The 72,089-nt window shown below is 37.0% G+C and overlaps 1 protein-coding gene and 1 long non-coding RNA gene across 3 annotated transcripts; both read right to left on the bottom strand.

Moving 5' to 3' along the window:
* Positions 1-14,975: 14,975 nt before the first annotated feature.
* Positions 14,976-16,363, bottom strand: LOC309869620. Its single transcript, XR_014314293.1, has 2 exons — positions 16,293-16,363; positions 14,976-15,439 (listed from the first exon to the last, which is right to left on the bottom strand). It is a non-coding gene; the product is annotated as an uncharacterized lncRNA (long non-coding RNA).
* A 3,154-nt stretch (positions 16,364-19,517) lies between these two features.
* DCN (decorin) lies at positions 19,518-61,554 on the bottom strand. Of its 2 annotated transcripts, none has more exons than XM_082741014.1 (8): positions 61,083-61,554; positions 56,828-57,074; positions 42,428-42,540; positions 34,907-35,120; positions 33,961-34,074; positions 28,619-28,712; positions 24,735-24,873; positions 19,518-19,906 (listed from the first exon to the last, which is right to left on the bottom strand). In XM_082741014.1, exons 2-8 carry the CDS (start codon positions 57,039-57,041, stop codon positions 19,712-19,714), a joined length of 1,083 nt encoding a protein of 360 aa, XP_082597140.1. In that variant the 5' UTR covers positions 57,042-57,074; positions 61,083-61,554; the 3' UTR covers positions 19,518-19,711. The 2 variants fall into 2 exon arrangements, with proteins under 2 accessions (XP_082597140.1, XP_082597141.1); XM_082741015.1 differs by lacking the exon at positions 61,083-61,554 and adding an exon at positions 57,901-58,167.
* Positions 61,555-72,089: the final 10,535 nt, after the last annotated feature.

Here is a 72,089-nt window from a genome sequence, read left to right as displayed (position 1 = left end):
TAAAAAAAATCGGGCCCCTCGGGAGCAAGATGCCTGCCTCCAAATTTCATGACTTCTCCCCTCTACCATCCCTAAAATAGGTAATATTGACTCTCATGTTTTCCTTATTCCTTTGGGTACAGTTCTCTCACAAACCCTCTCCACCACACCCAACTCAACTCAGTCTTTCCCACACCTGGTACCCAAGAGCCCTTGGGCCTTGCTCCCAGAAAGCCGTCTGCCAGGCCCCGGTTATTTTTTCATTCCTTTAGAGCACTTACCACAAGCTGCCTTTTGTTTATTTTTCTAATTACTGTGTGTGTATGTGTGTGTGTGTGTATACGTGCACGTCACTCCACAGAATGAGATCATACTTGCTTTTTATGTTGTTATTTTTACTACAGTGTCTCCAGCCTCTATGGCAATATTCTGCTCAGTCGGCTTTCAAATAATTGTTGAGTGAATGGATACATACATGAAGATCATGGGTAATCTATGTGTAGTAAAAATATTATAATATATATCAAAGGATTCTGAATTCTATTAGGAGTCTGTTGAATATCTTTTAAGAGTTAAACCATAATGTAGCTAGTCCTAGGATTATGTGAGGTTTACCAGATGGCTGGAAGTGAGCAGGATTTGCCTGTACTTCCAGGTGATAGAGTGAAACTGGTTGTGCATGGTTCTTCTGCACTGCAGAAGTCCCTTAAAATTTCTATTTCTCTGGGGCACCTGGGTAGGTCAGTTGGTTAAACAGCTGTCTTCCACTCAGGTCATGGTCCCAAGGTCCTGGGATTGAGCCCCTCCCACTCCCCCCCATCATCGGACTCCTTGTTCAGTGGAGAGCCTGCTTCTCCCTTTCCTTTTGCTGCTCCCCCTGTTTGTGCTCTTTCTCTGTCGAATAAATACATGAAGTACTAAAAACAAACAAACTTGTGCTTCAACAATTTGTGTTTTAAAAATATTAATACTCTGAACCTCGCAAATTAAAGAGTCTCTCATTGTCAATTTAACATGTACTGCATGTAAATTGTAGAAAGAATAATAGGACTTGAGAACAGGGGATGTGTTAGTTCTTCCACTATTTGCCTGGGCTTTTGGGTGTGTGTGTGTGTGTGTGTGTGTGTGTATTGCCCCTAGGAGTCATTTAACTTCTTTGAGCTTTATAGTCTTTATAATCCTAACAAAGTTAGTAAAGAGTAACTAGTTAAATAACAACAATAGAGAAAGAGAAAATTAGTTATCACTTTGAACCTATGAAATGATACTAATTTTAAAAACTAATTTGTTAATTGGCAAAATGTACTGAAATGTTTATAGCTATTGATCTAGTAATCCCTATATCTAGATATCAAGACATGAAGTGATTTATGATCAAGACAATGTTTTTCAACACTATATAACAATAGAAAGTTGGAAGAAATTCGAGGTTAGAGAAGTAAAAGCATGCATAAGTGACCATCTGGTAAAATCACATAATGAAATATTATGAAACATTATTGAAATATACCCAAACTATGTAAAGAAGTGAAAATATTTCTTTTTTTTTTTTTAAAGATTTTTATTTATTTATTTGACAGAGAGAGAGATATCACAAGCAGGCAGGGAGGCAGGCAGAGAAAGAGGGGGAAGCAAGCTCCCTGCTGAGCAGAGAGCCCGATGCAGGGCTCCATCCCAGGACCCTGAGATCATGACCTGAGCCAAAGGCAGAGGCTTTAACCCGCTGAGCCACCCAGGCACCCCAAGAAGTGGAAATATTTCTATTTAAATAAATCAGCAAAAGTGCCCTACAGAAGTTTATCATTTCTATTTGTAATGATGGAACTGTATGCACTTGCTTCAGCATACTAACAATAAAGCAAATGAAACTGAAATCATCAAAACAATGATCTCCTTGACCTAAGATTCCTTTTAGCTTTAGTACCACAATTTTGTACAACTTAGCATTAAGATAATTGTTTCACTAATGGCAATTTCTAATTCCTAAGGATGAGTAATTCCTAAATGTAGACACAGGATTCATTGTTTTATAGACTCTTTTTATAACTGTAAATTTAATTCTCCATTTTATTTTTGTATTCTTTTCCCAGCAAGAAATAAAGTGGAGGATTGCCTGTTAAATTTTTGTGTACACTTTAGATAAAACATTGAAAACTTTCAATTTAATTTTTACATACTGACCATTATGGTAATTTTATAGAATGATCTTAAACTTTCTGATTTAAACTTGAGAAAAGGTAAAATAAAAAAATAAAAAAATTCAAATGACATATGCTAGAATTTCATCATGTTTTCAAACAATGTGATAAATATTATGATATATTTCATCAAGCACATCTCTCCTTATTTTTATGCTTATATTTATTTTGAAAAAAAAATACTCTGGATACTCAGAAATCATAACATCACCTCAAAAATAAAAATGTTGATTTTTGGGGTGCCTGGGTGGCTCAATGGGTTAAGCCTCTGCCTTCTGTTCAGGTCATGATCTCAGGGTCCTGGGATTGAACCCCACATCGGGCTCTCCGCTCGGTGGGGAGCCTGCTTCCTCCTCTCTATCTGCCTGCCTCTCTGCCTACTTGTGATCTCTGTCTGTCAAATAAATAAACAAAACCTTTTAAAAAATGTTGATTTTAAATATATATACATTCAAAAAATAAATAAATAGATAGGTAGATAGATATACATTCTGATGACCAGAGAACGCTTTTCAGACATTTTGCCCAATGTAAACAGGGGCAAACCTCAAATAAATTCTGATTCAGTTTGCAGAAAGGTGCATTTTAGGTGGTTGTTTTAAACTTCACTAACTCTATTTTCCATTTCACCAGTAAAAATATTTTATAGGTCCTGAGGACTGTCCCCAAAGCTATTTATCACATCAACATTGAAAGAATGGCAAACGTAGTACTGGTACTACAGATGTGATTTTCTTACATTTTGCTTGCTGAAAATAATGTGGTGTTTTACCACAACTGCGTTTTTCTGGGTTCAGAACCCAACCCAAAGTATTTCATTTGGTTTTCTTAATTTGATCCAGCTGTTGAAATAAAACTGGTTTGCCTGCCTTCCTTCCTTCCTTCCGCTCTTCCTCCTTCTTCTCTTCCTTCTTTCTCTCCTTCTGTCTCTCCAAACATTCTCTGGACACTTAGACAACATAGAAGTAAACTTATTGAAAAGAGTGGACTTTCAGGATCAGAAATGCCTCTAGCACACACCTATTTCATAACGCATATATCTGCGGGTATTTACAGAGTGTGCTATTGTGTCATCTTGAACTTATTTTTTTCTCTTCTAGTATCCAGGTTACTCCCTCAGATCCTTCTGGCAGAACCCCTCTTCCAAAACATCTCTATTAAATGGACTTTCCTCCAAACACTCTAAATGAAGGAAAAGGAGATAAATAAAAACAGCTAGTTTGTTCAGTTTTAAATGGTAATTAATTTCAAAACTTCCAAGTAGTTAGTTGTGAGGTTGAGTGTAGCGACTAATTAAATAGTCTCCTTTGCTCAGGCATTCATTCATTCATTTAATCATTAATTCACTCACTCTAGAAATATGGAATGCCCAGCTACATATATGGAATTATTCTGTGTTCTTGGCATATAGAAACAAACAAGACAGACAAGGTCTTTGCTCTCAAGGAACTCATCTGTTGGGGAAAAAAAGTAGGTAAACAAGATAATCTCAGAAAATAGTTTAAGTACTATGAAAAATAAAATAAGATAAAAGGATAAAAATGTTTTATGACAAACAAACAATTTTTATTTTATAAAACAAAAACATTGTTTTATAAAGGCATTTTATAAATGGCATTTTAGTACAGATTAAAGTGTCTCAGACCAAGGTATGAGCAAGTATCAGTGTCTTGGGGTAAGACAAGTTTGGCGTGATAGTGGTGAGAGTTCAGTAGAGGGCTGAACAGGGACTATTCATACACAGCCCTGTAGATTGAGTTGTTGCAGAACTGGAGTTACAGAGTGGTAGAGTAGAGAAGGTGGAGAGTGGAAGCAAGAAAATCACAATATGTCACATCCCTTGTGAGACTTGATGGTGTTGAATTGGCTGGTGGCAATGGAGTTGATAAAAACAGGAAAGACTGAGGATATGCTTTTGATATAATCCTCATAGTACTTACTGATAGATTAGGAAAAAAAGCTTCCTAGATTTTGGGTGAACAAGTCAATGAAGCTATAGTATATTTACATGAAACCATCTTTGTTCATTGCAATAACATGAAGGCATTGAAAACCATATTATGTTTCCTTGGATTACAAAAGGCTAAGAATAGTAATAAGGATGAACAGTGGAGTTGATGAACAGGTACACTAATTATCTTTAATGAGTTGAACTCATACTCTTTGATTAAAATTCATTGGGTTTATTACCAGTACATTATTTGGTTCTCCAAAATAGTGATTAATTAATTAATTAAAAAATAGAGCAAAAATGCTCTACTTGCATTTGCATCTATTGCTTCTTAATTCAGTTAACAAATATTTACTGATTGCTCACTGTAACTCAGGTCTTATGGAGATATGTAAAAGAGGACATATATTCAGTCACAAAACTTTCTGTCAAAATTCTGACAATTTTCTTCTGAAGTTTAGTGCTATAGAGAAATCCAAGATAGATAGTCTTTCTGTAGGTAGACTCTTATTTGTTATGACTTGTCCTACCTTATGTTTATGTGACCAATTGATTGATTGATTGATTTTATGGCTGGTATTGTGCTCATCTCTGAAATCCAATACTTTGCCAAGTTTCATTATGATCGGTTTCTTTTCTTTAATTTTTTTTTTTATTTTTCATGGGCTCCCTTTTAAGCTACGGATTCAAATCTTCACCTCAGAATGTTTCTCCTAGTCTGCCTTTGGTTTTTCCTTCTGTGTTTTTGGAATTAGTTTCTTTTTAAAGAAAACAGTGACCCATGGGATAATTATTTCTATCTGCTTTTATTTGCCATCATATTAGATCATTCATCTTTTTTTTTTTTTTTGCCTTCTTCCTGTTATGCTGACTTCCTTCTTCAATGTTTCTGCAACTGTTATTTTTCTCATAATTTATTTTCATTTCTTCTAACTCAGCATACCACTCAGCTCTCTATTTCCCTCTGTCTTGGTATCTCTTGTTGCAAGCCTGCTACTTTTTCAGTATTTATTTAGACTAGAAGGCAGAGATTTTTAAAAATGTCAGCTTTCTATATAAATGGTTTTCAAAGCAGTGTTTTGCTCCCCATCCTCCAACTTTCATTCTCCTTTTCTTTCTTTTCTTTTCTTTTTTTTTTTAAATATGACAGGATCTTTTCATAAGGCTCTAACTACTTTTACAATATTTTCTTGTCCTTGAATGATTTCTATCCAGGCTGGCATTTTGCCAATCAACAAACTTTTCAGATTCTTCTTGGTTTTTTTTTGTTGTTGGTGGTGGTGGTTTCTTTTTACCATTTTCTTTTGGCTTTTAAAGAATAATCCTTTCATATATTAAGCAGGAAAAGTAAGTGGTGTGTAGCATTCTGATCTTTTGAATCTTTTCTTGAACATGAATTTACTGGCCTAAGGAGGAAATTCCTGGTTCCCTCACTTGGTCATCTTCCTTTTTAGAAACAATGAAAAGAAGAAATTTTTAAAAAATAACTTAGAAGTTAGGAGTGCACAATTTCTGTAGCTCTACCAGGAAGCATAAAAACAAAATGCCTGTAGAAGATAATACAAAAGAGAATTGCCTCTCCATTTGTAAATTTACAGTGTTGGGCACCACATATTATTTTCTACCCAATTTCTACATGTAACTTCTTTGAACTTCAATCTGAAAGTAGTGCAAAAAAAAAAATGTAGTAATTAAGGCACAAGTTTAGAAATTTAAAATCTTTTGCTCTCCCAGAAATTGACTCTAGATAAATAGTGCTGGTTTCCTCACTCTGGCCAACAAAGAACCTGTATTTTTGTGGTAAAATAATGACAACTTGTCACCAACAATATATAATATTTATAGTTGTTCCATATCATTGTTATGGGATGATATTAGAAGTCTTTTTAATTTTAGTCATTGCTATAGTTACATAGTATCTTGAGTTTTACTTGCTTAGTTTTCTGTTTTTAAAATAAAATTATATATATTAAAAGTGTACATGATGATTTAAAATACACATAAATAGTGTAATGATTACTATACTCAAGCGAGTTAACATATCATGTCACGAAGGTACCATTTCTTTCCTTTGTGATAAGGACACCTGAAATCTACTCTCTTCAAAAGTTTCCAGGATTCAGTACAATATTATTAACTATCATCATCAGGTGGTTTCCATTAGTATCTTCTTGATGACTATAGGTATTGAGCTTATTATGCATTTTTTGTTGTTATTTGTATATTTTCTCTTGTGAAGTATCTCTTTTTTTTTTTCAGTTCTTTAAGGTTGTTTGCTCTTAACTGCATTTCTAAAGTTTATCTCTAGCTAGCTAGCTATTATGCAAAAGCACTTTGTTAAATATATATATTGCAAACATTTTCTCTCAATCTGTAGCTTCTTTTTTCCTTAAAATGTCTTCTGAAGAGTAAATATTTTAATTTTGATGAAGCCCAATCTATCCACTTTCTCTATTACGGTTTACATATTTTGTGTTTAAGAAATCTTTGCTTACCTCAAGTTCATAAAAAATTTCTTCTATGTTTTTTTCTAGAAACTTTATAGTGTTAGTTTTCATATACAACATATATGTATATGTTTCTTCCTTTCCCACTTGAATTGCCTTTTTACCATTGCTGAAAATCATTTGACTCTATGTGTGGGGGCTCATTTCTCAACTCTGTCTTCTGTTCAGTTGATCTTTACATCTGTCTTTTTGTCTTTTAATATCACTGTACCTTCATGGAAAATTTCAAAAACTGGAGTCCTCAACTTTTTTTCTTTGAGAAAAAAGCTTTGTATCTATTAGGTTGTTTGCATTTCCATGTAAGCTTTAGAATCGGCTTATTGATATCTAGATAAAACCTTTTTAAAATCACAATTGAGACTGTGATGAATATATACATCAATTATTTTAATAATACTGAATCTTCCAGTGATGAGCTTGTCTGTATATCCATTGTATGTATGTATATTCATTGTCAAGGTCTTCAATTTCTATTAGACGTACTTTATGTTTTTTTTATGAATATGTCCTACATGTCTCATGTTAAATGTATTCAGAAGTTTTCATAAAATATTGTCTGATTCTAAAGTAAACAGAATTTTAAAAATTTTATTACAGTTTTTGTTTTTTGGGTTGATTTTTAGTAAAAAGAAACAAACCTAATTCTTGTGCATTAGCCCTCCATCCTGTGATCTTGCTAAATTCACTTATTAATGCTAGTAGGTAGCTTTTTATTGGTGTCTTAGAATTTTTTATGGGCACGGTCATGTTGTCTTGAAATGAAGATAGTTTTACATCTTTCTAATTGTCATGATTTTCACTTATTTTTTTAATTTACTGCACTAACTAGGATTTTCTGTATAATGTTTCAGAAAAGTGGAAAAATTAGTCATTCTTGCTTTTTCCTGATTTTTTTAAAAAGATTTTATTTATTTGACAGAGACAGAAGGATCACAAGCAGGCAGACAGGCAGACAGAGAGAGGGAAGCAGGCTCTCTGCTGAGCAGAGAGCCCGATGTGGGACTCAATCCCAGGACCCTGAGATCATGAAGTGAGCTCAAGGCAGAGGCTTAACCCACTGAGCCACCCAGGTGCCCAAACTTCTTCCTGATCTTGGGGTGAGAGCATTCTCTTTCATTATTTACATACAGTATCTCAGTTAATTGTCTTAAGTGACTTATGTGGTAGGCACCTTTATTTTCACTCCCCATTTTAAGATTAAAGTGACAAACTGATATGTTTAAGGTCACACTGTTTATCATTACAAAAATAAAGACTATCCCAGGCAATCTGACCACAGGATTTTACTCTTTTCTTTTAAGTTTTTTTTTCTTTTAAGTTTTTATTTAAATTCCAGTTAGTTAACATACCGCGTAGCATTAATTTCAGATGTACAATATAGTGATTCAATACTTCCATTTAACACCAGGTGCTCATCACAAGACATGCACTTCTTAATCCCCATCACGTATTTCACCCATTTCCCCATCCCCTCCCCTTTGGTAACCATGAGTTTGTTCTCCATAGTTAAGAGTCTGGTTCTTGGTTTGCTTCCCTCTCTTTTTTCCCCTTTGTTTGTTTTGTTTCTTAAATTACACATATGAGTGAGATAATATGGTATTTGCCTTTCTCTGACTGACTTATTTTGCTTGGAACAATACTCTCCAGCTCCATCCACCTCGTTGCAAATGGCAAGATGTCGTTCTTTTTCGTGGCTGAGTAATATTTCATCATAGATGCCAACTACCGCTTCTGTATCCATTCATCAGTGGGTGGACACTAGGCTGTTTGAGTCATTTGCTCTTCATTGCCTCAGAGGTGGAATCAGATCCTGAAGCAACAGCTGAGGCTTCTGCATAGGCAGCCACATCCTCCCTCAGCTCTGAGACCTGAGTCTCACCAGCCTCACAGTCCCTTGGGCAACTCCACCTCTGAACGAGAAAGCAGAGCAAAGCAACATCTTCTGAGACTTATCAGGGCACTAATTCCATTCACAAAGGCTCCATTCTCTTGAACTCCTCTCATGCTCATGTAAAGAAGTAGAGGCAAGAATATGGAGCAGGACAAGTGACTTTTCCTTTCTTCCCCAGCTCTGTTAGCAGCTTAACTCCTTGGCCCTTAGCTCATAGATCAGGCCTGTGTTTATCTCATCCATCTATCAAAGTCCTTTTATTTTATTTTTTATTTTTTTAAAGATTTTATTTATTTATCTGAGAGAGTGAGAGAGAACAGGAGAGGGGAGAAAGAAGCAGACTCCCTGCTAAGTAGGGAGCCTGACTTTGGAATCAATACCAGCACCCTGGGGTCATGACCTAAGCAGAATAACGACCAAGCCACCCAGGCACCCTATCAAAGGCCTTTTAAATTACTTATTCCTTGTCTCTTCTTTTTTTCCCCTTGTCTTTTTTTTCTTATCAGAATATAATGCAATTGAGCTGTCCGTTAAGAAACAATGAGATTCTACCAGTGAACACACTTGTCAACTAAATGCTGTCGGATCAATACAAAGTAGCATTGTTATTGTTATTACTATAGCAACAAAGGAAAGGTGATCAGTTTACTACATATACATATTTTGTGAACACCAAATTCTTATATTGCATATAAGGTGTGTATACACCTTAAATGTATGTAAGGTTACATGTCAATTACATCTGATTAGAACTAGGAAAAAAAGCCAAACATTTTCTCCTATGAAAACAAAAGCCAAAAAGAACCCCTCTGAATTAGTGTGTTATTTGTAAGAGTCAGAAAGATCCAAGGTCAAGAATTTCAAGCAAGGGAAAAACCTTTCACATTATCACCTGATTTCCAACTTTGCCACAACTTGAGGCATCCTGTCTCAGACAGTTTAAAAGTAGACACTGGTAGCTGGATAAAATGTAGGCTTTGTAAATGCGATGGCAGCATTCAAACCTGGACTAAACCATACCACATATTCATGAATCATTAGTTTCCTGCCCTGACATTGCCTCTCGGATAATTTCTAGCTCTATTGTCACTCATCTTATGTAAACAGATCACAACTATATCTATCAATGAAAGTTGCCAAAGCTAGGAAGAAATACCCTAGGGGGAAAAAAATCCACCTATCAATCCAGATGGTATGAGAAGGATCTTAATCAAAATACAGCATCTAGAAACATCTGGTTTCATAAGCTTTGTTTATCATTGCCTAGACCTCAGTGACAGCTTTGTGATTTGTAGGTGGCCTGGTATTTCTTACAGTGTTCCAGATGTTTGGTTTTTTTTTTTTTAAACAATGACAGCCACAGGAAGTTTGTTTAACATTATAATTTTTAATCATGAAGGGGTGCACAGTACACTTGGCTTTCGTTTCCTTTCAAATTCTTTCAGATATTATCTTTGTATTCATTTTTAAAGTTTATTGAAAGGACGTCTCATTTTCATATCCCACAGTTTTTTATTACAGGGAAAAAAAATGTGTATTTTTTTTTTGTTTTTATTTTCTCCAGACAGATCATAGCTCCTGTCATATCCCAAGTCCTCAATAAATGTGTGGATTAAAGGAATAAATGAATGAATGATCATTTTAATTAAAATAGTTTTTTTTCTCTTATGAGCACGATACCATTGCAAGAGGATACACCCGTCCACCCCCCACAACACACACACATATAGTAATTGGTTTTGTGAAAAGAGGGAAAAGGTAAATTATTTCAAGAGAAATATTTTATATTTATTATAAATCAACTCCAGATCAAATGGCCATGTGGATTCTTGATAAACTAACCTTCACTATAAATGATTACAAGATTGTCTGTGCGAGTATTCCATAAAATAATCACGTCCACTGTGGCATTTACACGTTTCCATGGTTTGCTAGTTAAATGTGTGGGTACAGTGCCTGAGGCCCGCTGAGACCATCACTAGATTCAGAAATATGCTTGCTTTATGGTATAGCACTGTTTATTCATAACTGTCAAACCACCAGCAAGTTATCAGCCTACATTTAAGACAGACACCAAGCTGCACTTTTGTTAATATGAGCTCTTGAGGGAAACAGAAACGAAACTGTTTTTATACAATTTTAAACTCATAAGAGAAAACACAGGAATCTTTTCAAAAACAATAAAATCCTTTCTCCTCAAGAGGTTTTTCTTTCTTGGTGTTGTTTAAGCAAGGTCTGTTTTGGAAATGCTGACATGGTCCTAGCAAAGGCATCCAGAGGGAAACATATAATATGTTTATTTATCTTAGAAACCACGGGAACATTGCAAAAGGCCAGAATTGGCCCTGTAAAATGTGTTGCTAACATGTACAGTGTGATTGCTTAGTGTGGATCAAGTCAAGTCATTTCTGCACTGATAAAGGACAATCTATGTGCTGGCATCTCCCGAATTTATGTCCACAGCCCAACCCTCTCCCCTGAGCTCCGGCCTCCTAAATCCAACTTCTTAATACCTTCATGTGGGAACAGAAGAGGAATCTCAAAATGAACAGATCCAAAAACAACTTCTGATTTCCTCCCCTCCACCTCAACGTCCTCACAGTCTTCCCCATCTTGGGCAATGGTGACTTCATCGTCTCAGGGGCTCAGGCCAAAATTCTTGGAGTCACTTCTCTCTCTCCCTCTCTCCCCATTTGGTTTCTCAGCCCTCCTTGTCCTCGGTATCTGTAAGACACTTTTGCAGTGGGACCTTTCTCAGGAACTTCTCCGCTACTATCCAGGTCGTATGCTGCTACTAACCAACATCACATCCTGCTTGGTTATTGCAAGAGCACCCTAAATATCCTCCCTGCGTCTCTCCTTGTCCCTCAATGGCTTTTGTCATCGGAGAGAACCCTCAGAGACGCTGAATCAAGTCATCTTTCTCCTGAGAACCCTTCAATAGCTTCCTTCAATAGCTCAGAGGAATGGTAGTCTTTAAAATTGCCTAAAAGCCCTACAGGGTGTGGAATCCTGTTCCCTCTCTGATTTTGTTTCTCCTTTCTCCATTTACTCTGTTCACATTGGACCTCCCTGTTCTTCCTAGAACCTTCCACGCATCCTTCCAACTTAAGGCTTTTTTTTTTTTTTTTTTTTTTTTTTGGCTTGCTTCCTTTTGTCTTTCATATCCCTGCCCACCTATCACTTTCTCTGGATGGTCTTTCTCCACAGTCTTACAGGAATAGTGAGTCTCGCCCCCCCCCCCCATGCCTCATCTCCTGTTTCATTTTTCACACCCCGCCCCACGTGACAGCTACTGCTTGCTGTGGTGAGACAAATGTGCTGGTTCCTGCGCGGCCGCTAGGACAGCGGGGTTTTAAGAAACATGTGTTGAAGAAACAAAGTCATCTATGCCAGAAAACATAGCAGGCCTGGGCAGGATGGTTGGATTATTTTGATATTTTACGGATCCTTTAAAGTTGATTTGTGTTCCTACCCTTGTTCATGGTCACCTGGCAGGTACTTAGCTCTCAGGGTCCGTAGTGAAATAAACCGTCTGGGGCAAAAGTCTCTAGCTCACGGAGGGCTGACACAGTCATTGTTGTGAGTCCTAGAGGCCCGAGTTCTCCAGTTTCTTTGCCTTGAGGTACACATGGGCTTGAGGATACACGGACTGTCCCCTCCTTCAAAATTATTTAAATTCATGTGGGGAGGGGGTTGCACTCCACGGTGTTTATCTGTGTATCTGTTTTTATTGAGTGTAGTGTTATCTCTTTCTCGATTTTTCTCCATTTTCCACTGTTCTGCTCTGTCGTGTGAAATGGCAGTCTGTGGCAGAGCTGTAACCAGAAGGAACGGTGGCAGATGCTGTGCAGGGATAGAGAAGTGGGTCCATGAAAAAATTCTGCAGCAGCAAATGGGGGAATCATAAAATGAGCCGCAGCATGAAGCTGAAATGACTGTAATATGGACTGGGCCACTTAACGATAAATACCACTGCTGCGGGAAAACAGCGTCTGATGGGCGATGGAATCTGGTCAAGAGCTGTGTGTGTTGGGGTCAGTCTTCTGAAGACTTCGCTGGAACTCTGGATGAATGGGACACTGGTGTGTAGAAGATTTCCAGTTTACTTGAGGGATTAGACGTTTCTTTGTTTGCATGGACGATAAAGCAATGGGATCTTGTATCCCTAGCTGAGATAAAACTCCCGACGGAAGGGGTTCCTGGAATAGTATTATGGGTAAGAGGGAGGGAAAAATGAAAAAGGGAGATGATGATGATTCAGTAAAATGAATGAACAAGAAGGAAAGCAGAGACTCCCATGTACGCCTGATTTATGTGATGAGAATGACACGGTAATGCTCATTGCCAGATCAAGGTCATTGAAGAAGAATGCATTAAAAAGAACATAAATACTGTATTCTGGAAAACTGGGTGGTTTGAATATAGTAAGATGACTTAAAACTAGTAAGAATGCACAAAGGGTGCTTACCCAACCACGGAGGATCAGAGGCAAATTTACACTTTCCAACCTCTTATGTAATCTGTACACAATCGAATACAACTGATAACAAAAATAAGATAACAAGTAAATATTTTTATAAAGATAAAAAGAAGGTGAGTGTTAATGGTTGAATTGCATCCCTTCCCCCAACATATGTTCTGTGAATATGAGTGACCTTATTTGGAAATAGAGTCTTTGGAGATCAAGTTAAGATGAGGTCATACTGAACCAGGCTGGGGACTAATCCAATATCATGGGTGTCCTTGCAAGAAGAGAGGAGACACATACACACAGGAAAAGAAGTCTTTGTGGAGATGGTGGCAGAGATTTGCCTGTTACTGCCACAAACCTAGGAACATCTATCTGGACCTACTCTGAAGCTAGGAGAAGCAAGGAAGGGTTTTCCCCTAGAGGCTTCGGAGGGAGCATGGCCCTGCCAACACCTTGAATTTGAACTTCTAGACTCCAGAGTTATGAGAGGATAAATTTATGACATTTCAAGCCACTCCATTTGAGGTCGTGTGTTACAGCAGCCCTAGGAAACTAACACTGTGGGGGTTTCTCACCCGAGCCAGCCAGTGTGGGGAGACAAGAGTCAGCCATGTTCCCACAGGAGATGAGACAACTCTGTTATTTTGTTCCTCAAAGTATGGACCAAGAAGCAGCGTCTTCCTGGGACTTTGTTTGAAATGCATAATTTCAGACCCCATCTTAGACCTGAGAACTAATTGCTCTTGAGATGATGGTAGCCCAAACTATGTGACCTGGCAGCCAATGTCTGTGAACCCTTTTCATGTGCTCTGGTCTAAGAGTTACACACTATAGTAACCCCCTTTGTTCACACACCAACCTGTAAGGTAAGGACTAATATTATTCCCATTTTGCAGGTAAGGAAATAAGCCACTGGAAGATTAAATAACATTGCTCAGTTGTGCAAATAGCAACTTTTGAAGTCAAGGAAATGAACCATATCTATATTTCAAAGGAAACATATGTAAGAAAGAAGTCGCATTGCTACTTGAGAGAGGGATGCTGGAGGGTCAGGCCTCATGCCCCTGTGAGTCCTGACAAAATTAGAAGCAGCTACAGGGCTGACAAAGGTGAGTTGGAAGATCCGTTTTGCAGATCAAAGTCCAAATGGTCTCCTCTGTCCCTTATCCTGACCCCTCCCTCCCCAGGTTGTAAGTTAGGCAGCGGGTTAACTACCAGCTACAGTATGCAGGAGGGAGGACTAGGGAAGAGAGGGTCGCATTCAAGGTCCAGCTCTGAAGAAAATATCTAGTGAAACCGTGTACCTTGAACACCAAGGGAAACTACCTTTTCACTGGAGTCATGAGAGTGGGATCCCTTGGGAAGTGTAAGAGAGAAGAAAAATAAAACCATTTCCTCCCTCCTATTGACCATTCTGGGGGATCGACATTTTGTGGGCCAGCAAGACTATGGACAAAGGGAAAAGAGTGACTTCCTCTGATATCCTCTCTAGTCCTGTGGATATCAAAGGTCACCATAGACTGCTGTGTGTTTCAGAAGAAGCAAAGAAGTTGACAAAGCCCTCCTTTTGTGTCAGCCTATCAGAGAAGATGTGCCTAGACACACTTCTGGGTCTTTGTACTTCCTACTTTCTTGCCTTTAGTTCTTTCTTCCAAATGTTCCTGTTGAACTCTTACACATTCATCCAAACCTGCCTCAAAAATTACTTCCTCAGTGAAGTCTTTCATGATCCTCTGTGCTCATTCTGCTACCCTTGACAGAGCTGCTACCCCTCCTATGAGCCACTCATGTAACTTGTATATAGAAGCATACTTTGAAAATATTGTGGTCTCAGTTCTAGACCACCGCAATCAAGCCAATATCCCAAAAAAGTGAGTTAAATGAATTTTAGTTCCCTACTGCATATGAAAGTTATATGTACAATATACCATAGACTAGTAAGTGTTCAATAACACTGAGTCTGAAAAAATGTATGTTTTTTTTAAAAGATTTTATTTATTTATTTGACAGAGAGAGAGGGATCACAGGTAGGTAGAGAGGTAGGCAGAGAGAAAGAAAGGGAGGAGTAAGCAGTCTCCCTGCTGAGCAGAGAGCCCAATGAGAGGCTCAATTCTAGGACCCTGAAATCATGACCTGAGCCGAAGGCAGAGGCTTAACCCATTGAGCCACCCAGGTGCCCCCAAAATGTATGTATCTTAATTTAAAATGCTTCATTGCTTAAAAATGTTAACCATCATCTGAGCTTCCCATGAGTCATAATCACTGATAACAGATCCCCGTAACAAATACAATAATAATGAAAAAAGCTTGAAATAGTAGAGGAATTACCAAAATGTGACAGAAACACAAAGCGAGCGAAATGTTGCTGGAAAATGGTGGTCGATACACTGGTTCAGTGCAGGGTTGTCTCAAACCTTCCATTTTTAGAAAATACAACATCTGCAAAGTACAAGGAAGTAAAGCACAGTAAAATGAAGCCTGCCTTTAATTCTAATAATAAAATTCATCCCTCTGCATTTCCATTATTTGTAATGATTGTGTCTTTGTTAAAATATGACCACCTTAAGTCATTCTTCTTCTTATTATATATTATTATATATATTATTATTCATTCTTATATCCTTAGTTAGACACGGGCCTAGTAAATAAATTTTGTATAAATAGAAATACACTCCACACCAGGAAAATCATATTTAAACTCATTGGGAGGTGCGCCTGGGTGGCTCCAGCCATGATCTTGAGGTCCTGGGATCAAGTCCCTTGTAGGGCTCCCTGCTCAGTGGGAAGCTTGCTTCTCCCTCTCCATCTGCCCCTCCCCCCTAACTCATGTGCTCACTCTCTCACCCTCTGTCTCTCTCTCTATCAAGTAAATAAAATCTTTTTAAAAAATTAAAACTCATTGGAAATGTTTAGAATGCCACTCTAATACGATGTCATTAGTGACATATGGCTATTAACTTTAAATTCATTAAACTTAACTAAAATTTAGTTCTTCAGTTCCATCACATTTCTAGTACTCCTACCTGGATATATACCATATTAGACAGTGCTGATACAGGACATTTTTAAAAGTTTAACAGTGTTATAGCTTCATTTTTTTTTTTATGGATAAATTTATTCTTTTTGAAGTGTAACAAGTCACAGTGGTAGGATGACTCATTATTTTATGGCCCTACACCATATGGCAAAGATGAGAGATGCTATGGAGGTTCAGTGATTCTTCACTGTTGGACAAAAATGCATTCTTTCTAAAGAGTTGCAGGCAACACACGAAAAAGAATGGAAAGTTCACCTTTCTTATTTACAAGCTGTGTGTCCATGGGAGAGCTACTTGACTTCTCTGAAGCTTCATTTGCTCATCTGTAAAAGATATTAAATAACCATACATAGTCCACAGGGCCATCATAAGTATTAAGTGAGACACTGTATGTATAGTTAAGACATTGTATTGAATAAATGACAGAAATTATGTTTATGTCACCTCCATCTCAGGACAATGACTTATTACCACAATGCAGAGGAACCACTGAGAGCCATGAAGAGACTCCCTTCTCAGTTTTTCAGACTACCACCTTTGGCCTTGACATGCTTTGAGTTGTACAGTTGCATAGTTGTAAACTATGGCGGAAGGAAAGGCTGACCCTAACTCGATCAGCACACATCAAAGTTATAACTCTGACTCTGCATGTACCATGTCTGAATTTCATCACCTGTGAAATAGCAACAGTACATTCTCATGGTATTTTTGTGATCGGCAGATACGTACCAGGAAGAGCCTGGCACAGAAGCTTTGTATTCACTGAATAAGCTCCAGAAATAAATATCTGTTGCTGTTGTTATCTCTCTACCAGGTCTTGAGTCATATTTACAATATATCAAGTGCTAGTTTATTGAATGAATGAATGAATAAGTGAATGAATGAGATGCTGAATCAAGAAATAGCCTCTCCTGTCTATTTATTGTCCAGTGCCAGGCGGTGAATAACTATCACTCATGATAACTTCATGGAAGTCCAACATGTGATTAAATAGTTCATACAAAGCCCTGTATATTTTAGGTTGTAATTGTCATAAAGGAGAATATGACTTTGACTACAAGAGCTCAGAGCTCTATGCTCTGATTCTCATGATTATTCAAATATTATTTTTATTTTCTGCCAAATTTGTGTAAAATACATAGATACCCATTAATATTGACAGTGTAAGTTTTCTGTTTACCATTTGATTTTTAACACTACCCATTTCTTTAAATAAGCAAATTCTGCTACACTCAAAACATTATAAAAATAGCCCCATGTTTCCTAATGGAAAACCAGATTCAGTTAACTCTTTGACCAAGTTTTATCAAATATTGTTTTATTTGTTAATACCTCTGATCAATGCAGAAAAGCCTAAAATAATTGGGTTTCAGAAAAAGTGCCCGGGATGACATAAGATATGGACGTCATGTTTATCTGTGGCTAGTGACATTTGTTTAATAATCCTACAGATATAGTTATGGTGCTGGGTTTATTAGTCATTCTTCAAGTGTCCTGACCAGATCCTTTTTTCTTCCACCTCTGTCCTGCCCCAAGAAGAACCTTCCTTTCTCTAGCTTTTTTGATGGTTGTCTTCTCTATAGGCTTCATCAGTGGGAGGGTCCAATGTAGAAGGAGAGAAGGGGACATACCTTGCTTCAGTACCCAACCTCTGGCAGATGTGGCGTCCTTCTTGAAACATAGTTCTCCGGGCACAGAAATCCTCCAAGGTTGTCCTCTCACGCGGCTCCAGAAACTCAATTCTTTCCCTACCCTCATAGCCATTTGGGTGGCAATGGTGTGACAATGGCTTTCTGCCATTGCTGTCTCTTGGCGCCTCGTCATCCCTTGTTTGGTGCAGTAGACTCTGCACATGCTCTAGAATAGTCCCTTCATTAACTATCTCCATTTGACCTTTCAGAGGTAAATTCTGTTTTCTGCCAGATCCTGACTTTCACAAAGATTAAAAGAGAAAGTTTGGTTGCCATGTATTTACCAGGTATTTGACTATGGGAAAGTTACTTAATTTCTCCTAACCTCAGTCTACTTTTCTACAAAATGGGAATAATAATAGCCTTTACTCATTTACTCTATAGGGCTATGAAGTAGCTATGTAATAATTAGAGAGAATCTCATGACTTCTCCTGGAAATTTTGTGTTGATATACTTTTGTGTTCTGAGAGAGAAATAACGAGGGAGAGTCATAGTTCAACCTCAAGGAAGGGCCGCTTGAAAATGTAATGAAGGAAGGCAAAGAACTGCAGAGAAACTTGGCTGGAATTCTGATCAAACTGTACCTAAAGGCTCTTCTAATAGTAAGATTCTTTGGGTTTTCCTTTTTGGTTTAAACCAGTTTGGATTTGGGGCTGCCTGGGTGGCTCAGTCGGTTGAGAGTCTGACTCTTGATTTTCAGCTCAGATCATGATCTCAGCTCATGGGATGGAGTCCCACATCAGGCTCCATGCTCAGTGAGAAGTCTGCTTGTCCCTCTCCCTCCCTGTCTAAACCTCACCCTCCACGTGTGCATTTGTGTGTGCATGTCCTTTCTCTCAAGTAAATAAATACAATCTTCTTTAAAAAACCATCTTGGATTTGGTCATCATATTTGCAACCATAAAACAACCAACGTTGTAGACAGAACAAACTATCCTCACATGTTTGTTGATTAGACGTTGGTAGCATCAATGTAGTTTTTGGTAAATCTCTATTTTTTGTAAATCAGCCTATTCCCCAGGCCTACTTAATGGTCTGCTTTGATAAGTCTTTATAAATCCTGAAGAAAAAAGTTCTAAATTTGAAGGTTTAACTAAGTGCAGTAAATAATTCTAATACATCTAGTAATTATAGAAATATTCAGGTGAGCAGCCTGATTATACACAAGATATTTTAAGACTGATTTAAGTATTTTAATACCTGAAAATACCAGCTTTCCTTTCTAGACCAATCGAGAAAAAAATCAGCTTTGGGCTTTATCAGCTTGGCACTGATCATAGATAATGTAAGTTATAATACATGAATGTCAAAAAACAGGAGTAAAAGAAATATCTGAGAACTTGAAGAGATGTGCTATATTTGTCTAGAACACAATGTCTGCTCTCTTCAGAAAATGGGGTTTAGGGAAGATTTACAATTACACTTTTATACAATGGTAATTTTGAATGTATTTGTAAATTTATTTTTTTCAAAATGATGACATAAGCAAAAATTTTACATAGCCTTATTGAATTTACATATTCAAATGAGGCTTTACCAATGATAACGGGGATTAACACAGAGCTAGACAGAACTTGAAGTTTGACTATATGTCAAAGGGTCTAACACCCTATGAGCTACCGAAGATGGACACTTTTTTATTTGAATCCTTCTAAGAATTAAATACGAAAAGCTTTACTAAATTATCGACATATATATATTTACTCCAAATTTTATGTTTAAGGGAATAAGAGTATCTGCAATAGCTCAGTTAACATCAACAGAAAGCTTCAAAAAGAATTCTGAAAATGGCAGGCAAAATATTTTTTATTGTAGGCAATTATTTCAACTGCATATTCAGCTTTATGTATTATAAATCATGTGGGAAAAAGATCCACATTGCAGTTAAGTTTCCAGTATCTAGCTTTCTTTTTTTTTCTTTTTTGAGCAATGATATTAATGGAATTTCTGCCAGGTTATAAAAATGAGGGCTTTCTTGGGAATTATTTATAATTTCCAAGCTGGATGGCAGAACGCACATAGACACATCGGAAGGTGGATGGCTGGATCTCCCAGTATTGGACTGGGTTGCTGAAAAGGCTTACACCTGAATAAGAGGCCTTTTTGGTGTTGTATCCAGGTGGGCAGAAGTCATTAGACCCAACTGCAGAGATATTGTTGTTATGAAGGTAGACAACCTGCAAAATGAAATAATGGAGAATGATTATTTTCCTCTAAGTAGATGGGGCCATTCATGTAAATACTTTATTCTTTTCCCTTTATTCTTTATTCTTTATCCTTGACCTTTCCTTTCTCTTACACTCTCCACCCAACCATCAACAAATGCTGCTAGTTTAATCTTCAAAACGTACATGTGACCCAGTCCTCTCCCCGTATCGACTCCTACAACATTGTCCAAAACTGCCATTATCTCCTCCTGGATGTTTGAAGTCATCGTTCCTGCTTCCTCTTATGCCCTAAAATCAATCTTCCTTTTTTAGTTCATAGAGCAATTATTTCAAAAAAGTAAGCCAAGTTATATATTCTTCCCCTTAACACTCCAGTGCCTTCTTGTCTCATGCCTAATAAAGTCCAAAGTTCTCACACTGGCTCACAAACTTAACAGGATCTGACATCCTTCTGCTCTGACCTCATTTCCCCTTGCTATTCAATCTAACCACTCTGCCCTACTTGTTTTTCCTCTAATAGGAAAATCACAGTCCTTCTTTTGGTTGGCACACGTTGTTTCCTCCATGTGAACTGACCTTCTCCAGGATGTCTCCGTGGCTTGCTCCCTCATGTGATTCATGTAACTTTTTCTTACCAAAGACGTCATTCCTGACTATCCTGGGCTGCACTCTTCTGCCTTAATTCACTTCTTTAACTCTTCATAGTAATTATCACTATATAGTTTATTATATATTTGTGTGTTTTGTCTGTATCCTCCTCTAGAATAAAAGCTCCATGAGGAAAGAAACTTGTTCTGTTTGGTTTATGACTGTATCTTCAGTGTCTACTAGAACTGAGTAGGTGTTCAGTATTATATGTTGAATGAATGCATGAGTAAATTCATGCTATTTGACAAGTTGTGTCTCCATGGAATATTGCATTTTGGGGGCAAAGATAAAGTGATGCACATTTTAACAAAATTATACAAAATGAGGAAGTAATATACAGTGAAGAAAAAGTGTACAGGCAGCGTTAGAGTCAAAATAATCACAAACCCTAAGAAACACTGAGTATCAGCATTTGGGATGAACAGACCTAGAAAGTTTAAATGAAAATGCACTATGTGTTACAAATTCTACCTTATGAATATAATTCTACTGATCAGTAGGATTTTTTCCGAAATGTATTTTATGATTATGTTTAAGATAATGGTAACATGTTCATAGATTTTCCTTGGGGAAATTAAGTATCAGACTTATGAAAAGGACTTTAGAAATGAGTTTTTACTTCTATCACGTACATGTGAATTTTGAAGAGCAAGAAGTGACTTATACAACCAAAGCGAAAATATAGAAAGAGAAAATTTCTAAAGTACATTGTAAAACCTATGAGGTGTTCCCTCATAATAATTAACTTAAAATATTTTTGCATCAACCAGAACACTCACTTATATGCAGTGGAAAAGGGTCTTGTCTAAGAAAGAGTTTGGAAGGAGAATAGATATCACATAAAAACAGAAGCGAGGGATATTAAGCCAAACAATACGTCCAAATATTGTTTTTTAATAATTCTCAAACTGAAAATTTCTTTTCATTTGCCATTCTCTAATTACTAGAATAATTAGCAAGAAAGAGGAAACACATTTGGTTAGAGTTTATGACTAATACTGAAGGTGAGAGAAAAAAATATCAAGACATAAAGCAAGTATCAGTCTGTGTAAAAAAGAAAACTCTATTCCCAATTCATTTTATGAAGTCAGTATTTTCTAATATTAAAGCCAGACAAGGGGCGCCTGGGTGGCTCAGTGGGTTAAAGCCTCTGCCTTCGGCTCAGGTCATGATCCCAGGGTCCTGGGATCGAGCCCTGCATCGGGCTCTCTGCTCAGCTGGGAGCCTGCTTCCCCGCCCTCTCTCTCTGCCTGCCTCTCTGACTACTTGTGATCTCTGTCTGTCAAATAAAATAAATAAAATCTTAAAAAAAAAAGAAAAAAAAACAGACAAATCATCACACACTTACACATACAGCCTACAATCAGATATTTCATATAAGCATATACAAAAACCTTTAACAAAATATCCAGAAACTGTATCTCATAACATTAAAAAAAAATTCTATACACCGTGACCAAGATGGAGCATGATTTATTCAAGGATGTAAAACTCATTTAGCTGGAAATAAACTTAATATACTATATTAAAAGAATAAAAGGCAAAACCCCATGATAATCTAAACAGACACACAAAAAGCATTTGAATACACATCCATGATAAAAATTTTCAATAAGCTTAAGAATAAAAGAGAACTTTCTCAACTTGATTAAGAGCATCTACAAATATCTGTAGTTAACATCATGCTGAAATGTAAGAGTTTGAGTGTCTACCTGTGGCAGAAGATGAGATTGAAAATTGATTAGAAAAAGTAAGAGGAATATTTGAGGGGTAATAGAAGTGTTAGAACTGGATTGTGGTGGGAGTGCCTGGGAGGCTCAGTCCCTTAAATGTCTGCCTTCAGCTCAGGCAAGGATCTCAGGGCTGGGGTCAAGTCCAACATCAGGTTCCCTGCTCAAAGGGGAGCCTGCTTCTCCCTCTGCCCATCCCGTGCTCATACTCACTCTTTCTTTCTCTCAAATAAATAAAATAAAATGAAATAAAAAAAGAACTGGATTTTAGAGATGGTTGAAGAACAATATAATTTTGCTAAAAATAATTGAATTATATATATATACACAGAAGACAATAAAGTAGGTGAAATCCTTAGAAGCCTATAAGAAGGGAGGTGGGGGCGCCTGGGTGGCTCAGTGGGTTAAAGCCTCTGCCTTTGGCTTAGGTCATGGTCTCAGGGTCCTGGGATTGAGCCCCGCATCGGGCTCTCTGCACAGTGGAGAGCCTGCTTCCTACTCTCTCTCTCTGTCTGACTCTCTGCCTACGTGTGATCTCTGTCTGTCAAATAAATAAATAAAATCTTTAAAAAAAAAAAAAAAAACAGAAGGGAGGTGAAATGGATGCATGGATAGACAATTAGAAAAGAAGAACCAAGAGTGAGGCCCTGTGTGAATCCTCATGAGATTTGCTGATATTCAACAAAGATTTCAAAATAGCAATACCATGTTTTATAATTTTTTTCTCTGTGACCCACAATAAGAAACACAATACATGTATTTAGTATATATAAATCTGTGCATTTAAACAAAGTCTCTATGAAATAATTACCATTACATTGATATTTTATTTTCCATTCATTCTAACCCATCTGAGCCTAGCCTATCCTATAAATGTTCTAAATTAACTCATTAAACTTATTTTATGAACTCAGTAATACAACCAGACTAACATTTGAAAAACAGCAATTAAGAAGGTAAAACTGATTATTTTAGGATATAAAAATGAAAACAAAACAACTGCCCCCCCCCCGAAAATGCCCACCACCAACAGAATCCTTATGTAAATCATGATGCATTAATCTCATTTGGAATTTTTGTCACAAATGAATTAAAAAAGAAGAGAGGTCAGTAACATATTGACATAACTGACAGCAAGGAAGGGATAAACCTATCTTGAACACCAACCAAAGAAGTAGAAACATTACCAAAATGGCAACTTTATAAAAATTATTTATTTATAATAGAACATCAATGTCAAGGTATAATTTGGTTTTTTTACAAAATTTATTTATTTATTTGAGAGAGAGAGAGAGAGAGAATGCAAGCACAGTGGAATGGGGCAGAGGGAGAGTGAGAGAATCTTAAGCAGACTCCACGCTGAGCACAGATTGCATGTGGGGCTCGATCTCACAATGGTGAGTGAGATCATGACCCAAGCCAAAACCAAGAGTCTAACACCCAACTGACAGTGCCACGCAGGCACTCCAACATATAATTTCTGAATCGTCATGACTGAACTAAGTACCTATGTAAATTTCTGAAAGAGACAATTTAAATATGACCTTTAAAGAAACTGAAAAATTATATAAAACAAGCAAATACATAAAATTTATGAATAACCCCCTTATTAATTTTTTAAATAAAAAAATTGAATAATGTATTTGTTCTAGTTCCTCAAAGTAACAATGGAAGTCTTATGCTATTATGTGTGAAAATATTATTATTATTTAAACTAATGATATGCCATACATTTATAGATTTACAGACTAGAAAGCTCTGTTACCATAGTGGACCCCTGGATATCTTCTTATTCTTATGAATGTACTATAACTCAATAACCTATATAAAGTTAACTCAGTCACACTGCCAGCTAAATATTCCCTTTAACCTACGTGACATCTGTTGAAGCTAAATGTTATAACTGCTATTTTATTCCGTATCTATGGTTCACAGATTATACCATCTTTTTCAATCAGTATGTTTCTGTTACAGTGATCTATGACTTCAAACTATCTTGCCTGCTTCATTAAAAATATTATATTTTGGAAGTCAGCACTATAACTAGTTTAAGGTAACAGTCTTATTTAAATAAATAATACTTTAGACCTATGTTTTTCAGGATGCCTTGGTGGCTCAGTGGGTTAAAGCCTCTGTCTTCAGCCCAGGTCATGATCCCAGGGTCTTGGATGGAGCCCTGCACTAGGCTCCTTGCTCAGCAGGGAGCCTGCTTCTCCCTCTACCTGCTTCTCCCCCGACTTGTGCTCTATGTCTCTGACAAATAAATAATAAATAAAATCTTTTAAAAAAATAAACTTGTGTTTTTCATGAAACCAGAATGAACATTTATGTGGAAACATTAAAAACAACTTCCTGCAAAAAGATTTGTAAGCAGAGCTTCCCTTCCTGCCCCCCATCATCCCAGTAGGGAGGGTTTGCCCCCTAGACACCCCTCACACTATTTAGCAGTACTGCATTACCTGGATGTACTTATGCTCCGCCAGTCCACCAGGTACTTTGATCAGCTTGTTATTGTCCAGGTGAAGCTCCCTCAGATGAGGAGTGTTGGCTAGCGTGCCATTGTCCACGGCAGAAATGCTGTTAAAACTCAGCCCCAACCTGCAAAGGAAAGCAGAAATGAATGCGCACACTGCACGCCGCTGCCTTCCTCACAGGCGCTGGGTGATTTACCCAGTCAATGGGAAAGGACATTCTTTGTTTTCAGCCTTAGTGTTCTCTTTGCCTAGAATGTTTTTTGCAACCTTCCCGAGCTCGGAGAGAGCCCATGTGTTCTCAAATTCCCAGCTTGGAGTCACTCTCTTTGAAACCCTTCTGACAGGCATCCTCTAGTAAATGTTCCTGTTGTCTCCCTCTTAAAAAAAACTCAAGGGACTAATGACTTGTGTGTCACTCCTAGAGAAAAGTGACTGTTTTGTGGCATACACAGTATGAACACAGAGTTTGTTATGATCAATGAAGAGCTGTCAAATTGATTTCTCTGTATAATGAATATAATGAATTCACTTCAGAGAAAACGAAAAGGACTACTATTATCATTTTGGTCACTGTGGAAATCAAATAACTGTATATTTATTATATAAATTTATTCATTGGAAATAAAAGGTAGAAGGATCTAATGAATCCATAAACACACCTGCCAGGAAGGTTAACAGAATTAGCATCTTGCTTTTGTTTGGATTTTATCAATGACCACCTGTTAACATCAGAATTTGCCTGGTGCCAACATTCCTGGCTACTGGCCTTGATCTCTGACCTAAGTTGTCTCTTTCTTGGCCCCTGACATTTCTTATACAATGCCACTCAAAGTTTTGGGTTGCATTTTTTTAATTAAATGCATGAAAGGTCAAAGTTCTGCAGCTGTGAGGTATCTTCCTAGTAAATGGGATTCAAAAGGCAGAGGTCGACTCGGAGATAAGGTTAATGTATTTGGCATTCTGGGGCTGCGTGACTCTGTCAAAACCGGGGTGCTGCCAATCCAAGAAGGCAGAGAGGGGATATCAGGGATGAGACAACAAGGTAATGAAAGAGAGCCAGAATCTAGCTCCAAGAGAAAGAAGAGGAAATGGGGCGCCTGGGTTAAGCCGCTGCCTTAGGCTCACGTTGTGATCTCAGGGTCCTGGGATCGAGCCCCGAATCGGGCTCTCTGCTCAGCAGGGAGACTGCTTCCCCCATCTCTCTCTCTGCCTGCCTCTCTGCCTACTTGTGATCTCTCTCTGTCCAATAAATAAATAAAATCTTTAAAAAAAAAAAAAGAGGCAGAGTCTACTGGGATCATTCAAATGTTGTGGAATAGGCTTGGGAACTATCTGTAGGACGCTTTTTGCCTGCCTTCAGCTTGTTTTGATCTTTGGGTCCTTTTGGGATTTTGATTTTGGTTTATCTGACCAATGTCTTTCGATTTTAATCATGGCTTGATGTTTGAAATAATTGAGATCATAATATATTGATTTTAGGCTATTAGTAAAATAGTTGGTTTATCTTAGTTATGGATTATTGACTTGACCTCTTGGCTGAGAACATCCCCCCCCCCCCCAATCTCAGACATTTATCTCTAGTTTCTGGTCTTTTCTTTTCTATTATAGAAAGATGTCTTCTGTTCCTTACAACACTTCAAGTCCCATTTCCAATTTGGAACTAATTCAGTTTCAGAACATGATAATCCTAATAATTGATTCAAAGAAACTTCACTTTTCTCATGGTTTACTTAGATATTCAATCAATAAATGTTTTTGAGGACCTACCATGTTCACAATGTTATCCTAGGTTTATGAAGGCAGAGGACTCAAGGCTCAAAAACCATTATTCTTTCCATCAAAGATTAAAATCCACTTAGGGAGATGATCATAGATGTATACATGTATAACAGAAGGGAGGTGTGCCTGAAAACCATCTCATATTTTTGGAGAGAGGCATATACTATTTTCTTTCCACTTGTTTCTAATAACTAATTGGAATATTTGCCCTGAAACACTGTTTCAAGATCAGGGGTGGCTGCTTTACCCTTCTTTTCACAGTTTTGATGCTCAACACCAAAATACCTTTCATGTTCCAACATCAGTGAAGAATAAACAACACGAGGATGTGATGGTTTCATAGACAGATTTTTCAAGGCTTGATTCCAAAAGGAAATTTGTTTGATAAATTTGAGTCAGTAAAGTTTGCTTGTCCACTTGAGTCAGTCTGTTCCATTTAATGAATGGAATTTTTTAAAAATCTCCATACCACTTTCATTACAAAATAAATTTTTCTTCTAAAAAGGTACAGATATTATTAATGATTTACCATATTTGGAATTAGATTTTTGTTCATCTCCACTATTACTACTGCACCTACTACTGGCCATCCTAAAGATCATTCTATAAAATAGGCAATGCAACTTGTCTTCCTACATTGTTCTGCAGCTAGAGGGACCGAATCACAAAGAAGGGTCAGTGATGCCTAATACTCTTTCAAAATATATTTGCTGTATTAGAGACTGTAATTCAAGTATCTTTAGATAAATGATTTCTTTTTTTTTTTTTTAGATTTTTATTTATTTATTTATTTGTCAGACAGAGATTACAAGTAAGCAGAGGGGCAGGCAGAGAAGAAGGGAAGCAGACTCCCTGCTAAGCAGAGAGCCCGGTGCGGGGCTAGATCCCAGGACCCTGGGATCACCACCTGAGCCAAAGGCAGAGGCTTTAACCCACTGAGTCACCCAGGTATCCCTAGAAAGGACAGCTAGAGTCACAGGTACAGGCTCACCTTTAACCCTTATCATCCACTGGCTCACTGGAAATCGCCACAGAAATGAGAAAAGATGTATTATACATCATCTGGTCTTAGCTAATTCTCAAGGATAAATGATATATTTTATATTTATTTATCTACCATAAAATTTTTAAGATAAAATAGGAGTGAGTCAATTTGGCATAACACCGTGCTCCTTTGTAAGAACATTCTGTAATACCATTCAAGAGCCCAGTGTTTCTTGAAGATAAAGCAAATAGTTTGCAAGCATTCCCTTTTTTTATTACTTAACCAGATTTTTAATGTAGAAAGGTTAAAGTTAGACTAGAAAGCAGAAAAGGAACAAATGATTATCTATCAGGGGAAAAAAAAGTTAATTTTTTGTTAAAAAAAAATTTCTTTTGTTAGACTACATTAGATGTCCAGAGACATTTTAAACTCTTCAAAGAACAGAAGTGAGAGAATCTCATTATAATTATTCCAATACCATAGAGTGGGATGCCCAGTATGTCCATGATCTTGTAACTTTCATTTTAAGGCATTTTCAAATTCTGAACACTGTTATAATTTACTTGACCTTCCGTTTAATGCAACTAAGTTAGAGCACATTGAAGGAACATACTGACTTCCAGTCACCAGGTACATAAGATATGTCTTAATCTAAAAACAATATGGTAGATAATCTTCAGGGTTATGGTAAGTATGCTATTTCATTGTTTTTTATTTTATTTTATTTTATTTTTTATAAAGATTTTTATTTATTTATTTAACAGACAGAAATCACAAGTAGTAAGAGAGGAAGGCACAGAGAGGTAGGCACAGAGAGAGAGAGAGGGAAGCAGGCTCCCCACTGAGCAGAGAGCCCGATGTGGGACTCGATCCAAGGACACTGGGATCATGACCTGAGCCAAAGGCAGAGGCTTAACCCACTGAGCCACCCAAGCGCCCCTTCATTATTTTTTAAAGAAGCAATTGGGCCTGCTGAGGTCTGAGTTTGTTAGGGCCAACAACTAAAACAGTCAGCAACCACCCACTGTGTTTCTAATTCGGAACATGCAAGCACTTATACATCTGGCCATTCTACTGATAAAAGGTCATGAAAGAATATTATTACTTAGCCAGATTATTCAGTCCTTTCAGGCTGGATGCATCAACTTTGGTGATTTTGTTGCCTTCCAGATGTAATTCAGTAAGGGAAGGAGGAAGACCTGGAATAGAGAAATGCAGAATGTTAAATTACAGGATGTAGACGGACTTAACGAGCAGTAGGCCACCAATTTGCTGAAAGACACAGAGCTCCAAAGGATTTGCTTTTCATCTTTTCCATCAGTTTTGCTTTATATCTTTTTCTTCATCTCTTTCATAATAATACATGCTTTGGGAAGTAGGACAAGCAATTTTTACTTTTCTCGTAGATTGATTTTAACAGAAATGTGGACTATCTTTATCACGTAGTAGATTTTTGTCCTGGTAACTGTTAGGATACTGTCATAGAACTGAAGTCAAACCCTGAATCTCATTAATCTCCCCCACCTTTGTTACTAAGCTAATACTGTCACTGATAAAAGACCACAAAGGTAAAACGAGATAAGCATTTGAACTATAACAGAAAAATTATGTGTAAGTTAAACCTATATACAAGTTTAATGAAGTATTTCAGTAATGAGTCTCATTAATAACGAAAACTTCATGGGGCATCTGGGTGGCTCAGTGGGTTAAAGCCTCTGCCTTCAGCTCAGGTCATGATCCCAGCGTCCTGGGATCAAGCCCCACACTGGGCTCTCTGCTCAGCAGGGAGCCCGCTTCCCCCTCTCTCTGCCTGTTTCTCTGCCTACTTGTGATCTCTCTCTCTCTCTGTCAAATAAATAAATAAATAAAATCTTAAAAAAAAAAAAACCTAACACTTCATAAACCACATTGGCCTTAGTCTTAATGGGCTTTTTCACATTAAAAAACAAACAAATGAAACAAAACTCAAATGCTTCTACAACGTGGATGTGTAGAAAGAGCTAAAGCTGACTTGGACCTTTTAAATCAAGACTGTTTCTTTACACAAGAGAAATGCAGAGGCCTAGAATCAAGTGATCGGCCATATGTAGAACACCTGGGGAAATAATTTTAAATCCAAAGTATCCGTGAAACCTCTGGGTAGTACTTCTCGAAAGGCTATGATTTCTAAACATTTAGTAATATTAATATAAAAGTTTAAATATTTTATTTTCATTTCCTCCTGCCATCTGAGGATATATGATGCTTTTATATGGCTTTTTAAAGAGCATATTGTTCCACTTACAAGAATAGCCACAACTACAAAGAAAAGAGCAAATCAGTTACATGTCAAACTAACATCTGCTTAGCAGAGAGTGTTGGTTATCTGTCCGTAAGGAAAAAAGTTGGGAAACTGTAGGTTATGTTTGGTAAGAAAATTTTCATGGCACACCCCTGAATTCTGTCCATACCATCTCTTTAATGTAAAAGTTTAGTCCATATTTGATTTGAACTTATTGTTTGTTTCTCTACAGCATGATGTTTTGTGGGGGAAATGCTAAGCTACTCACGGAAAGTCTGTCATGTAGCAAACACGGATACTGGCACTTTTTCTAGCTTAGCTCATTTAACTTTTTCAGTTTACAAATTATTTTTTGTGAACCTCCCTTTTATAGATGAAGAAGCAGAGACTCCAAATTACAAATTTGGAGGTTATCTAGCTGCCACGTGGGGAAGTAATATGATCCCAGACAGTCAAAGAGAGTTCAAATAGCATGCTTTTAACTGAAGGGAATGAAATGGAGACAGTGTAGGAAAAGCAAGAGGGACTTAACTCCTGAAAGCCACTGGTCTGAGGCCAAGGTTAAAAGTTTCCATAGGCTTAGAGACAAATACCTCCTTCTGGGAAAATGAACGAATGAAATAATAGTCGTTAGGAGTAATGGGTGTCTGGGCAAAATTAGAAGTAACAATTTAAAGCCTGCTTGTACAAGTATTATTATTTTCCAGGACCCCTAAAAGAATGTCAACCATGGAGAAAGACATCCTGTGATTGTCTTGTGTCCACTGAGAAGTAATGACCACAAGTTAATGACCGTGGGATTGAAGAATGCTTCCCTACTCTCTTTCCGTCCTCTGGAAAAGTGGCTTTTCTATTCTTTGCACAAGACCCCTTCCTCTTTCCAGTCGGCTCCCTTGCAGGTATGCTATCTCTAATAAACTCCACCAGCATTCTTTGTCTTGAGTCTGGTGTTCATTTTCATGGCATGGAGGTTCAAGAATCTGGTCTTGGGGTCTAGTAGCAAAATCACAATTGAGTCATTCTTATGACTAAATACCAGGAGACCACAGTCACTCTTGGAATAAGGGATTTCAACCTCCTAAATCTCCTTAGAATAAATAAATGTGGATTTTTAAAGTATTCCTATATGTAATGAATGAATGAATATATAAAACAAAGCAATTGAATACACATCTTTTCTTCCCTATCACCACGAAAAGATGTTTTTAAAAATGTACTGTCTCTAGAACAGCAATCATCATCGTGTCCATAACCCTACCTACTTTCTAAGTGTCTTCCCTTCTACAGCATCAGTTTCCCAAAAGGGAAGTGATAGCCACGAGAAAGTTTGACAGTGGAAGAAAACTGCAATAGGATAGAGAGAGGCAAATTTATCAAGAATACCATAATCATTTGCCACTGTAGTAATATTTAGCTAAGAACCTATACTCTGCCTCCTTTTTTTCCCCCTTTCGTTTCCCTTCCCATTTTTAAGGTAAATATATTAAGAGCTTACTTTGGGCCAGCTACAATGTTTGCACATTGTGCGTCTTATTTGTGTTTATTAATCCTCACAAATATCCTAGAAAACAGGTGTCATTAACAAATCCATTTCACAGCAAAACTGAGGTTTGGAGATGTGCAAAAATTAGCCTGAAGTCACAGAACAACTAAGTGGCAGAATCAGACCTTCCAACCATGTGGTCTACGTGGAGAATACATAACTGTCCACTTCACTCCACTGCCATGTGTTTCCATCATTGATGGTAGATAGTGTATGGACATTAGGACTCCCAGAGGATGGTGCTTAAGGGCATAAGGCATAAGGGTCAAGCCTAGGAAAAGCAGACTTATCTGTTTTGTTGGCATAAACATGCATAGGCAGGAGTACTTAAGTTGGCAGCAGAGTACAATGGTCATGCCCATGAACTCACGTCAGCACAGCACAGTCCTGACTTGGCCACCTCCTAGCCCCAGGACCTTGGGCACGATGTACTTCGTGTCTTTAAGCTTCATTTTCCTCATTTATTAAGTAGGTATGATAATATTACTATAGAGGAATGGTTTGAAATTCATAGCAAAGAATCCATAAAAAGCCTTCAGCATGATACTTGGTATTAGTAAGTGCTTAGCAAAACTTCGTTACTATAATTTTTATAGTAAGTGTTTAATACATAAAAGTAAGCTAGAGATGGTGAGAAAAGAGCACCTAGAGTAAGGAGGAGAAATAGCAAATACAGATCACTAAGTGATGAAATGTGTTCCCGAGGCATATTTTGGAGGACGCATTAAGAAGGAGAGCAAAATCAAGGACTGTGTTTAATGCAAGTCATTTGGTAGCATGAAGTAGTGGAAAAGACCCCGACTTTAAATTCCAGCTTTTCTACTCCATTTCCTACCGCTCTATAGCTTTGGGCATTGCATATATTACATGTGTACATGTAATATATAAAAATATAATTTAAATTTTAAAATATTATTAAAATATAAAATATATTAAAAATATAAATATATACACATCTGCACTTGAGATAATATTAATATATATAACATAAAATAAACATAGATATAGATATATACACCTCTGCACTGGGAATTTAAAAAAAAAAACAAAAGAATAAAACCACTTGTTATGATGCAACAAGTTGGAGGCCCAACATGAAGGTACTTCATACACTGTAGATCAATATCTACCTATCTATCATCTATCTGTCTATCTATCTAATCTGTACCAGCAGTTACTATTATAGGCATAAACATCTTCTGTAGCAAAAAGACTGTGGAGAGAGCAAGGGATGGTAAGAAACCATTCTATGGAATATATCTTCTTGGAAGCTGAGTTTCTGTGGAAGTACAGTGAAGGGTAGTTGTTTTCTGTGGGCAAGAACCTACATTTTGTACCCAGTCCAAGAACGAGATATCTAAGCTGAGAAAGGGCCAGGTGGAGGGGAAAATTTGAGAATATAGAGGGGCTTTTGTGACACTAAAACCCTGGAGCAGGGAAAATGTGAGAATTAGAGGAATTGCTTTTTTTGGTGAGTTGATTTCTTTTCTGATTCACAAAGATTGGCTTCCTTGCCTCCCCCAGGGAACCCTTAGCATGAGGCCGTGTGATGACTGCTGCTGACCTGTCTGGCTTTGCTCTGGTGATAAGCTCCTTGAAGTCAGGTAATAGATCCTATTCATTGTCCTGTCTCTGATGTTTGGTACTTTGCCTAAGCAAAATGAGTGTCAAAATAATTTTAAGAAATAATAAAAGGTAATATTAATCTACTACTTATTTGAATACCAGATATTTCTCTAATTAGTTATTTAATTTTAAGACAAACTAATGCTATTACACATTCATGAATAAAGAAATTGAGGCAGGGGCACCTGAGTGGCTCAGTTGGTTAAGTGGCTGCCTTTGACTCAGGTCATGATCCCAGGGTCCTGGAATCGAGCTCTTCATAGGGCTCCCTGCTCAGTGGAGAGCCTGCTTCACCTTCTCTCTCTGCCTCGTGCTCTGCCTACTTATGCTTTCTCTCTCTGTCAAATAAATAAACAAAATATTTTAAAATATTTTAAATATTTAAAATATTTTTAAAAATAAAGAAATTGAGGCATAAGTATTGAATAAACTTGTCCAAGGCCTTAGAGCAAATTAGGGACAAACTGAACTCAACCCTACAGACCAAAATCCCCACTCTACAACATACAACAGACACTATCATACAAGAGCATGACCTCTGTGGCTGCTCTTACTCGTAAGGCCTGAGATGTCCTATGATGGAAAGGAATTCACTAAAAGATTGCAGACTCAAGTAAAAATTGGCTCAAGGTACATCATGTATCTTCTTTTTTAATGCCACTAAGGCATTCTGCTTTTTAAATAATTGTACATTTGTGCTATCACAATTCTTCTCTTTTATCACAATTATTTAATATGAAATCATTGTGTGTTGTTATATCTTAGAAGAGACTTAATAGGTAGAAGGGTCTAGCCATCTCTACTGTGGGCCGTGATGGCCCAGGAGTCATCTAGGCTGAAAAAAAAAAAAAAAAAAAAAACACTTCCAAGGGTAAACAATTTACCAGCAATAACATTGGCTACTTCAGTCACCATTTAAATTTCCAAAACAATTTTTTTTAAATGTTAAAGTTTTAAGATTTAGTTGTTCAGACTGCTTTAGAGACTTTTCTGTCACCTTGAGGGATGGTAGTTATATTGGTGTCAGCAATGCGGATATAGGACAGCTTCTTCATTCCCTGGAAGGCTCCATTTTCAATTCCCGAGCTCTTCAGTGGGTTGGTGCCCAGTTCTACAAATGCAATAAATACAAAGCTTTAGCGGACAACATTAGGATATTTCAAATCAGAGTAGGGTCTGTTTCAATTTTTTAAGATTTTAAGAGAAGATTTTAAGGATTTTAAGAGAAATTAGGGTTGATAACAACTTGACTGAGAAACCAAAGAGAAATTAAAGGATACACTCTTCAAAGGGATAGCAAACTGAGGCAAAATTTTTTTTTTTTAAAACAAACAACAAACACAATAAGAAAACAAAAGTTTATGGAAAAAGCAATAGCGATGAAAACAATAACAAGAAGATTATTTAAAGTACATATACAGGATTGCACAGAAATCAACAAAAACACGTGTTAATAAGTCACACTTATTATGGTGTTATTACTTTCCTGAGATGAATTAAAATATGAAATAATTTGAAATATTAGCATCTTGTAAGCCAATTATAAAATCATCATTTTTACCACACATGGAGCAAAACGTTAGAACACATTGTTTAAAGTGAGTGATTTATAGATGTTCAGAATAGAAGCAATTCCCATGATGGAAAGGTATCCCCACATATCTCTAATCAATCACTACCTAATTCCATCTCGCATCTTGGGCATACCAGTAGGGTGACTTTGGCCCTAGAACTTCTCCACATTCTCAGATCCTCGAGGACGAGACACAAAAACATTGTAAGGTACGATTCCAAGTCTCATTTCTGCCGATTTTGCTACTCTTACTCCTACAGGCTAAAGATATGTAAGCTCTGGTTGGTCTACCTCCTGCAGCTATAGCTAACTTGGAATCTTCTAAGGTGGACCTTCAATCCTGGCCTTAGAGTTTTAAGAATATCTGTACCTATGACGATCATCTGGTTCAGTCCATTGAACACAGCTTTCCGCACTTTGGTGATCTCATTCTCATGGGCACGCAGCTCCTGAAGAGTTTTGGGCATTTTTTCTGGCAATTCCTTCAGATGATTCTTGGATAGATAAAGTCGTTCCAATTTCAACAAAGGTGTGAATGCTCCAGGGCTGATTTTGTTAATTTTGTTGTTGACAAGAATCAACGTCTATAGATAATGAACAAAAACAACACCTTAATTTCAGCTCTCTCTCTCTCTCTCTCTCTCTCTCTCTATATATATATATATATATAGCAAGAAATTAGGGAAAAAAGTCAAATATTATATATATTGCAAGAAATCAGAAAAAATTAAGCAAACGTGACTCTTTCACTTAAGAAGTATATGAGGATCTGAACATCAGGAGCATCAGGAATAAAGGTGATGAGATATAGGTTATAGGTTATAATATAGATACATAGATAGACACTTAATTTTTAAACAGTTAATACTTCTAAAGATTGAAACTACAAGAGTAACCCAAGATACCAGAAAAGAGTCCAGTGCATCCATCCCCCAGCCTAAAATCCATCTTCATTGACTGCTGCCATGAATTCCAGTACCAAACGGTGACACCAATTTATATTACCACAGCAACGTAAAAGAGTAAAATTTTTGTGCTTTCTTGCAGCCTTATAAATTTAGATCTATTTTTTTCAAAAAGTTTGTCAAATTAGTACACCATGTTGTGCCTCATTATAATTTCTTTGCATTTCTTTGTCACTTGAAAGGTTAAATGAATTTCCTTTTGTTCTGCTACTGTTTTCTGTACTTTTTGGAGAGAAAGGATTACCTGATCACAATACTACTCATTTTAGTAAGTTTTAATATATTTTAATAATTGGTCTACAGAAAATAAAGATGTAATTAATATGAAATGCAGAGCTTAAATATATTTTTCTTCTGTTTTTGTCCTTTTTACATATAAAGATTTTATGTAACCAAATGTGCTAATATATTTGGTAATTCTCAAATTTTTGTTTCTGCAAAATTGCTTCTCATTCATTACTGGTATATGTATAGCTATTGCTGAGCTTATTTTTGGATACCTCTTTCTCTTCCAGTGATATGTATGTCTATAGAACCATGCTTCTTATTATACTAAATCTTCTTATCAATTAATCCTAAGGAATTCAGGATCATTTGAGTATGGTCTAAGAAACCTCATTTTCAATTATAGTGGATTTATGTGCATATATGAAAAGCACAGGGACAAAAAAAGAAAACAATGAGAACTTCCAGATTCAGAAATGCAGGAATACTTTCTGAAGGTAACAGCTGGTTAGTTAACACATGTATATGCTCATGGAGTTCACATTACTTGACTAACTAAAATTCCTTCTAAGTAATAGTTTTTCAGCTAAGATGATGGGTTGATTAAAACAAAACCCCAGGAAATTCCAATGAATATTACAGAAAATTAAAAAACACATGAGAGTTAAAGTCATAGGAAATTAATATTAACCAGTAAAATGTCCAGGAAATTAGTAAAAGCTAGAGCCAGAGGAGAGGTTTAAGAGGACTCGCATCATTGAAAGACACCCAAAGTGGCAGATGCTTAATCATGAAGAAAGAGGAGATCTTCTATTGCTATCTATGAAAGACAACTCTGAAAGCTAGATATCATTCAATGCATTCAACATGGTCTGAAAATCTGATTATTTTATGTTAAATATCAAAACCTAGTATGAAGAATCACCCTGATGATCTATTATCTGCCATTTCTGCTAATAAAATATCATCTTTTTTAAACTAGATAATAACTAGATGATGTTTCTACCTGTGAGCATGCCACCGTAGTGTCTGCTATTAAGTCTTGGGGGTTGTGTGACATTTGCCCCAATTATTTCTTCAGTACAGTGAGAATAATAATAGCATCTACAGGGCATACATGATAATGTATATAGATTTATTTGCAAAGCACCTTTCAAATGGCAACATTCCTACTCTCAAATTTAAAAAAAATTTGTAACATAAATAAACTCTGTAAATTTTAGTCATAATGAGGTAAAATCTTAAGACCTATATGAATTAGAATTTCACATAAAACAGATCCATAGGTAAGGCAGCTCTTTCTGCCATTGGTCCTGTCCCCATGCTTTAATAAAACCACCTTAAAGAAAAATCCACAGGTGAAAAAAAGTTAATTGCGTATATACAGTATTGCTTAAAGATGGTTGATATTAGTGCCAAAAAGACACAGTGGTATGTATTTAAGAAAGCACCCTTACAATTATAACAGGCAATGACAAGATGTTGAGATGGGAAAACAAAAGAAAACTAATTCCATTGGCTAATGCAAAAGACCAGCTAAATCAAGAAAGAGTCAAAGGTGAGCCTCAGGTATTCTTTAGGAGATCAGCTGATGAAAAGCAGAAAGCTCTTCCTGTAAACAACCCAAGGTGATCAAAAATGGTTCACTATTGACTTGGCCCAGAAAATCCTATAAGATCACACAAATCAGGATGTTCAAATCTTTGTGTTTGCTTTAAGAACGCACATGAAACTGCCTAAGCCATCAAGAGCATGCATATCGGAAAAGCCACCAAGTATCTGAAGGATGTCACTTTGGGAAAGCCATGTGTGCCACCTGGTCCCTACAATGGTGGAGTTGGTAGGTGAGCCCCGGGCCAAACAGTCACTCTTGGACACAGATGGCCCAAAAAGAGTACTGAATTCTGACTGCACATGCTTAAAAATGCAGAGAGTATTGCTGAACTTAAGAACTGTAGATTCTCTGGTCATTGAGCACATCCCAGGGAACAAAGCTCCCGAGATGCAGTGTTGAATTGACAGGACTCACGGCCGATGAACCCCTCCCTGCAGGAGCTCTCCCTGCCGCACTGAGATGATCCTCACTGAAAAAGCAGAAAGATCTTAAACCAGAAGAGGCAGTTGCACAGAGGAAAAAGATATCCCAGAAGATACTGAAGAAACAAAAATTTGTGGCCTGGGAGTCAATTCTGCATATAACAAATTCAAATAAAAGTAAAAACAGAGAAGAAAGGAAAAGGTAAAAGACAAGCAGAATCAGTTTATCATGACTTTGCAAAGATGGGGTAGAAGCCTGAGGAGAAGAGATAAAATTGAAGCACAGCCTCAAAAACCAGGATGACCTACTTCTTTGGTAACTAAAGAAAAAGGGATCTAGCCTGGGAGGTAGGGGAGAGGTGATGAAGAAGGCGACTGGCAATGGAAATGAGTGAAAGCAGGAATAAAAGCATTTTCACCACCTTCATCCAAGAAGGAGATCAAAAGAAACAAACTTGCAGTTATAAAGTGTGTAAGGACAGGGGAGGTAAGGTACAACATGATGACTACAGCCAACATTGTGGCATGGTATATATAGTTGAAGGTTGCTAAGAGAGTAAGCCCTAAAAGTTCTCCTCACAAGGAAAAAAACATTTTTTTCTTTTCATATATATGAAAAATATGAAAAGAATATGAAAAACATATGAAAAGAAAAAATGTTTCTTTTTCATATATATATATATATGAAAAGAAAAAAATGTTTTATATGTATATATGTATGTGTGTATATTATATATATATAATATTATATATGGTGGATGTTAACTAAACTTATTATGGTGATCATTTTGCAATATATGAAGTCATTATGCTATACATCTTTAAACTTAACACACTGCTGTATGGCAATTATAGTTCAATAAAATTGGAAGAAAATAATCTTGAAACCTGGCTTAATATGATGTAGTTTTCTCCAAAGTCCCTTATATGTGGTTTATATTGCATCAGGTATGGTTTTAAGGAATTGTATGGTTACTATCATATTTATAGGCAATTAACGGACTCAATTCACAGTGCTCCTGAGTTTCAGTCTCAACATTTGGCTCTTATTTGTGAGTGACGATGAACGTGCATGACTTATAGTGCGTGACTAAGTAACCTTTCTGTATCTGGATGTCCTCTTCTGTATAAAGGCGTTATTAAGAGTGTCCACCTCAAAAGAATGGTTGTGAAAATTAGTAAGTGAGTGTGTATAGGTATTAAGCCTAGTATATAGTAATTGCTAGACAAGTGTTTACTACTACTCAATCTTTAACAATATTTTATTTTTAGTTAAAAAAACCTCCCTGACTAGATTTTTTAAGCATGAATTCAAAGGAAATATATTAAATGTTGGCACTATAATATTTAATTTTCCATTATTTCACAGGATAACTGTGTTTTTTGATTACATACGAGTATAAAACTATTCTTGCACAGTATGTACTACTCATCATGTGACACAGAGTCTAAAATGATAAAACTATTGAGAAGAGAGGAAGCGTTCTGTCAAATCCTTTCTATTTTAATCGTTGCTGAAGTTTCACTTCTCGTCCTCCTTTTCATTCAAGTGTGGCTTTCCTGGCTGAAATTATAATGTTTATTTGCATAATAACAAGGATAGAAACTATCATGAATGAAAGAGTAAGAGAAAACTAGCTGTTTAACATCCTCTGAAGAGTTGGAAGCTCTAATAAACTCTCTCCTCCATGTATACTTTGAAGTAGAAAGAAAGAGATTGCTAAGATGGTAGTTGCCTAAAACATACAGAGAAAGAAACATGGAAAAGAAAGAACATATTATTACAAATGCCAGATTTAATGACAGTGTCACAGAAACAGATATCTTTTATTTAAGGACATGCAGAGTTTAAATAAATTATTTAGATTATACTTAACAATATAGAAACTTAGGATTAGAGTAAGAGAATTTTCCTCCCTTAAAAAAATTAGCTTTAGGGTAAACTTATAAAAATAAAATGAAGTTTTAAATTTTAGTTCATTGAAAATAATATTAAGTTTTTCTTAATTAATCTTTTAACAGATCCAGTGATAGTTTAAATAGTCATTGACAAACCTTATTGGTATCACCATTGTCCCACTCCCAGGGAAAGCATACCATGGAGTCAGAGAAAGGGTGGGTTGGGGCTCAGGCCTGGGATCTTAACAGTGAAGATGGATCCCACTGGTTCAAGATTTGAAATCTCTAGCTCAAGCCTTATCCTCACTTTTTCTAGCTTGTCTTTCACTCTAGCCACCTCCTATCTGCTTATTTTCTTCTTTCCTTTCCTTTTGTAGAGAAAACCCTCTTTTCCTTCTCATCCTTTCAAAATTCTGCTAACCCTCTAAAAAGCTGTTTGTCCCATATTCTCTCACATACTGGTCACCTGATGTAGGTAGGATATGTCTGATCTGTCTGAGAGCATTCACTACTTACATTACATTGGTCTCCTATGGTTGGAGATAAACTGACTATGCCATTTTATTTGCCACTTTTGTTTATATTAATCGTTCCACAGAGAATCTTAAAATCTTAAGGAAAAAATCTTTACAACCTTCTAAGAATATGGTATATTTTCACCTAGTGGGTGTTTATTGCTTTTCTCACTCTAGCTGTCAGAAAGTTGGTGTCTAAATCCTGTCCTGATTATATTAGTTCTGTAACATAAGATGACCAGTTTATTTTACATTACATTATTTCCCTTGAATCTATATTTCTTATTCTAAAGCATACCAGCCAGATGTCTTATTTTTATATTTACATGTATTGCCTATTCTTACTATATATCCCTTCAATTATTTTCTATAATGGTTACAAGAACTAAATGGATCTGAAATTAGAGTTTTCTGTTTATACTCCCAACCTTAAAAATGTATTTCTCTGCTATTCATCATAAGAACCTATAAACTTATCTCTACATACAGGTCACTCATAACTAAACAACTCTCTCCATTGTTTTCTGAAACTTCTAACACTATACATTGCATTTTTTTAAAATATTTTATTTATTTGACAGAGAGAGGCACAACGAGAGAGGGAAACACAAGCAGGGGGAGTGGGAGAGGGAGAGAAGCAGGCTTCCCACTGAGCGGGAAGCCCAATGCGGGACTTGATCCCAGGACCCTGGGATCATGACCTGAGCTGAAGGCAGAGACCTAATGACTGAACCACCCAGGTGCCCCCTATACGTTGTATTTCTAATGTTGAGCAAAACTCTGCTTCCCTGAAATTTCCACTCAATTGTCAAGAGGACAATTCTGTCATCTTACAGTTGAAGCAAGTAAATTCAATTTCTCTTTTCTAGCATGGCCCTTCAAAATTGTCACTCATGACCTCTTTCACTCAGTTTGGGCATCCATATCTCTGTCAACTCTGCCTATCAGACATGATTTCCAAATTCTTTATCCTCATGATAACCATTCTGTGGATACTCAACTGTTAATGCCCTCCTTAAATGTCTTGCCCAGGACCATACTTAATACTTCAAGAGTGGTCTACCAGAGTAGAATACAGAGACAGTGAGACTTGCAGTATTTATTTTGGACATTGAAGGTTGGCTTATTTATACTAAATGTGCAATGATATTCTGAGGGGAAACTACTTTCTATTTATCTCACAGATAGAGAGCTGGACTAGAGCATACAGTTTATTAGGATTCTGATCCCCTACCTGAAAAGACAATACACTTACTCTGACAGAAGGCTGCCTTAGCAATGCTGAACCCTATTTGACAGGGTTGGTCATCCTCCATTTACCACATACCCTCTCCCAACTATAGTTATACTCATTCTTCTTTCTTTGTGAGTTTCCTTTGTGTCCTGGGAAGATAAACTCTGGGGACTACCTTACCCAGATGATCTTGACCCTGGCCCCCAGTTAGGTTCACCTATAGGAGACACAGACAGGAAATGAGGAGGTAAGACTATGGCTCCCCACCTCTTTCAAGGTGGGCTTGGGTGTTTCATAATGCTTCGTTGGTTCCTATATCCCTATGCAAATCATCCCTTCAGTAATGCCTTCTCTGTGAACACTTTAGAGAGTGCCACCAATTTTCTGCTGGAATCCTGTTTGGTAGACTGGATGTGTGACATAGTAGAGTAGAGGTAAGTAAAAATCACAATTAAAGCACAGATACAGATAAGAATGCAATAAGCAAAGTTCTAAATACAAAGCAAGCTATAGATATATAGATATTTGAAGATAGAATTATATTTACTAAGTAAACTACAGATGGCTATCCCTTTTTCTCTTGGTGCTAATCTTTGAGCTTTTACAACATTGGCACCTCTTAGAAAACTAATGAAAGAAGACCAAAGAGATAAACTAATACTAAGTTCAGTAATCCATTTTGTATTTTGCTCCAATATTGAAATGGAATCTCTGGAATCTTCCTAGGAAGATAAAGACTTTAATTCATGAAACGTAAGAGAAGACTAAGATATGAAGTATTTTTGAGGATACAAAGACCAAAGATCTATGGGGTAAATGTAAGAAAATTAGCTGATTTTTTTTAGAGGTTAATGAATATGATGCTTTGCTCCCCTGTCACCCCCAAAATAGAGGATTTAATAAATGCCTCTGTGCTTATTTATTATCATATAGTACTCCTAGCCTTGTTTTGAAGAATCCTGTGAGTCAGATCTTGTTACAACTCAAAAACAAACAAACAAACACAGAAATCTTACATGAAGGTTCTTCAGGTTCTTGAAGTCCCCATCTTTGATTTCGGTTATTTTGTTGTTTTGCAAGTCAAGCAGCGTAGTGTCAGGGGGAAGATCTTTCGGCACTTTTTCCAGACCTTGTGTGACAGTAAAAGAAATAATGCAGTCAGTAAGAGGGATGCAGGCCCACAGAATCACAAAGGATGTGCTCACAAAAAAATCAATGTTGCAATGAAAGTTTTACTGCTACCATATTTTTCTTCTTCTAGGAATTACATCGACTATAGTTTAAAATGTCTGCTTTATCCTTTCCAAAGAAATCAAATGCTCTATATATTTTTTAAAATTATACACTGACCACATTATTTTTCCCATGTAATTACTTTGCTGTGTAAAACTAAAATTCATATTTTGTAAGAGAGTGGCTGAAAATTCTCAGGGCACATTAAGGTGTTACCTCATTGTTCTTGTTTTAGAAAATAATTCCTTGGATCAGTGTTAAGGGCATGTGATTTCTAAATATATGCCTTTCTACATAAATGTACCATTTAGTAGAGAAGAGCTTTAGCCAAATCATTGAAGATCCATCTGACCTAACCTACCATTGCCAGAGGGATACATTCAAAATGCTTCTGTCTCTTCCATTGGCTTTTTTTAGATTGATGTAGGAAGTTAAGCAGAAATTTGATATTCTATTAAAATTCTATCAAATTCATGTGATCTTTTCTGTATTTGAGATTGCATAACATACATCAGGAAAGTTTTTCCACCTCTCCATCGTACTTGACGCTGAAATTCTTTCATTCACTCAACAAAGCCAATAGAATACCTCCTAGACATCATCAGTTTATCAGGTTCTGAGAACGCAGCATGACCAAGACAGAAATTGCCCACATCCCTGTAGAAAATACAATTAATCTACAGCTTTCAATTAAAAGGAAAACTGTAACAGGGAATGCAATTGTTATGTTGGAAAGATGTCTTTTCAATTTTGAACCTTACGTAAGTGTGTGCTGTTCAATTATCATGGTAGTCATCGTGCGGTCTTCCAGTCCTCCATGAAAATTACAGAAAGTGTATCTGAAATCACCTACCTTCTAAGTTCTCTGCAAATAACCTTTTTACTCACATGACTCTGTTGATAGTGGGGAAAAAAAAATCTAGTATCCAATTCAGAGATCAATGGTTATTATAAATTTAAATATCAAAATGCATGTGATTCTAAACATACATAAATATATTCCAAGAACTTACTACAGAAACAGTTCACAGAGAAATGACAAGAGTGAAGTGTTTTCGGTGATAAACAGCTATCTTGTAGGAGGATTTTTAACGGCATTATGCAGTCATGATCACTGCCATTTTCAGAAATGTCAGTTTGATAATTTCATGCAATTAGGAGTGGCAGTCTTCTGCCAAATCTTTGATAATTAGTGTTCTCCAACCAAGTAAAGACACATTGCCTTTCATTTGGGAAAAAAAAAAAAAGTTAACTGCCTACATTTCTTTATTACTCCATGGGCTTCTTTGTCAAAGTTTTAATTTCCACTTATGCTCACTTTTATACATTATTGAACTTATATCCCAGTGACTCTTTTAACATTTGTTCAAGCCTAAAGTGCAGATAAATTTCAGTTGTGGAGGAAAAAAATGATATATCTGCTTGGCTAACAATTTTGGTTATGTTGTCCTTCTAGAATTTTAGGAATGTCTTGTGGTGAATTGTATACATTGTTTTTTTGGAAGATATAGCATAAAAAATCTTAAAACTTGGAATCTTCACATCTTAATGCTTAGAAAGTCATTTTAGTGTTTAAAATCATAACCCTACTATCTTCTCTGAGTTACTAGTAAATTTATATCCATCTCAGGGATTTTACATATTCATATTTTTATAAAACTTTGTATTTATTCTGACATCAGATGCAAAAACATACTGTTACATTTAAGGTCTAGCCAGGACATTGTACTGTCAACTAGTTTTTCCAGCAACTACAAGCAGAGTAAAACAGGGACATTACCCTAGTTATGAGTTCTTAGAATGTCACAAAGGGAAGGACTATTAAGTAACAGCTAGTCTATGATTCCAAATGCTGATCAGATAGACTCTATAATGAGGTTCTTATCAGTCTATATCAAAATTAGAAAAACAAATGAGTGCAATGAAGTTAGTTTTAATATAAATTAGACATACACACATACTCACATACATGGATACACACATTTCTGAAACTAGCTTCTGCTTCTGTATTAAATATACCTTCTTAAAAATCATTATAATAAGAAGATGCCAGGTTGTTGTTATTTTGTTGAATTTGGTTTTCACCTTCTAAGAAATTAACTTATTCAACATTCAAACAATTTCACTGGTCCCAGAAATTAAGGAACTTCTAAACTAGTCCAATACTCCCTTTTATGGGTAAAGAAACAGAAATTAAATGAAATTATATGACTTTGGGTTGCCTGGGTGGCTCAGTGGGTTAAATCCTCTGCCTTGGCTCAGGTCATGATCTCGGGGTCCTGGGATCGAGCCCAGCATCAGATTCTCTGCTCAGCAGGGAGCTTGTTTCCCTCTCTTTCTCTGCCTGCCTCTCTGCCTACTTGCGATCTCTCTCTCTCTCTCTCTCTGTCAAATAAATAAATAAAATATTAAAAACAAAAACAAAAAAACAAAAAACTTCTATTAAAAAAAAAGAGAGAAATGATATGACTTCACTAAGGTGTCTCATGTTTAATCTAAACCAAGAACAAGATGGTATGGGACCTCACTCTAGAACTATGCAACATGCCATATGTACTTGTACACAGTGTGTATTTTTTTTAAAAGAAGTTGATCTATACTGTTCCTTGAACATACTATGCTTATTCTTAACTATTCGTTTTTGCTTTTGTTCTTATCATTTCTGTTTCACGGAATATTCCACCCACTCATGTCCTTCAAGCTTCATTCTCACAACTCCTAAAAGTCCTCTAACAACCCCTTTACCCCCTGCCAATATTCATCCTAACCACACCAGACAATGGTGACCACACAGCCCCTGCCAAACTCCTGTTTGTATATAAGCTCATGAGGTATTGTCCTGCACTTTAGTTTTCTTTCTTTTCTGTAAGTTCTTGAAGAGCTGGGACAAATGACTATATTTCGTGAGAGTTGTGGTCTTACCGCTTCATATATAAAGGTATCTTTTTGATTGATTAGTTTTTTTTTAAGATTTATTTATTTAACACACACACACACACACACACACACACAGAGAGAGAGAGATCACAAGTAGGCAGAGAAGCAGGCAGAGAGAGAGGGAGGAAGCAGGCTCCCCACTGAGCAGGCTCCCCACTGAGCAGAGAGCCTGGTGTGGGACTCCATCCCAGGACCCTGAGATCATGACCTGAGCTGAAGGCAGAGGCTTTAACCCACTGAGCCACCCAGGAACCTCAACTGATTGATTAGTTTTAAAATTATAGTCTGTCCTGCTGTCCCATGGTGAAAAGTTCATGGTCGTGGCTTCAAGATCTTTTCTTTTATGTTTTGGTACAATCCTCTTTTCAGATCCTGCTTTGTAAGGATCTATAAGGATCCTTTGTAAGGATCTTACAAAGATCCTTTGTAAGAATCTGCTTTGTAAGAACAATGGTTCTTACTTTCCTTGGAAGTACTTGAATACAACTGGCTATAATAATAATAATTTTCCTTCTGTTTCTTGGTTGGCCAGAAATATTTTAGGAATAAATATTACCATCAAATATGTCATCTCCATTATCTGCATTTGAAAATTTCTCTCAATGTCTTCTGTGTCTTTGACATATTTGTGAGGAACTTTTGGCTACATGTGTCTGAATGATACTATCTTTCCCGTCCCACATGATAACTGATCCAGTGGTACAGTTTCTCAGTATGCCATGTATTTCTCATGGGAAGAGACCAATTATAAACCTTTGGATGGAGAAACAGACCCTCATTTATGTATAAATATTGTCAAAAACAATCAAGCAAATAATGAATATTGAATCTGGTTAAGCCTCTAGATGTAACTCCCAATTTAGAAGAAACAGTTAAAGGTACATGCTTCAGTCTGCTAAAGAAATGGATTCAACTATGCTAATTTAAAAATGGACAGAATATATAAACAGATATTTCTCCAAAGAAGATATCCAAATGACCAACAGACACATGAAAAGATTCTCAAGGTGCCTGGGTGGCAGTCATTAAGGGTCTGCCTTCAGCTCAGGTCATGATCCCAGAGTCCTGGGATCGAGTCCCACATTGGACTCCCTGCTCAGCAGGAAGTCTGCTTCTCCCTCTCCCCCTCCCCTTGCTTGTATTCCCTTTGTCACGGTGTCTCTAAATAAAATATTAAAGGAAAGAGAAGAAAAGAAAAGATTCTCAACATCACTCATCATCAGGTAAATGCAAATTAAAACCATGAGCTATCACCTTATCACCTATCAGAACGGTGAAAATCAACAACACAAGAAAAAACAGGCATTGGTGAAGATGTGGAGGAAAAGGAACCTTCTTGCCCTGTTGGTGGGCACGCAAACTGGGGCAGCCAATGTGGAAGACAGTATGGACATTCCTCAAAAAATTAAAAAATAGAACTACCTTATAATCCAACAATCACACTACTGGGTATTTACCCAAAGAATACAAGAACACAAATTCAAAGGGATATATACACCCCCGTGTTTATAGCAGCATTATTTGCAATAGCCAAGATATGGAAGCAGCCCAGGTGTTCACCAATTAAGAAGATCTGAAATCTATCTATATAGATAGATAAATATATATAGATATTTTTATATCATACAGATATAGATATAATAGAATATTATTCATCCATTAAAAACAATGAAATATTGCCATTTGAAATGAAATGGGTGGTGCTAGAGAGCGTAATGCTAAGTGAAATAAGTCAGTCAGAGAAAGACAAACACATGATTGAACTCACAGGTTGGAATTTAAGAAACAAACATGTAAAGGGGAACAAAAGAAGAGAGAGACAAATAAAGACTCAAACTCTTAATTACAGAAAATAAACTCATGGTTGCCAGAAGGGAAGAGGAAATGCAACACTTCAGCAGATAAACTGCAAAGAAACTGTAAGTAAAGAAATATAAGTTTTCCAAATGTATAGTTTAAAAGAGACTTAAAAACTATTTAAATGATTGCAATAGGTGTACTTCATTCAGATCCTAATTCACAGGAACTGTAAAATAAACTGTTTCTAATATTTATGAGATAATTGAAAATGTGTACTCAGAATGAATATTTGATATTAAATAACTTTACATTTTAGATGTGTTCTGATAGTTATGATTGTATTAATTAAGAGCTTTCATCTCTCAGAGAAACGTATGGATATATTGTTGGATAAAATAACGTGACATCTGGAATTTGCTTCTAAATAAAATGGAAGGGGGAAGGTAGGTGGAGATACATAGAAAAATACTGGCATTAGTTGTTCCATGCTGAGAGCTGGGTGACGAGTGCACCAGAGTCTCTCATTTTGCAGGTTTGTTTGTTTGTTTCTTTCTTTCTTTTTTTTAAGATTTCATTTATTTATTTGACAGACAGCGCTTGAGCAGGGGGAGTGGGAGCGGGAGAAGCAGACTCCCCACCGAGAGGGAGCCCCACATGGGACTCCATCCAGAGATTCCGGGATCATGACCAGAGCCGAAGGCAGAAGTTCAAACCACTGAGCCACCCAGGCACCCCTCGTTTTGCAGGTTTTGTATATTTTTAAATGTTTCTACAATTCTTTAATAAGATTGGTATTTGAATTTTCATCCTGGTTCCTCTTCTTGCTCCTTAACATCCCCAAACAAGTTTCTTCCACTGTCTAGGCCTCCTCGGTTTTGTTGCATCTTTCACAGAATTTTCATGAGAATTCAGTAAGTTGTTCTATTGTTCTACAAAATAATCTCCTACCAGAATGCAGAGCAGGCCCTCCATTACCTCCCTGGAAGTATCATCAGTACAGAGATGAAAGGGTGCAGCTCCGATTATCTTGCTGATTATTTAGTCTATAAATCTGTGACAAAGTGGTTGTTATTTTCCTGGATAACATAATTGTAATGCATATTATCCCAAAAGCTGAAATCTGCTCTGCCCACAGATCACATACAGACTTTTCATTTAAAGCTCTTATTCCTGGGTTGGCTCTTCCTGCTAGACCCTTGGTGGTCTTGTTGACTCCGTCATTGTTCCCACGAAGTTCAGGGTCTCTAAAGAGCTTGTCTACCAAGCTCAGCCTTTGGCTGGTCACCCCTCGTTTAGCAAGCATATATTCCCTGACAAATTGTTAAGCTTCCCTAAAGCTGTTCTGGTTCATTTAACTCTAGTTTAATAGTGGCAAATGGTATGCTCTTTTGGCGACTTTGTAAACTATCAGTCTTTGTTTATGCTGGGTTTTTTTGTTGTTTTTTTTTTGGGGGGGGGGGGGGTCAGCATTATCATCTTTAGAATCAGAGGGGCTTTGAGTTCAGATCAACTCAGACACTAACCAGAGATAACTAAGAACATTTACCTTAGCATTCCCTTGCTGCCATCTCTTCATGTGAAAATGCTGAGCATGAAGTAGACCAGGGTAGAAATACTAGAGCTAAAGGTGCTTTCAAGGTGATTAAAAACTTTATTTCAGTTGAAAATTGTTCATTGGAACTGAAACAAGTCCTCAAAGAGTATAAAACCATTAGTAACCATTAATACTCAAACTTAAGTATATTTTTACCTTTAGCTTTTAAATAAAAAAACCTTAAATTCTGTCTGTGTATATGATCTTCTTAACTATATATGATTTTCACTAAGTCACTGTTATTGAAACTAATGAATTTTATAGTCATTCCCAAATTATATGGGAAGTAAGATAAGCATTTTAAGTGAAATATTGATTGGCCAGGTAGAAGTCGCTTCAAAAAAAGATATTCTACAACAGAAAGAAAGCCATCGAGATATGATTCAATGCCTTTCTTACAATCTTTAAGTACAAAGTACAAAGTTTAAGTAACTATGAAATAAAGTTGTAAATTAATGTGCATATAATTGATTTGACCTCTTAAGTAGTTTGCAACTGTTAAATAATGACCTTCACAGGGATGTGTAATATCTGTGGACCTTCTATATATTATACAATTTATGCCTGTGTTTCTCATTATAAATGTATATGTATCCATTTTATATACATATGGAGATAATTGCATTTTCCAAAGATGGTATTAATTGTATCTCCCATCCTGGTCCCAATATTCAATACAAACTAGTCCCAACCCCACCAAAAGATGAGGTCAAATTCTCCTCTTGTGGAATTTGGGATATAATGTCTCTATGACCTAATGGAATGGGCCAGAAGAGACACACAGCATGACTTCGGAGTCTAGGTCAGAAAAGGCTGTACAGCTGCTACCCAGTTCTTCTGGGACACTTGCTCTGGGGGGCAGCCAGGGGCTAAGGGCTATGTAAAAAAGCCTGTGTAAGTTGAGACCACCCTGCTGCAGAGGCCACGTGAAACACTCCAGCTGACAGAACAGCTGAGCTCACAGGGAACAGCAGCACCAACTCCAGCTACAAGAGTGAGCTGTCTTGGGTGGGGAGCCTAGGCTAGACTCCCCATGGCCATGGCCCCAGCCAACACTTGACTGCGATGCCTGAGAGACCCCAAGTGAGAACAGCCTTTCTGAGATCTGCTCAAATTTCTTGTACTTAAATAATGAGCAAAATAAAATTATCTTTTTTTTAGTCGCCAAGTTTTGAGATAAAATGAATTCAGCAATTGTAACAGGAGCAGAGTGGTTTTCTAAATGTAATTATTTTTCAGTGAGTATCCTTTAATATAATTCTATATTTTCCATTTAAATGCATTATTTCCAAGACTAGTCTGAATTATTTATTTGTCCCCCCAAAATCTGTAAATGGAAATTTATCTTTTTAAAAATAGGATTATTTATTGAAGTAAATAAAATTTTACTCAAGATGTTACCAGAAAATCATTTCTAAAATAAAGTCTTTGAGAATTATACTTTTTTTTTTCAAGTTGTCCCAGTGATGAATAGCATGGTTCTGCTAGCAAATGTCAACAATCTGGTAAACATCATGTTGGACAAAGGCCAGGTTGTCCTAAGACATGATGCTTTCTTTTCCCCTCTGTTCGGTGGCAGGGGTCCAAACTCCAAGATTTATTCTTGTTGGTTTCCAATAATATTTTTTATAATGCTGTCTTCAATTTAATAATTAGGACAGTGGTGATACACTTCAGTATTTGGCACGTGACATGACATGTTGGGAGCCCCGGCTCCATCAAAACCCTTTCCTCTGCTCAAGGCAGGCATGTTCCCTTATTTCCCTCTTAAAAATGGCAATTTGATTGTGGTGGCAGTTGGATCAGCTTTCAGAAATAGGAGTTTTCCCCCCTTCAGTTCAGTTCTTTTTTCAAATAAGCCCAAGGAAGGTTGAACCTTTCTGGTTCTACGTATGGTCACCCTCAAAACAAAACAAATGAATAAACAAAGAAAAGCAAAAATACTGTGTACCACAGCTCCATGACTCTTAATTCCCACTTAGCCATGTTCCCTCTTTTTCCCAGCTTGACAGCACTAGGTCCTGGATATGTTCACTTACTCATCAGACATTTCTTGATGTTGGACTATCCACCAAGTAGAAGGCATTTTATTAAGTAGAGGATATACAAGAATAAGTTCTCACTATACTTCCCTTCTGGTAGAGAAAGTAAATATATAAATAGATAAATAAAACAGACTGAATCATGATTATATACTATATATTTGAGTAACACAGAATAATCAAGGCAAATATCGATTACAGCGAACCCACAGACGTAGACAAGCTGCAGAGATCACCTCAAAGCAATCTGCAGACTAAGTCAAGGGTTTATTGAATCCTGAGTGTCGTCGTGTAGTTGCTAGAGAGCTCTAGAGGGCTGTCTCCTTTTACTAAGACTGGATTGAAAACCGGATTAGTTCTTCTTTATCCTTATTTTTAAGGGAATTATATAATCTTTTTGCTACTCTTGGAAGGAGAAAACTTCAGATTAGAAGGTCTCCTGCATTTCTTTTACCCAGGGAATTGATATTCTCACAACCTGTCCCCATCCTGTCTCCTGGAGCCAGGAGGATCATCCAGAAGAGAATGCCTCACAGCTGCAGTCTGATCAAATGCCCTGATCCCACACAGCTGCTGTTCTCTCCCTCCTGGGACTGAGAAGGAAACCAGGGATATGTCAGCTCTCAGTCAGGTCAAGAAGACAGATGCTTCCTTTGGCTTTCTCTGACTCCTCTCTTCCTCCTCCCCATCTTTAACCCCTGGTGTCAGGAACGTTGGCCATCTGGGTCACATGAGAATTCTTCCTGCTGTGTCTAATGATCTGCCACGCTCCACACTACCCAATATGCATTTAGGCAACCCACTGGGCATGCTCTGCACACAGCTCCTTCCCTCGCCACGTCTTAGGCACACCCTTTTGATGCATCTGAGACTCCTAATGAGGGTCACCCTACGTCCCTGCTGCGGCAGAGCCAGATACAAACTATAAAAGCAACTGAGCTTCCGGCATTCTCTCTGCCCCTCTACAAAATAGCCCTAATTTATTCTTCGGAGTTGATTTCACAGAGGAAGTCTAATAGTTCACATATAAAATTTGCTTCTGGAAAACCAGTTTCCCCAGATAAGAAATCTGTCCGTCCCAAGGGGTAGCTACTGAACAAAATTTTCACCAGTTGAAGCAAAATGATTAAAAAGAAGAATACAAACTCTATGCAGTGTAAAGGGTGGTGGGTTTTTCTTTTTCTTTTTTTTTTTTGTTAAGGTATTTTTAAATCAAAAATATCCTTTGCCATATGAAGTACATTTTAGGAACCAGTAGTGATTTGCACTGCTTTTACATGGCAAAATAAAATGTTACATCTTCCAACATCATCTCTGGAGAGCCAAATATGTGGGTTGTGAATCATTTATGATTATAAAATATACAAATGTTTCACTGTTGTCTATTTCACCTAACCCATTTTGTTCAAAGGAATGGTGTTTGGAGAAGGCTGAATTGCTTGATAATTGTACAATTTTCTAATACATGTCTATTTATAGTTGGAGAGGGTGTGGTCCTATTCAAGACAGAGGGGAGAGAAGGTGCTACTTTGTATTCAACTCTATAGGCCATCCACTTCTCAGAGATTCTCAGTGTCAAAGAAAAATAAAAGAACATTATGAGGAATAACCTCATGTCACTAGCCAACTTTGTCTGAAACGGTAAACTAAATAGAACAGTATGGTAGACACTCTTATCAATATTTTCTATTCTTACCTAATGAAATGTTATATTCCTATTTATCCAGTGGAAGTTTCAATGTAAAGCAGGACTTGAGTTCAGAGATGTTGAACTGCAAAACCCAAGTTCTTGCAACTATTAAATCATTTTAAAAGCTATTTAAATTCTTTTGAAATTCATCAAGGGTTTCCTGGGTGGCTCAGCAGGTTAAGCATCTGAGTCTTGATTTTGGCTCAGGTCACTATCTCAAGGGTCTTGAGAATGAGCTTTGCACTGGGTTCCAAGTTTCGCATAGAGTCTACTTGAGGATTCTTGCTCTCCCTCTGCCTCTGTCTTTCCCCCTACTCTCCGTCTCCCTCAAATAAATCTTTAAAAAAAATTTTTTTTAAGATTTTATTTATTTATTTGACAGAGAGAGATCACAAGTAGGCGGAGAGACAGGCAGAGAGAGAGAGAGAGAGAGAGAGAGGGAAGCAGGCTCCCTGCTGAGCAAGGAGCCTGATGCAGGGCTCTATCCCAGGACCTGGAACTGAAGGCAGAGGCTTAACCCACTGAGCCATCCAGGCACCACTTTAAAAAAAATTTTTTTTTAAAGAAATGTATTAGTAACTATTACTTTAATTTGGAAGAACAGTCAAAAAACAATGCTTGGGCTTATTTCACCTACCAGGGTTGATCTGCCTTTTAGCAACAAGATGGAAGTCAGTACAAAATAATGCTACCTGGTAACACTTGAGCCAAAGATGAATGGTTACCTAGTAACACTTGAGCCAAAGAGTACACATCAAACTAAGGGAACTGTTTTCCTTCAAAACAGTACACAAAACATCATTCACTCACAAGATCAATATTAAGACACTTCAAAAATATTTGGCAAGAATGACTTACATTGTAGGCTTATTATTTTAAGGTAACCCATAGATTGTTGAATTTCTTAATCTTACATTTATTTGTTTTATAATTTCTACATTTAAGAGGAAATTGCTTTATGTCTCAAGAGGATAGATTAAAAAAGAGAGAGAGAGAGAAAGAGAAAACAGGGATCTCATTTAGTTATGGCTCAAACGGCAACCTAAATTACAACAAATTTAGCCAAACAACTTGGCCAGTATCTATGCAGTATTTATTACTTTCTTTGACAGGTGAAAATATGTTTATTTTCTCAATCCCCCATGCTAGAGAAAAACATACATAATGCTACTCTGATAAATTGGAATGAGGAGAACTAAAACAGTCCATGTATCTTCTTGAACACCTCAAATTTTCCTATGGGTTAATTATTCAATTCCAATTACACAGTTTTTACTTCTTAGCTTTGATGTAGAACTGCTTAAAAAATTGATGTTGTTTAACTTTGCCAAAAATATTTCCTAGCAGCAAAAATAGTCAAACATTTTAGTAAGAATTGTTTGCTTTTATTAAATATTGTTTAGTTATAAGATGGCAATGGACTACTGTCCTTCAACTCTGTAGCTCCCCTCTGCTCATTAAAAGCTCTGGCAAGGATGATCCTTAATAAAACATTAGCCCTTGATAAGGTTAAGCATTCACTTTTCTCATCCCAAAGTGCATAACATTTTCTTTTCTATTAAAATAACTCAAGTTTCATGTTCAGATCACTAAATAACTAAAAACAAAAACAAAAAAATAAACTACATGTCTTTACGATGAATAAGATTGGCTATTTCTCCTTCCTTGTTATTTTCTACATATCTTCCACCTTTTACTCCATACAGTCACCACATATAAAATATATGTTGAGAGTCCACTGTGAGCCAGGCACCAGACACAAATAATAGAATATCTAAGGTTGGCTGTGATCTTTCTTCAGATGAAGATGTCAAGGCTCCAAAGAATGCCAAGAAGATAAACTGAGAAGTTTGATGGTAGTGGAGAGTGTCAATAGAGTGTTTTCTTCAAAGACAAACAGATTATTCTTCCTTTTCAAGATGTATTTTCTGTTTTAGAAATATCTGATCAAAACCTTCCATAATATATTTAAATACAAATTTAATAAAAACTACAAGTAACTTAGATGAGACTACTACTCATGGAAACTTAGTTCCCTTCATGCGGTAGGATTTCCCAAAAGAAATCATTAGTATAATATTTGCTATGTCCTTGGTATATAGGGTCAGTCAGCCTTTTCAAGGAATGCTATGCACTCTGGGCTCTTAGATAAAAGGTAACATGTAGAAAACGTCCTCATCCAAAAACAAACACATAAATGAAATAAAATAATAACAAGGACATCAAGGAAACCAAGTCATGAGACACCCAAGTCAATGAACTTGACATTTCTGGAGACTGGATTTTTCTGTTTAGTTTTGAGCAATAGGCTTAGGCCTTTTTTTATGAGAGTCAACTGGAAAACTATCTCATAAGCTTTTATCAGACTCAAGTTTTATAATTTATTATATGAGTAAACTATATTTATGGAAAATAAAACCAATGAAGTGACTGGACAACTCTTTCCTCCTTAAAAATATCAGCTGGTCATTGTTGGCAATATATGTGGTGGAAATAATCATGGATCCCTTTAACCTTGTTTCCAGAGGCAAAATGAGATTTCATTGGATTCACATTTTCTTAGGAACTTGGCCATTTCAATAATTTTTTTTTAAGTTTACCCCCAGTCTATCCATCATATGGTGATTCCAATGTGCAGATATTTTCAACTGCATGATTCTCCTGCCTATGCTAGAAATGCAGGTAATATCCAGATGCTTACAACAGTTTCTGTAGAACTTGAGAGTGATCTAATCCCCCTTGTAGCAAATATACAATTCAAAAGAGAAATAATCACCACCAATATATCAGACTGACAAGGACCATATTTGTCTTCCTCACTCCTTCCTTGCCAGGGCCTACAAGAGATCTGACCCATTGTGGGATCTCAATATATTTGTTGAATGAATTAATGAATCTTGTGAAATTATCCTGTAGCCTTTTCAAAGCCTTTCTACACACTTTCCCCCACCCGGTGTTAAATGGCTTTATAATATGTCTGCATTTAAAAAGCTGTCCTGAATGTTTGATTTTGAGTTGTTACTATCTAACATGATTTATGTTTTCCTGGGTTTTAGCATGTAGTTTATTCCAACTGTAGAGGTTAGTGGCAAATTTTCCTGTAAAATACTGCTAGAGAGACCATGTTCTGAATAGATACAGGGTTCCCAAAAGAAGTACCCTACTAAAAAAAAAAAAAAAAAAGAAGAAGAAGAAGAAGAAGAAGTACCCGACTACACTATGGAGTTTCTTCTATTAGGAATTACACCATGACAGAGTCATTCTGTGAGGATTTTTGGTTCTTTTGTTTTTCCCTTATAAGAAAATGAACTAAAATGAGAGAGATGCAAATCAACTGTCACATCAACTATATTCATTCCCTTTGGCCCATCTGCTGGGGCCTCAAACTTTCTGGAGATTTATCTTTTGAGTGTATTGCTCTTGGAATTCCCAGACCAGATTTTTCTTCAAACGTGATAAATCAAGCTGTATACTGTGTTAGACTAAAGATAAATGTCCTGTGATTATATTGAATATTTACACCATATCTTAGTTGTAAAGATTGCTTTGAAACTTTCTAAAGAATATAAACAGCGAGATTACAAAATGCCAAAGGCAAAGGCAAAACCAAGACCCAGAGATTAGGGGAGTATTTTGGTACTTGAAAGATAATGTTTTGTTCTAAAACTTTACTTGTTTTGCTTCTGATAACTCTGCATACTTTACAATTTAGTAATGTTCGAACTCTGTTATCTGGGCTAAGCCAAGAGTAGAGACATCACCCAGGTTTTAACATCTAACATTTCTTGAAAGCAAATCACGGAATTAAAATAAACCATCCCTTTTGAATCGTGGAACAGGAGACATTATTTGGCTCAAAATTTCATTTTACATAAATGGGACTAAGAAGTTCAGAAAGATTTTTTTTTTTAAGTGATTTGCAAAGGTGATGGAGTCCCAATTTAAAAAAGAAAGAAAAAGCTCCTTCTTTCTATGCTAGCCAGCTTCCTGCACTTCTCCATAGGTGGCGCTGTCTTTCACATTTGGAACTGCAGAGATGAAAAGGGAAAATGCTAACCTCACCAGGAAGCCATTCCTGTGAGTGAAGCAAGACAGGTAGAGAGAGCCCGCACCTACTCACCCAGATCAGAACACTGGACAACTCGCAGGTGACACTGACAGCGGAAGGGACACATAGGTCCTAGAGGCTCTAGGGCAGACTCCACACCGGGGTGCTCTTCTGGGCCTATCCCAGAAGCCTCATCTTCTAGCATAAAGTCAAACAAGCCTCTCTGTTGGAACGGCCCAGCCCAGGAAACTTGTGCAAGCAGGAGGAAGATGATGGTGGCCTTCATGATTTATCTCATGTATTTTCACAGCCAAGGAACCTAGGAAACAAACGAAAGGTTTAGAAGAGTTGCAAAACCTGGGTACTGCGTTATCTTCTGAAATGCCCCACAGTAGAGTGAGTGTAAATTATATATATATACTTTGTTGTGTATATATATATATATATATATATATAACAAAAACAACAACAAAAAAAACTTTCATTTCTTGTTAGGAAGCAGAACACTGAAATGTCTTTGAAAGGTACATAACGGATTACGTACAGCTCTTTACTTAGGAAAAGAAATTTGAATGTAATTTGAATCTGCCTGCTTGAATTTGGGGTCTGGATTGAGACAGTATATTATATATTCACATCATTTGCAAACTTGTTAGGATGATAAGCCCTATTGGAATTCTCAGGGCTCACTCAACACAAGTCAGGCCACAGTCAAATAAAATCTGGTCTATAAACATGAAAGATCTTCAATTCCTGTGTCAGAAATCTCTCTGGAAACCAATCTCATCTCCCCATCCCACTGTATTTATCTTGGTCCAGAACTTTCTCATCACTCCCCAAACTATCACAAGAGCTTCCAAATGGTCTCAGCCTGAATATTTGTTCTACTCCAGGTCTTCCTCCACTCTGCTGCTCAAATCATGTTCTGAGAATTAGATTTCATTGCCTTCATCTTCTACGGAAAACTCCTTGTTGACTTCTCAAGACTTGCCAATAAGGTCCACATCCCCTCTGTGGCCTGTGAGACCATTCGTTATTTGGTACCAACCAATGTTTCGAGCCCAGTTTCTCTGCATCTCCTCTCTCTCCTCCAGTCCCCACCTCAACCCTGCCACTCAAAGCTAAGTGCCATTTAAAATACCTACCTTGCAAGATGGCTGTAAAGACTGAAAATGATAATGGACTTCCCTTGTGGATACCCTGGCTCATCCAGGCAGGACACGGCTTCTTCCCTCTTCTGTGCCCCAAAGCACGTTGCTCTTACCTCTTTTAAAGAACTTATCACATTATACTGTAATTTGTTTTGCATGCTCGGTCTGTCCCCCCAACTAGAAGATGTACTCCTTCAGGGCGTGTCTTATTATTCTTTGTTCTGTACCCAGGCCTTGCACAACATTTTGCCCATAAATGACTCAATTGACCATCAATTTATTAACAATACAAGTTATTCAGTTTGTTCCAGGCAACCAGTGGGTCTGATTTCTTAAAACACAAACTTATCTTTTTTCAATATCAAGTCTATAGCCTGAGAAAGGTAACAAATGGAAAACCTTAATTTGGTGGAAGCACAATTCATTTTTTAAAATAAATCTATGGGCCAGTTTCTCAAACTGATTATTTTTTATTAAAGCAGCAAACATATATGGGAAATCCTGATTTTTATAGGACTTACATGTTATCTGGTTTTACCTAGAGGGCAATTTTGTAAACAAACATAAGTACAGTTTTGACAAGTCCATATCGTATTCATTCGATAAGCATTTACATACGTACATCTGTCTTTGAGTTGGTGTTCAGAGGGCTGAAGGGAACTACATAGATCTGAATAACAAAGAGTAGTTGATCATGTAGAGAACACGCAGTTTATTTCTTACTTTATATGTTTTAAAACTCTATGGAAACTGTTCTAAGGATTCCCAAAACACACAACAGATGTTACCTTTAGTTCTCCCACATCTACTTTGAAGTGTACACTTATAAGCATCATATTAAAGCTGCCCATCATAACCAGACTTAAAAAAATGATTTTTAGTCATCAGCCAACTGTAACACATGCAACAAAACCAACAAAACCAAAAAACAAAGACAAAAAACACACCACTTTGGATGCCCTGACCTCAATGTATCTATCTACGTAACTTCTGGAAATTCCTAGCTAGATGCACTAGAGAAGGAAAAAAAAATGTTTTTGAATTTCTTGCGCTTTTGTTCTTCAGCTTATATTTATTAGTGAGATATGTGTAAGGCAGTAAATACGCAGTACAGGCATGTGGCTTCTCATTTTAAAAATACCACAAAGATTATTATTCACACTGCCCCTTTAAATTCAGTATCAGGTTTTCTCTGGGAGCATGTTCCCACCCAGTTACTGCACAGCCTTTTAACGGAGACCCTATTGTTTTGGCAGTGTTCCCTTGGACTCGATCTAAGGGAGTGGTTTCTGTCTGTTTCACATTAAAATGTAATGTTTACCGTTTACCATGGTTTGCTAGGCTTGCATACTTAATATAATTTTAGAAGGAAAATGAAGCAAAGTAATTGCAGATTTAATAAATTGCAATGAGAATTAATGCAGATGTCGTTTTTTGATCTTTTCTCCAGAACAGAAAATGCCTGGTTGTTTCATCAACCCCAAAAAGGAAATCTTGAATGCTAGCTCAGAGGAATATTATCATTTATATGTGTTTACTCTTCTTAAAGTTGTGCAAATTCTCTGCACAATATTTTTCTTGATTTAAAGCTGAACACAAGCAGGGAGTTTATGGCTTCCATTACTTATTTTATATCACTCGGATGCATGTGTGTGTGTGTATGTGTGCGTGCGTGTGTGTGTGTGTGTGTGCGTGCATTTTAACCCTGAATGTCCTGGAGAAGAATAATACGTCCAGAAACTTTATACAGATTCCCCCAAGAGATGATTTTTTAAATTAGTGTCATCATACTTGAAGACCGAACATGTTAAAACAATTAATGGGGACTGTTGATATTAATAATTTCTTAATCACTTCCTTCCTTCCTTAGTATATAAGAAAAATAAACAAAAAAGTGCTGATGCCCTTGCAGAAACCAAGGAGATTATGAGACAATATACTGTCCAAATTTCACTGAGACTGTTTTAAGCATTCTCAAAAAATAGGACTCCTTCCTAGATGCTAATTGCTAACTAAGTATAATGTCACTAGTCCACTAAAGCTAGTCCCCACAGTTTAGAAGTGTTTCAACAAAAATAATAATTTCTGGCTCCTTAAACTGCTTCAGCTCATTAAATTAACTATATCATTCAGTTCAGCATTTGTAGGGTATCATTGATGTCTTTGGTATGACTTTCAAAATCAAATTTAACCCTTAAGAGATAAATAAAACTATAACTACAGAGCAAAAAAATTCCCCAGCACTAGGTGCATGAAAAACCTCAATAATAATGGAAAAAAATTAAAAACAGACAATAAAAATGGCATTTATCTATAAGGACTGCTATAGGAAGCATTTGGTTCTTTTTCTGGTCAAAATAGCAATAGGAAAAGAAAAAGCCACAGGAATTTATGTCACTGGGACCCCACTTAGCCAGTGGTCATTGTGTTACCCTGTTTGGAAATTAGCAAGAAAAATAACCTACACCCTCCTTTTCAAGTGATGTACCTTACAATAAATTTCATTTGCATTGAAAATACTAGCTGGGTTTTTTTCTTTCTCTGTAAGGAATTATGTAGCTAACTCTGAGATTATCTTCAAAAAGCAGCGTAAGTATTTTCAATGTTTCTTTTCACCTCTCTGGTGATAATTTCTATTCTTTTCTAGGTTGTAGAAATATACATTTATTTGACTTCTGCAGCTAAGCACCAGAGTTCACATCTCTTGAGTTTTTAAAAGTTCTGAAAATATCAAGAATTCAGGAGGGAACTAAATCCCTTAAAAAAAAAAAAAAAATATATATATATATATATATATATATATATATATATATATTACAAATAGTATGCTGATCTAAAATATTAATACTTTCTAAAGAGGTAAAACATTTCATTAGTACAAATACAAAATATATCAATATAGACAGTCATGGTGTTAGGTTATATATATATTTTTTAATAAATATCCTTGCAAGAACAGAAAGAACTAAAACAATGCATTCAACCATTTTACCAAATATTCCACTTTTGTCTTCAAGTAATACTTGTTTAAAACACTGCATAAAGATTATCAAAAGTTTAGCATGATTTTTTTTGCTTCCTTTTCTTTCTCTCCCCAAATAATTCCTTCTGCTCTCAACTTGATCAAAGTTTTATTAGTCTGCAGCAGAGTTCAGGACAATTATTGAAAACCATACCTTTTAATCCGGGGATTTGCCACAGGAGCCCTCAAAGCTGAGATGTAATTACACTAAATATTCAGCCCAAGCAAAAGAGTTTGCAGGTGTGGAAAGGAGGAGGGGGTAGGTGCTGCTCTGTGACTGTCACTAGGTTGCAAACCTCCTGCTTCTACTCCATAGCACAGTTAAAAAATAAGGTTTCCCTCAATGAACACAATCCGGCTGACACCCACATTAGATCATATGGTAATGATATGTGTCTTGTATGGCTGCCAGAAAGTTTATCGGCCTTTTTTCTCCCCGTTTGCTTTATTCCTTTGGCATCTGCTTAAGATTCTAAACTGCTTATGTGGTATAGAGGGGCAACTTGATTTGAAATTTGTTTTATTGTGTCGATTCATTTCCTGAAAACGTTCTAACTAAAGGGTTTGCTTCCCCACCCCCAGTCTTACTCCACTATCCACCCTTTCTAGTCTTGTTTATAAGTAACATTTAGACTTCCGAAATGACAGTTTTTCTGGCCTTCGTGATGTGTAAATCTGGCAAATGGAACGAAATTAATCTTGTGGTTATTTTGAATGTGGTCTGCAGAAATACATGAGTACTTTTATATGAAAATACTCTTTCAGATTCTTACTTGCCCTGGGCTGTTTGTGCAAATTCAAGTACTCTGCGGTGGAGTTTTTCTACGTATTTCGAACGTATTTCTAAAGCGTCCTGGAAGAAAGTCATGGTTTTATATGAGAAGAATGTCACTTTTGCTGCTATTATTATTAATTATTATTATTATTTCATTACTCATAGTTTACAATCTTTCTTGTCATTTACTAACCGTTGGGTTTCTTCTTATTTTTCTAAATAAAACACATAGATACTAGAAATTGGTAATTTTTAAATTTAGCCTGCATATGAAAATTTTGATTTTCATGGACTCTGCTTTTATATAATCCAGAACTTTGAAAAGGCAACAGAGTCTATGGCTCTTTTCAAATTTCAGTAAACAGAAAAAAGAAAGTGTAAACACAAGGAATGCTATTTATTTAGCCACTGCAAAGCTTTTTTGAGTTTTTGTAATTCCCTGGCGGGATGCTGTTTAATTCTCCCCCTGTGTGTCTCTGTGTTTTGACTTGTATCTTTATGCCCTGGCCCTTAGGCTGTTGTTACCAGGTGGAGACTTGAAATCGACATCTGTGAAACAGGAGAGGATAGCCCTCCCATCATCCACCTCCCCTTTCCCTCCTCTCGCCATCCACATACCCAATTCTACAGAGAATACTTTTGCCTTGGTGAAACTTGAAGGAATTAAATTCTTGAGTGGGTATCTGCAGGAGGGGAGGGGGTGATATTTTACGTTATTTTCCAAGACCCGCCTCCCTCATTTTGCAATGTCTTACCCCACATCTCCTCTTTGACATTGGAATAACCACATGCCCAGTTATTCAGATCTTTTAGAAAAAAAAACCAAGTATTATTTTCCCTGGACTTCGGTGCAAAATCCATGACCCCCTTATGCGGACTTAATTATGTTTTCCTCCTGAATTCCTCTTGCATCCATTTTTTTCATATGACATGCAATCCCTTCTTCTTCATGTAATAGCTGTTGACAGACATGTGTCACCCCAAGGAAGGAAGGGCACCATTTTCATTTGTAGAGTCCCTGCACCAGCACAGTTATGGTATATAGTAAATTCTTAAGAAACCCTTGGTGAATGACCACATAAAGACAGTCAGAACATTGGCTCTAGATCCCACCATAATTATTGTTTTGCCCAGTCCTCGGTTTGCTCCTTATCAAAACCCAACCCTACCGTAGTGTATATGTTGAGTAATGGCAATAATTGTCATCGAAGAGAGAGAAAGGGGTGGGGGGATAAGGGTATGAAGGAGAAAGTGGAAGAAGTAGGAAAGGAAGAGGAAAAGAAGACACGTTATCTTGATACGTAGATCATCTTACTTTCATAAAGCAGAGGCATTTTGGTTGCCATTTACATCTGGGTTTTCTTCCTCTGATAGTAAGACAACATACTAAATCTCTCTGAGTCTCAGTTCCAATATCTGGATAATGGGTAAAAATTATGACCTACCTTAAAATATTGGAGAGAAGATGAAATGAAGCAGTATATAAAGCACAGAATTCAGAGCATGGCCCAATAAATTAAGCTCTCCATAAATGTTAGCTTTTATTGTTTTCTGATGTATGTCACAGCAATCCTTTGAGAACAGCAAGGGAATTCATTTTTACTATTTCCATTTTACAGATGAGTAAATGCAAGTCCAATGATCTGCCCAAGTTCACGGAGCTGGTAAGAAGCATAACAGAAACTAACACCCAATCTTGCAACTATTCTAGTCTTCTGTTATTGTACTAGATTTTAAGAAAGACCAAGCTCTTAGTAAAGAAAATTAACTAGCAAAATTCTGGGATAACATGTCTTTGCAGACTAGTTTAAAAACTGTGACCAAGTTACAATTCTTTTTATATGTAACATTTGTGCATGAACATACATTTCCATTTTGTTCTAATTTAAGAAGAAGCTTGCTTCCAAAATCCCAAGGATTTTACCAAACCTCATCTTATTTAAAATCCCTTTAACCGGATGTTAAGTTGTATACATTGTCACACCCACTTTTTAGGTAGAAGACACTAAGACACAACCAAGTCTTATGCAGCTAAATCACAAAGATGCCATGGGGCTATCAACAGAACTCAGGTCTCTTGTAATTCTAGTGTGAAATGGAATACTTTTGAGGCTAGAAGCAGTGGTTGTGCAGAGGCTGCTGAAATTTATCCTGGCTTGGAATGTTTGGGGGTAAGGTTCACCCGAACCTTGGCTGCCTTATAGATATTTGAAATATTCAAATTCAGAGCACATACCACATCTTCTGTTAAAACCACTTAAACTATGATTTCTACTGACAACCCACTAGTTAGCAGGGTAACTATATTCTCCATGTTGTCAAAGTTCATTTCAAGGCTAGTCACTCTTTCTCCCCAACATCAAATACAAGTGATTTAAATTGTACCTGTATATTAAAGATGTGAAGAATGCCAAAGTTTAGAAAGGTCTCCTTCAGACACCCTTTTATTTTCTAAGAGGTCTGGAAGCAAGTGATTATCTTCACAAACCTGATGTGACTGGTTTATTCTTAGACGGACTCTTCAAAGTCAGGTCAGGGACTGGAATGGGTTGTCTGGCTCTTTATTTTGCTACCCTGGACAGATTTTCTCTTTTAGCTGAGAAAGAAGGTTCAGGTGCAATTCAAGGCAGCCTTGAACACAGGGTGGCTCGAAACACAATCTGGTAGTAGAAAACTATTCCGTTAGCATCTTTCTTTCCCACAAGCCTCCTCTTCCCTGACCCATCATCACTTTGTCCCATTTACATGCACTTGTATAAATAACTTAACCTCTCTGTCCCTCCAGTTTTAAATCTATAAAATGTGCGTAAGCATAGAATCACATACTTCATAGATTTGTGGAGAGGTTTCAAATAGGTTAAAACATACAGCGTTTGGAATCGTGACTGACACCTATCACGTAGCACGTGAGTGTTGCTTGTTGCTCCTGTTGCTGTCACACCTGGGGTGGTGGTGGTGCAGAACTTTCCTCAGAAACTCCAGTCTGGTGACCAGAGCGCACCCTTTCCCCAGCCCGAGATGCCAGAACTCAGCTAAGCCATGACAGAGTCGGAAAAGCAAGGACGTTGCAGTTAGGTAAGTTTGGGTTTAAACCTTCCCTTTGTCCTCGTTAAATTACTCTCTGCCTTTCCTTACGCATAACATTTCACTGGGTTCCAAGTCCTGCTCCAACGCATTTGTGGACTTCGAAAGGTGAAGACTCCAGGTGGAGGACCTCTACTCTGGGAATAGAGACGAGGACAGGCTAAGCTCTGAACTAAGGCAGGACGAAGGTGCCTCTCTTTCACCACTGGGAGGTACTCAGTTCCTTCATTCTCTGCCTCTCCTCTTGAATGCTCAGGAGTATCTCTTTTATCAGTGACACTTGAGAGATTTTTATTCTTTTCCTGAGTTATCAGTTTGTGCGGGGACAACAAGGCAACATTTATTGAATATCTAGTAGTGTGGGCAAAGAACATAACTATTAAATACAAGGAAATTTCCAGTAACTTGTCGATCAATCAGCAAATACTAACTGAGGAACCACTATGAGAGAAAATATTAATATTAGGCACAATGGAAGATATTAAGAAATAAAAAGTACAATGTGAAAGGCATGACCTTAAAGAATTCACACCAGTAAGGAGATAAGGCATAAACTATATACATATATATAGTAATAGGTTTAGTATATGTTTATTTATTTGTATTTATGTTATATATAATATGTTATATAATACAATAATGACATATATAATATATAATATGTTATATAACAAATATATGTGTTATATAATATATTTAATAGCATTTTAGAGTTTTCATCCCAGGAAATTCATAATGTTATATAATTATAATTCCTAGCCAAAGTAAAGCATGATATAATTAAAAATAATTGTCTTAGGGTGAGGAGGGATAGGGGAGAGATCATTTTACACAAGGATAGTTAGGTAAGTGTTTATGGAGAACAAGGTACAATTTGAGCTGCTGAATCCTGAGGGATAAAAAGAATGTGAAAGAAAAGAGACAGCTTTTTAGTCTGGCAGAACAGAGCTATCAAAATCTTGGCAATGAGAGGCAAAAGACAATAAATAAGTCAATGCGGCTTAAGTGGGGGTTTTCCTTCAAAGAAGCCATGAGCCCTTTTATTACCCTTGAATATTCAACAACTGCTGTGGTACCCAACATGTTGAAGTCACACAGTAAGTGAATGCTCCCTGTCTGTGGTAATCACCAGCAGGAGATAAGGTAAGAAAGGAGGGTAAGGTTTGTGAAAAGTTTCCCATAGGGCACTCGTGTGTTTTTTTGTTCACCAAATATATTTGCTGATTTACGTTTGCCAACTGATGTGCCAGAAGCTGGATATTATCAAAGGTATTTGAGTGAAGTAATAGCATGATAAAAGTTTTATTTTAGCAAATAAAATTTAGCAACTTCAGGCAAGGTGGTGGGAATAGAATCAAGGAAACCGGTAAGGGAGGTATTGCTTTGGTGCTGATGCATTAATATCTTAGTAACGGGAAGGTGGACACGGTGAAACAGGCCCACTGCCCAGGAAGGGGATGTGATATATTAAAGACAAAGGTTTGGAGCCCCCATCCTGTGCCAGGCACTGTGGTGTTCTTCAAAGCTATTATCCCAATTAAGACCATGATAACCCTATCATTTAGGTGCTATCATAATCAATTCTCATCATCAATGCTTTTTTAAAAGATTTTATTTTTAAGTGATCTCTTCACCCAGTGTGAGCCTGGAATGCACAACTGGGAGAGATTAAGAGTCACATGTTCTACCAACTGAGCCAGTATCCCCTTGTAACCGATTTTTAAAAGCACAGAGCTGAGGCTTCCAGAAGCCATGAACTCCACGCACTGTTGCCAGCCATCCTGACCACGGGCTTTGTCCTGGGAGCAAAGGCAGGGAGAGTAAACTTCTTTGCACCCTTCTTTATCTCTGGGAGAACATTCTATAAATGCAAAAGAGCATCAATCAAAAAGGATTAAGCTCACTAAAGCCCTTGATGGATGCCAAAATCCTAATAAATTAACCATTTTCTGTGAAGTCAGCTTTTAGGGCACTAACATGATATGAAGCCTTGATGGTGACTCTTGTGCAAGTAATGAGGTAGAAATCATACAATATGAATTATAGGATTAAAAAAAGAGAAAGGATTAATGTAGATCTTTCCCTCTGAATTCATACATGGGGAAAACTTTATGTGGAATTCAGGTTGCTCTCCCACTGAGTGATGGCAGACTTGTCATTTTACAGATGAGACCAGCTCAGGACATGCATATATTGGAAGTGAGGGGAAACTACAAAAGAGAGAGAGAAAAGACAGACATTTCCTGGAAGACCACCTGCGGGCCCAGCTCCTGCCTGTTGACTTACTAACTGACTAGTGCTGCTGAAAGCAAGACCTGCTACCATAAACCACTGAAGTAAACTCTGTTGGCAGCGCTGTCCTTGCTTTTCAAACAAAGGAAAACATCCTATGTGAAGATGAAAGTTGAGTTCAAGCACAAAATGGGATAGAATGGAATAATGCGCAATGCCTGAAGTGTAGAAAGCAAAAGAGACCCTGTCTTTGTAAAATTCCCTTAACAAAGCTCATTTCATGAGTTTTTCTAGGAGGTAGCCTCGTAGAATAGTTGAGCACACAGACCCTGGGGCCAGAAGGCTCAGGTTTGACCCTTGACTCTGTGGGGTATTTCTGTGTGACCTTGGGCAGTGTCCCCATGCATGATAAAATAGGATAAAAGGAGGAGGATACAATGAGTCTGTATTTGTAAAGGGTGTAGAATAGAACCATAGAGGATAGGCTATGTAAGTCTATGTCAAGGACTGAAAATGTCAGAATGGACTGAGGATTTTAAGAGATTGTTGTCTTCTCCGTGTTGTTTTTTTCTTCAGACTCTAGCCTGAAAGTTATGTCCTGTTTAGTTTGGAACCCTCAAATGCAGGTCATGTCTGTGCAATGTGTACTTACTGCATGGCACCTATTTGCTCTGTAAATATTCTCCCTTCAGTTTACCCTGTAGCCTAAGAAAAGTGAATGCTCCACCCCAGAATACAGCCGTCTAGGATTTAAGTAGGCAAACAAATGAAAGGTTCTGTTCTAATGTCTGTCCTGTAAAATAATGACTTCATTTAGGAACTTTTTCAGAAATCGTTATAGCCCCTTGAGAACTATTTGATTTGATTCAAGTTGTCCCTTTAATAGCAGTAATTCGTTCCTTGTAATTTGCCTTGTTGAGGTTAATTCTTTAATAATTCATGAGATGAATTTTTTGATGCAGACATATATTAACATGACAACAAAGTGAAACATGCTTTCCCATTTAAGTCACAAGAGAGTTTTGATATTTGGAAACAATCCCGTATTTTGAGTAAATCCACTTCAAATACTTGAGGAAATATTACTGTTCAGAAATAATTTATGTGCCTATTTTTTATAGAAGGATGTCTAAGCATATCATTTATAAAAGCATTAAATCACCAATATGCGAGCTTACTTTATAATTATGAGTCTATGGGGATAAAGAAGAAAATTGAGGCATGATCACATTTGGTGTTTCAGGTTTAAATCTCTTTGGAGCTTTCTTCATCAAAAGGTTGGCTTCTCATGAAACATCTTCATTCCTGGGGGCCAGTTTCAACAACTTCCCTAGCATTACTCATGGTCGGAAACAATACCCAATCCAACTAGAAAGAGTATTTAAGTCTTCCCATAGACCAAGAACCCAAGAAGCGTGTGCTATCAAAGCAGCTCTTTAAGCAGATGATTTGCTAACCTTCGAAATGATAAGAACACTGTGTGCCTGTCTGAGGAGGGGAAAACCACATAGTAAAAGTGGCTGAGAGATTCCAGGAAATAATTGAGATTTTTTTTTTTTTTTCTTTCATGGAGCTGCAAACCCTGATGTTTGCCAGCTGGCAATTAAAATATGGTGATACCAATGTCACATTAAGAACTATTTAATGATGCCATTGCAAAGCTGGTAGTTTCAAACTCCATGTTTTGTGTGTGTGTGTGTGTGTGTGTGTGTGGTAAAATTATACATAATGAAATTTTATCACTTTCTATTTTAAGTGTTCAATTTAAGGGCATTAAATACATTTATGGATTGCCTGTTGGCTCAGTTGTTAAGCATCTACCTTTAGCTCAAGTCATGATCCCAGGGTCCTGGGATCGAGCCCCACGTCGGGCTCTCTGCTCATGGGAAACCTGCTTCCCCGTCTCCCAGTCCCCCTGCTTCTGTTCCCTCTCTTGCTGTGTCTCTGTCAAATAGATAAATAAAATCTTGGGGGGAAAAAAAAAGTACATTTATAATCAACCATCACCATGTCCATTTCCAGAACATTTTAATCATCCCAAACTGACACTCTTTCCCATAAAATAATAACTCCCCATTTCTTTCTTCCCTTTGTCCTCAGTAAACCTTATTCTACATCTCCATAAATTTGCCTATTCTAGATACCTCATTTAAATAGAGTCATGTAACAAATTTCTGATTTAGAAAAAAATCTTTTTTTTTTTTTTACTAGTTTAAAAAATGTGTATTTAAATGGGAAGATAGTGAAATAACAGGAAATTACAACTGGCAGTGAAGAATCCAGAGCCATATTGCTTCAAGGGAAGTGTTTCTTCTTGGAGAACAACCCTAGTCTCAATCAATAAATCCTAGTCACTGGGTCCAGGAGTTTGCCAGGTTTGTGTCAAAGATGAAATTTAGACACCTAACATTTTAAATTCAAATCATTACCAAACAAAAACATAACAATGAAAACACAGATTTTTTTTGTAGGAAGTAATTCACCACGAAAGCTTTAATATCCCAAATGTTTGCTTACAAACATAGCGAATGTAATCTGAAGACAAGCTAATGCATTCGGAATGATGGCACTGGCTCCTTATCAGTAGGCATTTCTTTTCAGTTCTTTGCTCAGTACTGATAACCAAGCTTCAGTAAGGTATCTGTGTCTTGTCACAGTAGTCCTATGAAACAAGGAACATAAGGCTATGTTTTATCATTATAAAATACAATTAAACTAACTTGGCATGGTCAAAGATGTATCTCACTAGAAATATTTTCTACACTAAGTAGCTATTTTTATGAAAGTACTAAAAACAATATTTTCCTGAAAGAACAGCATGTATTTCTGTAAAGTGCTTTTAAATTTTCTTTAAAAATAGGGAGTATGTTGAAATGAAAAGCAAGCCACTTAAATGTTTAATTCCAAATAAGAGAAATAATATGAGCCTTGTATAGAGACTTTTAGGAAGGAAAAAATTCAGTTCTGGACAAAAGCTACCTTGGGAGAAGTGAAGTTTCTTTCTTTCATAATTTAAGAGTCATAATTCAGTTCACTGCAAACTGAATTTATGTTAAGGCATCCTGGATGTGGGTACCAGAATGAAATCTCCATCAGAGCAGGGATATGGGTCCCTTTTGTTCACTGCTCAGTCTCTTATGCTTAAAACAGGCAGGGCATGCGGTAGGGCCAGGTAGTTATTGAACATTAACCCTTAGGACCTAAGGTTCCACAACTCAAGGCACACACTCCTCCATGTTATCTGCCCTTAAACAGCTAGAACCTGTCTTCCCCCAACAAAGTCCTCTTAGATCGACTGAGGATCAAGTCTCTGTTCCACTTAAGCTGAGTATCATTTTAGAGTGGTAATTTGGAAGATCTCAGCCCTTCCAGCTTCCCTGCCATATTACAGAGTCCAGACATCACCAAACCTGTTTGTTCTCTAAAGCCCCGCAAATGACCCCCAGGTCCCTACACATAACATTGCAAAACTGCAGCTGTCTAAACTTCCTTAATGTGCCTCTGTACTTTCATTTCCATAGCCCAAGACTTTTCCACATTGCATCTGTCCAACACCACTGTCGTTTCCCCTATAAGTCAGTGACTTTCAAAATTCAGACAGATTACCAACATCATAAATTTTTGTCATCTCTGTTTTATTCGATGATTATGTATTTTACTTACTGATTATTCATTATTTACTTAATGGTTATTGTTATTGTTCTAAATAATAATAAAACCTGCAAAACCACATCATCATATGAGAAATTTTCTGTTACATGCTTAAATACATACATAATTATTCTAATAAAACTATTTATTGATGTATCATGTAAATTCACATTGCCTGTTATCAATGGCAGAAGCTTTACTTCTTGGAAAATATTTAATAATCCCTAACCCAATACTTTTAAACCAAATTCCAATATTTTGTATTTATTTTAATGTTAGTATGATTAATCCATAAGACGTCAGACATATACATATTTGGTGACTTCCTATCTAAGGCCACTTTAGTTTGGTGGGATCAGGTCAGAAGCATATCCCTAGTCCTTTACATTTGTGAGGTCATTCAAACCTCTTTCCGAAATGTCACGGAGACTCCCCATAACAGCAATGGGAGGGTTACACTAATCTTATTTCCTACGTGTTAAAACTACTCTATCTGGGCCACTCTGCTCTTACTGGGTGAAGTTACCTAAAGGGAGTGTCTAGTCCAAGTCTCATGGGTGCTCTAATGCCCTATAAATCCCACATTAGGTCTTCCCTAACAAACACCCTTTTTGAATGCCTTATCCTATTTCCAGTCCGTCCCCTCAGGATTTTCCTTGAGGACATGGGACTCTTATGGGTGCATATTGTCAGAGAGGTCTCAGGTCGGATTCACCAGAAAGCGGATCTTGAGACAAAGCTTACTTGGAGGAGGGTGATTGTTTCTGTTCACAGAAACAGTCCTTGTAAGGGTGTTAGGAAAGCAGGATGAGACAGGAGAAGCAGGGCTGTGTTGGCAGTCAAAACCACAGCCTCAGCCAGTCAAGTGGGAACTTCCGGAGCTCAGAGGACTTGATACTTAACTTGAGTTTGGCAGTTCTATACCCTCACATGAGCCAGATGCAGTGTATGAGTCGCCCTTATGCAAGGTGAAGCTCCCTTCCCCAAAGGGGCCATGTTGGGAACTGCCAGCTGTCAAAAATTCTGGCAGCTACAGGCGTGAGTGCCTCAGTGCTGAAGAGAACTGGGCAACGGTCCACAACAGCCTCCACGAGGGCCTCCAATCCTATCATGTCAGGGAAAACCAGCCATGTTTTCATATAAATAAAGTGCATGGTATTTTCCATTATTTTTAAAAAGTCTTTGTAATTGTTTATCTCACTGAACTATGGGTTGGTTGAATGTAGGGGCCATGTCTTTTCAACTTCATCATCCTGGACATCTGGCAGAAGGGGAATACAGTTGCTCAATAATTGCTTGTTAAATCATTGAAACTAAAACACTGGACATATGACAAAAGTCCATTAACAAATTACAATGGATTGATGGTATATAAAAGTCATGAAATTGGCTAACAGACTTATACACAACTGTGTATAC

The sequence above is a fragment of the Mustela nivalis genome (genome assembly GCF_964662115.1).
Source record: "Mustela nivalis genome assembly, chromosome: 7".
NCBI lineage: Eukaryota > Metazoa > Chordata > Mammalia > Carnivora > Mustelidae > Mustela > Mustela nivalis.
The sequence above is the reverse complement of the archived record's forward strand: the minus strand, read 5'-3'. Positions and strand labels throughout refer to the sequence as shown.

Coding starts and splice junctions, on each gene's coding strand:
- DCN (XM_082741014.1), bottom strand. CDS start 57,041: ATGAAGGCCACCATCATCTTCCTCCTGCTTGCACAAGTTTCCTGGGCT. Junction 35,121..42,427: donor AGAACCTGAAGAACCTTCAT/GTAAGATTTCTG, acceptor CATTATCTATAG/ACGTTGATTCTTGTCAACAA. Junction 24,874..28,618: donor GGACTGAATAATCTGGCTAA/GTAATAATATTC, acceptor TTTCCTTTGCAG/GTTGGGGCTGAGTTTTAACA.